This window comes from Lygodium microphyllum, chromosome 24 (assembly GCF_053477565.2).
Source record: "Lygodium microphyllum isolate KBCC chromosome 24, Lygodium_microphyllum_v1.1.10, whole genome shotgun sequence".
NCBI lineage: Eukaryota > Viridiplantae > Streptophyta > Polypodiopsida > Schizaeales > Lygodiaceae > Lygodium > Lygodium microphyllum.
This window is the reverse complement of record NC_141158.1, coordinates 19726377-19798465: the sequence shown is the minus strand read 5'-3', so window position 1 is coordinate 19798465 and position 72089 is coordinate 19726377.

Here is a 72089-nt window from a genome sequence, read left to right as displayed (position 1 = left end):
ATCTCCCATCTTACAAATGTGGTTAAGGATATTGCACCTATCCTACAAAGAGTACTCTAGACGCGTTGAAGAATTCCATTATCATCTTGTGATTTTTCCCTCTTCATCCTTTTGATGACCTACTGACTCTTCTATTGTGAAAGCCCACACAAGAGGGAGTGCTTAATCTAGGAATACATACACTTGGAAACTAGAATAAACTCATTTGAGGCTCACTTATATTCCTCAATGATCTTGGGGTCAGCTCTTAGAGTTAAGACCAAATGAGATTTGATACCTGTCCAATTTCCTCATCTTTGTAGTGTGTGATCCCCTTATCATCAATAATCATTGCACGATAGTTTCCTCAATCTCTTTCATTGAAGAGCCTTCATGTAGAAAGGGGTGGATGCCTCTCCTTCAAGGGTACACTTGCATGTTAGTCACACTTGGGCTACCTCTATTTTCTATTTATTCGTCCATTGAATTTATTCATCCACTTAGGCTACCTCTATTTTCTATTTTCTACTTATTCATCCACTGAACTATTTGTTCCACCACTCTAAGTTTTTCCTATAACTCTAAGTCTTCAAGACTTTTTTTTAAGTTCTCAACACACTTTTTCTCTTACAAACATTGTTGCTTCTATCATGTATCTCTTGGCATTGGCTACATAATTTTTAGAAGTGACAAAACTCATGTGGTGGGGGGCTTTGAGTGAACTAGTATACCAAACACACACAATAGATGTAAAGAGAAGCTAACTCAAGAATGCAAGAAGGGATATGGAGAGAAAAAATTTATTTGTTTTTCTTTCTTCTTTCTCACAAAATATGATGTACACTAAGTATTGATAATATACAACATAAAGGAAAGTCTCTTGCAAAGTAAAACAATGCATAATTGGCTATAATAATTAGTTGGTGCTATAACTATGCTAGCATTATAAGTAGGTGTAACTAATTGAATATAACAAATGGTGAAATAATGGCTGTTTGAGGGTCATGACATGACTATCAATGTGCTAAATTTGGATGTGTGGACCTATCTAACTAGGTTGTTGAGAAATATAACATGGGCTAAGCCTATATCCTATGTATGTACTAAATAAAAAAGAGGTTGTGTATAAAGTAACTTAAAAGTCAAAATGTATATTTCACTTTGAGAGACACTTTGTGTGTAGACTATTGACAATAAAAGATAGAAAAGAAGGAAGAAGAAGATGGATTGAGCCTCCATATCTTGTGCCATCTCCCTTCCGTTGTATATCCAAATTGGATCCTTTCAGTTGGTATTAGAGCACAAGTGCAAGAGTTAACACTCGGATCGAGAAGTGCGACAAATCAAGGTCTAGACTGAATTGAAAGCTTCTTGTATGACATTAAATCACATACAAAGCTTCATCTAATCAACCAAAAATGGTACATGGATTGGTAGAGCTATTGTAGCTCGATGTTTGGGAGCTATTAAACTCACTTTTAATGTTTTTGGGAAGCCAAAGGAGGCTAGAAATTATGTATGATAGCAAGGCTTTTATCAATATTGGTTATAAATCTGGTTCATAGTTGGATGTTGGAAGCTCGAGGGTAGCTTAAGCTTGGGACTACCTTTACCAGGGGGACTTACTCCATTGTTGCGAGTAAGAAAATAGAAGAGAAGAGAAGAGAAGAGAAGAAGAGAGAAGAAGATGGAGAGCTTCTCCTCCTCGGTACCTCACCCTCACACACTCATTCCCTCACACTCTCACACTCCCTCTCTCAAGCACAAGCTCAAGCAAGCAAGAAAAGAAGAAGAAGAAGAAGAAGAAGAAGAAGAAGAAGAAGAAGAAGAAGAGAGCCTCTTTTGGCCACACACAAGAATGAGCTTCTCATTCACTTTTCAACTTTATATACAAAACCCTAAATCCCTTTTGGGCGGTCATCCCCTTTTATCCCCTTTTTACAGGGCCGGCAGTGGCCTAGGCCCTTTTTCCCATTGTCCTCCTATCTTCCTAGCTTCCTTATTTTGCCTCTAGCTATTAGCAGATCTTGGCTTATGCTAAGTTACGTGGACTAGTTTCATGGAGTGGGGTAGGGCTCATCCTCGAAAGGATAGACCGGAAAGGGAGAAAGGTGTATAGAAAGGGACGGTACCCTATCTACACCATCAAAGATGTTGGTTAGGGCTTCCTATGGCGGTAATGAGGGTTGCATGCCCTCCACCTAGAGGCAGGAATGGTCACACAACTTCTTAATGTGTGGTGAGAGGAGGATTTGAGAAGCTTAGCCTGTCAAACCCAACTCTTCTCCCTGCGCTTGACTATCATTGCTTGTGTGTATTGATATTGTCTATACATGCTCACAAAATTCATTATTTATTTATATATATATTTACGAATCCATGTCACTTCACGAGGATAAAAGCCAATTGTAGAACTCCGGATTGTACTGGAGTGTGGCACACGCATCTAATACTTGTGGCAGCTTACTCAATAACGATAGATATTTTGCAACATCAATAGCATGCAACCTTGTCCGAGTCTACTGGCAACATGTAACTCCTCCTCAGTGAGAACCTTATCAGACAGAGAGTTCTCTTAGCTAGTTTCAGCTAAGTCCGTACCCCGAATGGCAGTTAGCACTCGAAAGGAAGTTGGTGCCACATAGGTTGGGTCTCTTTGAGACCACCATTTGGCCAATCGCTCCTCTAAGACCGTGGGCTCCTAGTTTGGCCATTGCAACGTGGTTTTCAAACCAACGTTTTTCAAATTGACTTCGACCCTCTAATTGTTGCTTTAGTTGCTCTATCTCTAAGAGATTTGGTTGGCAGAGCACATCATTGAATGTTACAGTTAAGCATAGTTCGTCGACTTCCTCATCAGAGGTGAGTCACATGTGTTCATGCAGGAGCCTGTCATAGTGCTCGTCAAGATGTTCTTGCTCTTCCCAAGATAGGGAAAATGGCAAGTATTCTTCAAGCTACTCTTTAGGGAATGCGCCCATGTCTACCAAGACATAGACACGTGCGAACAATGTGAGCTTAGCACCCAACTCAGTTAAGCATTCTACGACACTTCTATGTTCAACGAGGGCTTGCTCGGTTGCTGTCTCATGCAAGGTTCTAGGAGTTTGCCTAGGCTTTAGCATAGCTAGGGGCTCAGGCCTAGATGAGCAAAATTGGTCAACGCTAGAATTGCTTATGCTCTTGGGGTTTCCATGTTTCTCCTGAGGCTTTGTTATTGCATCATGGTTCTCCTTGGATGTGACTAGCATAAATTTGTCACCCTGTTGTGGCAGCATTGTATCCACTCTTGATTGGTCAATGCAAGTTCTATTGTCGGTGGATTGAGTGTTGCAAGCAACCATTGATGGTAACGGCTGTTTTGATATTTCAAAGCACACGGATGTGTCTAAGGTTTCACCACAATTAGGAGACATCAATGGGTTAATTGGTGGATGGACTTGATGCTTTATTCCTCAGCTCTCTAGCGCTCTTGGTCTCAATGTTCTTAGGGTCCACAACCACCTGTAACTGCTGTGTTTTTGCTGTTTTCTCCTCTTTTTCTTGGTCATTGAAGGTGCATAACTTAACGACTCAGGACCCTGAACTAGGACAGCCGTTGATATGCTTGGTTGGGCCTCTGCTTTCCCCTTCTCTGGTATGTCCTCATGGGACGTAGCTGCACCCTGTTGGACAGCCTTGCTAGGTTGATTAGTCAGATGCGCCATCTCCTTGGCCACATCTTTGAGAGGTTTCTCCTCAAGCCTAGGCTTTAGGTGCTTTGGAAGTACTGGAGTTGTCAAGAATGCTAGTTACGACACCTCCCCCCCAGGTGAACTGCTAAGGACACGTTCCGCAAGGGTCATTGTCACAGCCAAGGGTTGTGACTGCTATGATCCCTAATTGGAAGTGGTAGCAACTAGTCGAGTGGACTGGCTAATCCTGGTGGATTGCGATGTCAAGTCCCTAGGGCGATCGGAAGTGGTCGTGTCTTTTGTTGCCCTTTGAGCATTAACCTGTGTAGATCGAGCATGAGTTGATTTAGTCACATTAGGGTGCACAGGCATATCCTTGGGCCGAGAGCTATGGATGGTGTCATGTCCCACCTCTTGGACATTTGGAAGCTTAGATGGAGATAGAGATTGGGATTGAGCAACTGCACTTGATGATAGTTGTTGTGCTTCCTGTGTCCGTTTAGGGAAAGAGGGTGTAGGAGACTTGGGACTCTTAAGTGGCTCCGACACTAGCTGGAAGATTTGCTCATGGCTGTTAGATGATTTTACCATTTGCTTTATTGAGCATTTAACCTTGCCATGAGAATTGTTATGCCTATGATGCCTGCTATCCTCTTGGGGAATCAAAGGCTCCTTGGGCACTAGTGGCTTTTGCGTATCCTCAACGATTACATATGATATCTGCTTATCAAGCACACTAGGCTGAGGATCTACCCTCCGATTGGTATGTTTGGTTTCTTGATTTCGACCGTGAGGGGCTTGGTCACTCCACTGTTGTTGACTCGAGACTTGGTTTTTCATTTAGATTTCCTCCCATGCTTCTTTGCTCTTGATACGATCTGGCCTTCAGTCGACAAAGGAGGTTTAGCATGGGGTTTTGGCACCCAAAACCATTGGTTATCTAAGTAATATCCTTGAGCACGTAGCAACGCTTTGGATATCCATCGTGGCGTTGTGCTGACCCTCCATCGATGCCTTTGTCTATAAGGCTTGGGCTTCTTTTGGGGTCTTCTACGATATTTGTAAGTCCAAAGCCCGTCCTTGGCATTGTCTCTTGACCTTCCTGTTTTAGGCATGGCCTCACTCACTAGTTCTCGTTGTTCGGCTTGTGCTTGTATGAACTCTTCCAACAAGTCCTTGCTCTCGTTAGTAGGCTTGACTGTTATGTCAGCACCTTCCTTGCCTTTCTCTCGAGGTTCAATGAGGTCACCCTTGCTAAAGGTTGTGACTATCCTCACTCCCGATAGTGTTAGGTGTATCCTCTCTGCTACATAGTCACACTTGGTCACCCTTTTGAAGGGTCTTCCTAGGAGGGTTTCCTTCCCGTAATTAGCACTATTTGGAGGAACATGAAATAGGATATGCAAGCTTTTAGTTTCAATTGTCGCAAGGATTTTGTACTTCCCTATGAGTGCTTGTGGGTGTCCCCCATAAGAGCTAAGAGTTGTATTAGTCGGTGTGAGCTCTGGTTGGCCTAGTAGGGTCCATGCTCCATAGGTCAAGATATTAAAATCTGCTCCTTCATCAATCAGAGCATCAATAGTGTGCTCTCTTTTCGCGGTGAGTTTGACCCTAAGATAAGCAGGCAGTACCATGTCTTAATCTTCCAGGTCTTGGCTTATAAATTTAAGCCTTCTAACAAATGCCCTTGAGTCCCCAACTGCACGACTAGATGTGGATTCTCCACTCATGTCTTGCATTGCCTGTGCAGTGCTATTTAAGATGCATCTATCATTAGGGCTGTCATATCTAGTCATCCTCGCTGTTGTAGCTTGATGTTGTTGCTTTCCGCTTTGACCAGATGCAGTCCGAATGCAACACGTATGTGTTTTTGTAGTGCGGTCTTTTTGCCCTTGTTGGCTAGATTGGCCCATTGAGGTTCTAGGGTCTCTGTTTGTCTCTGTTCGGGTATGGGCTTTTGGCTGTTCTTTTGCAAGTGAGAATCCATACTCGTGTAGAGCCATTACTACACTAGGGTCCAATTTGGAGGACCTGTCGTAGCATGTATTTTCTCTCCAACCTACTTGGGGGAGGTGCGGAGGGGGCACTCTACGGGGTCCTGAGGGGGGGGAGCAGTCCCCCCCGACCCGTAGGGCCATTACGGTAAACACCATGCGCAATTTGAAGGACCACTTTTGACCAAGTTTTGAACTACTTGCTCTAGATTTCAGCCCAGTGATAGATCTATGATGTGATTTCGGCTCTATATGGTCTCTCGGTCAGTTTCAAGTCTATAAGTTAAAATTTGAAAAAATCCAAATTCGGCCCAACAAGTCCGAATTGCAAGGGCCGAGTGCCAAATTCGGCCAGCAGTCTGAGTCTGGTTGTCCGAGGCCGAGTGGGCCAAGGGCCGAGTCAAGTGGGTCGAGTCAGGTGGGTTGAGTATTGTGGGTCGAGTCGACAGGGTTGAGGGCCGAATGGCCGAGCGGTCCGAGGGCCGATTCTAGGACTTGGCCCAGAATCACGGTCACTCGGACGGGCCGAATGCGACGCGTTTTTTCTCCAGACTTCAAAAAATTCAACGTGCCAAGCGATGGAGGCCATTCTACTGCTCGAACAGCTCCAGATCCATCCTACTCATGTAGTGGAAGGTGTGGAATTACCTGGGCTAGGCAAATAACTCCCGGATGGCTAGATCGAAGCGGATCCACTCAACAAAGCTTTCTTCCTCTCTCCTGCTCTCCTAAAACCCTACAAATGCACAATGTGGCCTTTCTTGCCACTCTTGGCCCCTTATCACCTTGTCTAGGCCTACACACACCTTAATCTTGCTTCCCTTACTAACATTTAACCCAAAATTTCATTTCTTGCCCTTCTTTTCCCTATTTCAACCTGTTATACAGCAACAGAAAACCCTCCTGTTTGCTCCAACGTTTTTTTTCTATCCTTTCCAAATGCAAGAAAAAACTATAAGGAAAATACCTACACTACTCCATCATGCTTTCCCAAGTCCAAAACAACAAAAACCTACTTGCTAAGGAGATCGAATACCTCTTCAAACTCCCTCGCTTCCTACCTATCTACCTCAAGCACCAGTTCGGGGAAAACCCTTACTTCAATGCTTGATTCGAAATGCGCAAGCGTTCAAGTCTATTGGTCCTGACAACGGAACCAAAATGTGGTGGCTTTCACTCAACCGCCAAGACCCACAGACCGCTTATTGCTTCAAGCGTTCCAAGCCGAGCACTAATGGCTACCTCTTACATAGCCGACGCGCCATTCATATCTACGAGTATAGTGAGCTTACCTCCATGCCGATCGAGTTATCTCCTCTTCCGCGCAATTCGGTAGCTCCGGGATGCAAGTGCAAGCTTCAAGCAAGCTCCATCCTCAAGCTCCAAGCTCCAAGCTCCATTGCCGTGAGCAAGAGAAGATAAGAGAAGAGAACAGAAGAGAAGAAGAGAGGAGAATATGGAGAGCTTCTCCTCCTTGGTCCCTCACCCTCACATACTCGCTCCCTCACACTCTCACACTCCCTCTCTCAAGCACAAGCTCAAGCAAGCAAGCAAGCAAGAAGAAGAAGAAGAAGAAGAAGAAGAAGAGAGTCACTTTTGGCCACACACAAGAATGAGCTTCTCATTCACTTTTCAACTTTATATATAAAATCCTAAATCCCTTTTGGGCGGCCTTATCCCCTTTTTTACATGGCCGGCCGTGGCCTAGGCCATTTTTCCCATTATCCTCCTATCTTCCTAGCTTCCTTCCTACTGCCCATCTACCTTTACAAATTACACGGGTGAGAGCCCAGCACTCATTAAATTAAATCATGATGCGCTTGCGCTCTTTTACAAAAGTATTGACTTGTGCTTTTCCTTGTGCGCCTTTCTCTCTTATTTAGGACTTTTCTGCGCTTCTTGTGTTTCTATATTTTTCTTGTGTGCCTTTGTCTTCCATTTCACTTTGCCTTAGCCTTTGTCTTCTTTATTTTCCACCTTGTTCGTCTACTGGTTAACAGTCACTATACATAGGCAGGCCCAAGGACCTTTTACCCCCTAAAAGGCCAATGGGCCAGGGAGTGAAAAAACAAAACAAAACAAAAGAAATAGGGTGAGGAATCATGGCATCTCACCCAACACCCAATCGAATAGCAAGCTGTGCAATAAGTGGCAGGAACCTCCTCACAAGAAGAGTCAAGCATCCCCAAGTCCATGACATCAAGGAGTAAGTGATCCCATAGCTCTAGACAATAGAGCAATCCATGACTGCTTCCCATGAAGCAAGCAACACAACTCATAAGTGCACAGCTGTAAAGCATCAGAGTGGTGCATAGCATCAACGTAGTGCATAAAAGATAGTGGAGAGCATACAGACTTTCCAAGGTCAATCATCGAAAGAGGGCCAACATCCCGAACATAAGTTAAACGGGGTCTCAAGACAGTATGCAGCCTCAGCAAAGCGGAAGACTGACATATGGCTGTAGAATCAACCATAAAGCGCATTGAACGTGCATCAAGAGGCCTGAGAGGTGTTTGCATCTCATAAAAGATAACATGACGGCTGCGTAGAACGTGCTAGACATCTAAATCCCAAAACCTCTAAGCCATAAAGTCACCATCTCCATAACCAAGGAGTATGCATCTGCGTGACATAGGCTCATGTAGCATACTGATAGATGCCTGGCAGCCAAACATCCTCAAGTGATCATAGGAGGATCTCATGCCACTCCATGCCTCATTGAGAGCGGAGTTTTGAGCCCAGGATGTGCCTAAAATTTGCCAAAAAATCAAAAATTTAGGGAAAAAATATTTAACATCGAAGGCGGTGGCTGCAGCTAGGACGATTTAAGCACCAAGTGAAAGACGGCTTTTAAAAGGCGCCCGAGCGACACTTGTGGATTTTTGATAATTTTTCCTACTACCATGTGGGATGTCAGGAGCTGCCAGTCAGTGCCCGGACGTGCAGGATTTTTCAGAGCTCGAAACGGAGTCCGGACAAGGTAGAGGCCACAAATTGGCCAAGATGTGAAAGGGTGGACACAACTTGGACCAAAGAGGGGATGCTCTTTGGGAATTTTAACCCCCCCTCCCCCCATCTAAAATTTTATGATCAAATCGTGGAGAAGAACGTGGAGCATGGCGACGTCTACAGGCGCTGAAAAATGCGCCATCACCCCCCCCAATCATGATTGTGAGCTGTAAAGAACCCATGCAACCGGCAATGGCCATCAACTTCTCCCTCTTGGCCGATCATATCGCCAGTCTTCACGCGAGGAATGGCTGCCCAGATGAAGAGAACATAATCTAGTCTTTCTCTCTCCTCCCTCTCTCTCCCCTCTATGGGCTGTTCATGTGTATCATCTTGAAGAAGGAACCGAGAGGGAAAATGAAGAAAGTGGTGATGGAGATGCTGAAGATTGAAGTGCAGCATTGGATTGAGAGCAATGGAGGCTCCGTTTGCTGGTTATGCAGTCATTCAAGGAGTCTCGAGTTACGTAAGAACACGGTATGACCATTTTTATGAAGAAAATGAAGGATTTTTGATAGCTTATGATGATAATTATGTTCTTATTAGATGAAAATTTATTTGTGTGCTGACTGCATTATGAGTAATTGCTGTGTATCAAAAAATCTTGATTTTGCAATGATTTACATGCTCTATTTAATTTCCAAAAACTCGAAATGCGATTTTTTAGTGGTAAAATAGTAGTTTTTCCGTTTCGGGTGTTCCCATGGGGAGAATATGGAAGATAAATTTAATTTAGTATGCTGAAGTGATTGGAATAAGAAAAACTAGAAAATAGCATATTTTATTGCCAAATAAATCAAGAAAATGAAAAAAATAAGGAAAAAATAGAAATACATCTTGGAAAAATAAGGAAAAATATAATGAATGTTTGTGGATATATGGTAGTGGCAAAGCATGAGATTTAGCCTCAGTTTTCCCTATCTCCTTGTCAAAGTTTGTGATTTATCGCTTTTCATACATCAAAACATGACAAAATGAACCTCTACACCTATCCAACGAAAGCAATACCTAAACGTAGGGGGTTGGGATGTTTGAATGGTGTGATTTGCATGCTGATTGTTGCTGATTTCCGATGCATATCATGACATAGGGTTCGTGGTATGTTAATTAAGAGGATAGTAGCACGAGTGTTGTCTGGGTGCTATCCTTACGTCGCCGCAACGGGTTAGTAAATGCATTGGAAAGCCTGGTTGTGCACCACGTGTTTTTGATTTAAAATTATGTTTGAGCACTTTAGAATCATCCATCTTTGCATGTGCATGATGATCATGGTGTCAGAATAAGAAAAACCTGGATGCATAGCACTTGTTTTCAATGAGAATGACCCACGCTTGAGTGTGGAAAGGCATCCTAAGCCGTAGGATAGACGTTTGTTTCTTGGGGGATTATTTGGTAAGGAAACATGGTATCTCCTGGATTACTTTCGAAATGAACGAGTGGAGTTTATTCGTTTGTTTTATATGTTGAGCAGTACATCAAGGGGCCAATCCTTGCGATGTAGGAGAGCTGCAGTGGGGCCGCGGTGTTTCCACCGAGAGGTTGTCTCCCATGTATGTGATTATCGTGGCATTTATTGCCAGTGTGTAAGGATTCTCCCTCTGTGGAGTTTATAGAAAGGGAAACGTTGGAGTACAAAACTACAAAACTATAAACGCATAGATTAGGCTTTAGGACAGTTCGTCCTTTAGCAGCAGATAGACGCTCCTGGTCCGCGAGGCTGTGAGGGTGTGTTTGTCTGTCATGAGCATGAGGTCCGGCTAGTGTCATAGCCAGTGCCGGCCCATTTGAGGTCCCATTAGTGGTGCGTCTGCTGGGAGCTGCCAACAAGTGGTGATTCTCGAATCTAGGGTTTTTAGGGACCAAAAAGTTCGTTTATGTTCTCTGACAAGGACCATCAAGCCGAAATACAAAAAGCAGAACGTGCTAAGAGGGCTAGACGGCGGTTGGAGATTGTAAGTCGCTATTCTCCTCAAAGGATGAGCCCGATACGCATAAGAGGCAATGGTCTTAGTAACCCAACTGCTGCACATAGTCCTTTAGGTGCAGAAGGAAGCGCAAGTTCTTTCCCTCTTCCACCAAGTCAACCCACTTCAAGTGGGGGTGTGATTCCATCAGTCCAAACTCCTATTGTCAATTCGATTGTCGTCATGGCACAACCCATTGCAATTCCTAGTAGGGACGCTGGATCTGCCAGCTTTATGAGTTTCTTTGCCCATTTTTAATGGGTTAGCCGAAGAAGATGCGGAGTTTCACATTTGTGAATTCCAAATACTAATGTTTAATTACCACATCCAAGATGAGGGACATCTTATGATGTTCTTTAACATGACATTAAAAGGAAGGGCTACAGTATGGTATCATAGCATAAAGACTGGAACCATCACCACAATCGACCAATTTTATGCAGCTTTCCGAGGAGAGTATGCCCTTGAAAGAGGTGGCCAATACTGGTTGCGTGTTTTGAATGTAACGAGCCAAGACCCCCATGAGAATGTGAAAGCCTATGCCAAGAAGCTTAAGGAAGTATTTCGTAAGTTACAAACTTACATTCCTATTCCGCCGGCTGCCCAATTGCAATACTTCTTACATGGATTGGATTTCAATATTCAGGTACAATTGACCAGTGTGGCTTTGGCTGATATAGACACCGCCATCACGCGGGCAGAAGGAGTAGAATCACGATTACAAATGGCCTACTCCTCTCACATAAATCTTAATGCGGGTTTAGTACCTGGAGGAAATTTACCATTGATGAATGGAAGTCAAGAGATGCCTATGAATAACCCTAATGGGAGAGGAAGCATGGTTCAAAATGTACCTTTGCTGCCAGCTCCTCCTAGTGTGACTATGCCTATGGCTAGTCAGTTGGCTCCACTAAATGTTGGAGGCCAAGTTTCGAACCTTAATGTTGTTCCTATGAGTCAACAACCAATGCCCAATCAAATTGTTAGACCAATGGAACGACGGATAGACGATCAAGGCTATGAGTCGAGTGCATCTAATGTCCTCGGCAAAGTTAAGGATATGATGAAGCACTACACTGACATGATTTCTAAACAATATCGGCAAATAGCTATTTACGTCAATTTCTTGAAGAAGCAGCAGAATCTGATAGGGAGTCGATGCCATGGAGAGGGTGGACCCTCAAGATTCAGTTGTAAGTGGTGTGGCGGACAACATTTTCCTAGAAACTGTCCAAATGTTAAATGTGATATTTGTGGGAAGTCGGGCCACTTAGCCGCTACATGTTTGAGTAAGATTAGTTCCCTCCAACAAGGGAGTAAACAGTCAGGTCTAGTTAATCATAGAGCGCAAGGTAATAGTCTCCAGCAAAATGATGGACCAAGACAAATACTGCAAAGGGGAAAGACCACTATAGTTGCCACAAGGTAATGGAGTTAGCCTTATTGAGGCTGTACGCGTCAATGGTGCTGAAACCTCTAACCTACGAGCCGTGATAAGAGGCCAAAAGGCTAAAGAGGGTGATAAAGATAATGCAAAACCGGTCGAGGGAAACCCTAAGCAAGGGGATAAGGGGACGCAAGTCCTGAATCCTGGCATGGAAGGGGGACCTCTAAGGCCTATTGATAAAAAAGTCGATCCTAAGAAAGATGAGGAAGTGCCAAGAAAGAAGGCAAGAGCTAAAAAAGAAGCACCAAAGCCAATAGACCAAAAGAAAGAATGGTTTCGCGAGAAAAGAGAGCTTTGGCTACCTATCATGATTTTGATTTAGCAAGTTCTCTTTGCGAAGTCAAACCAAATGTAAACCTCTTATAGTTGATTAAATTATCTCCAAGAGTATGCAAGGAATTCAAAAAGATCCTGCGTATTGGGTATATTGTAGAACCTTTGGGCATAGCACGTGTAGGGGAAGTTTGGTTTGATCATGCTGAAAAGAATTGCCCTAGGTTTCCAGCATACATGGATGGGATATTAGTGGAGCATGCTATCGTAGACACTAGGTTCTCCGTCGATATCATGAGTTCAGAATTGATGGAGAGGTTGTGTCTAGGCATCCAAAAAGATAGCTCCACCCTTCTTAGAATGGCTAATGATAGTCTAAGGCAACTAGAAGGTTGCGTTACTAAGGTCCATGTTACAATTGCAAGTGTAGAATGCTTCTTGGACTTTAGGGTGATAAGATTTGCAGGACGTCCTAGCTATCGAGTCTTGCTAGGTAGGCCTTGGATTTTACGAACAGACTGTCAAGTCGATATACCCGCCGGTCGAGTGGTTCTAGGTAGAGATGCTAACCAAGTAATAGTCCATGCTTACCCTGAGTCTCCTCAAAGTGAGAGAGCTCCTTTATCCTCTATTGAATTAGAAATAGCAGATGATCCATCTGGTAGTGAGACATCATCTAGTGATGAATCTAAAGAAGGGTCCACTACAGAGGATATTTATCAGATAACTCTAAATGAGCCAATAGAGCCTCAAGATAGGATAAGAGACACGGATGTGATTGAGTTAGACCTTGGCACACCGAATGATTCGCGACCAATTAAATTAGGTTCCATGCTCAGTTCAGTAGAAAGGGAGGACTATATGTCCTTGATTCAAGAATTCTGCGACATTTTTGCTTGGAGTTATGATGAGCTGTTCATACTATTCCTATAAAAGAAGGCAGTCATCCTGTGCATCAGAAAGTAAGGTATATGCCTTTTGAATTGAGGGACGGGCTGTTTGAGGAGTTACAGAAGTTACGAAAAGCTGGTTTAATCTTCCCTATACAGCACATAGAATGGTGTTCACCAGTTGTTATCAGGAAGAAGAAAAACAACTAGATCCGACTATGTGTAGATTTCAGAGAGCTGAATAAGCAGACGGTTAAGGATTACTACCCGTTGCCGTTTATTGACCAGATTTTGCATCAATTAGCGGGTAGAGAAATATATTCGTTTATGGATTGCTTTGCGGGTTATAACCAGATGGCAATTGCAGAAGAGGACAAGTTGAAAACAACTTTCATTACTATCTTTGGTACTTTTGCGTACCATGTGATGGACTTTGGATTGTGCAATGCACCTGGATCATGGCAACGAACAGCAGTCAAGACCTTTGGTGACATCTCCCTAGATGAGTTGAAAGTATTTATCGATGACCTGGGGGCAGCCACTATAAGGGAAATGATGTTGATTATCTTAAGAAAGTGCTTTGAGCGCTGCAGACAATTTTGTATCGCTCTTAATCCATGGAAGTATGTCTTTGGAGTGCCTTATGGACTATTGCTAGGCCATGTGGTCAGTTCAGTAGGAATCACAACTGACCCTGAAAAGATCAAGGTTATAGTCACTGTGAGTCCACCACGCACTCCGAAAGAGGTACATAGCTTTCTGTCATCGATAGGGCACTATCGGAGGTTTATAAATGCCTTGGCAGAAAGGACGTTGCCACTAACAAACTTATTATCCTTTAGCTGTCTATTTGTATGGAGTGATCCTTGTAAGGTAGCTTTCGAGGATGTGAAACAGGAGCTAGTAAAAGCACCAGTTTTAAAAGCACCTAAAAGAGGTGAGGTATTTTACATATTTTCAGCAGCCACCATGCATAGTATCAATTGCTGCTCTTTAGCCCAAATATGGAAGGAAAAGTGGTATTATCCGATAGCTTTTACTAGTTGAAAACTGGGGATATCAGAAATTAACTATATCTACATGGAGAAGTTGTGCCTTGCGATAGTCTTTGTGACTAAAAAATTCAGGCACTAAATCCTCTATGAGAAGGTAGTTTTCTATACGAAGGCGGAAGGGCTTAGATTGCTTATGAACAAGCTACAACCGCCTGATCGTCTGGCAAAGTGGTTAATCACTTTGCAAGTGTTCAATTATGAGATCAAGAGTACGCCACCAAGGTTGCAGGGTATTGTGGAATGCCTTGTGGATTTCGGGGAGCCGAAAGAGACTTTGGCTGGAGGAAGTGATATTGAAGAAATGTTTAAAATTGATACAGCTTCTATCCCATCTTGGTATGTTGCTATCACGCATTATCTATCAACAGGAGAGATTGGAGCTAGTTTATCAAAATCAGAAAAGAGAAAAATCAGACAACAGGCTTTGAAGTTTTCCTTGATCGCAAGGACACTATATTGGCAGGGTGTTAATGATATCTATCACCGATGTGTGATCATTAGTCTCTGAAGATGGTGGTGGTAACATGAATAGGGATGGTTTTGATCTCTCTGTTTTGGAACTTGGATTGAGAACATGCATCTAGACCAGATTGTTGCCTAACTACTACATTCTGGTATTAAATGTGTAGCTAGGCATTTTTTTTTCTGTTTTTCTTTGTTTATCTCCTTGTTTGTTTGTTTCCTTTCTCTCTTGTCCTCTACTTTTGTGCTCATTATTGTCTTTGGTCATGTGAGCAGTCTTGATCATCCAACTAATGATTGATCGCCTGAGAAAACAGCTGCTAGCCCTCTTTGCATCAGCTATGGAAAGTGTTGCCAACCAGCTAGAGTAGATTACAAATCATTTTCACACGCCTCTCGTCCAGCAATTTGAATGCATTACTGCGTTCTGCTTTTGGTGAATGCCTTCAGGATTGTCATTCATCCACACTGGCTCCTCTTCCTCATTTTTGCAGCATTTGAGAAACTCAAACCAGACTTCCTAGTTATGGGTAGCCATGGTTCCAGCCCAATCAAATAAGCGTTGTTGGGTAGTGTGAGTGATTTTTGTAGCCATCATGTCAAGTGCCCTGTTTTTTGATAGTGAAAAAGCTTGATTCATCCTCATGAGTGCAGTTTTGATTTCTTCCTGTCAGCTTTGATACCATATTACAAAATGAGAGAGAGAGAGAGAGAGAGAGAGAGAGAGAGAGAGAGAGAGAGAGAGAGAGAGAGAGAGAGAGAGAGAGAGAGAGAGAGAGAGAGAGAGAGAGAGAGAGAGAGAGAGAGGGGGATGGTGACAAAGGCACAAACATGAAGGGTAGTAGCCATGCTCCCTTCTTAGTTCATTCCCACATCACACAATGTAAAAGTCAATTGTGTTGAGATATCGAGCTCCACTCGTGATACGCCAGGGTGACCGTTGTGTATTTATGTCACCGACTTGTCAGTTGCAGATGCGGTTGGTACACCGCCCATGAATAATAGCTACATGATAGCTATCCTTATCTACTCTAGTTCGTGGCTCAGTTAGTATGCCACCTTAGTTAGTTGAGTTTGGTTTGAGACCCATATATAGGGTTCTTCTATTTCTTTGTATTAGAGTTCTTTTGGCTTACACAACTAAGAAGAGGAAAACTATTTTCAGCCTCCACCCTTGTGTGTATTCCCCCATTGTGCAAGCAAGAAAGATACAAGTGAGACTCCTTCCTTCTCTCCCACAATCTTGACATGGTATCAGAGCCTTGTTCGTGGTAAGGAGCTCAAGAAAGCAAGCCAAGCTCGCGGTGTTCTGGTAAGAGGAGCAGTGTTGCTTTCATTTTCTGTTTTGGGAGCAGATCTCTGCAGGTAGCACAGCCGGAAAGTGCAGGAGTGCATTGTCTCAGGCGACCTTATTTTTTTGATTTGAGGCCATTTCGAGGCCTGTTTTGGAGGCGGAAGTTTTCTGCACGCACTCAGGAAAAGGCCCAGTTTTATGCTATGCAACCACTGTTCTACAGGTCGGTGAAAAGTTTCTGTAGAAATTGCATCGTATTCTTGTGCACAGAGACATTGGGAGTTACAGAATCATCCTTGGTTCCTGTTTATGCAAAATCGTCACTAGGAAGTGACTGTGTGGTCAAATACCACTTTCGCCAGTTTTGCAGATTTGCCCTTGTGAGGGTGAAGCTTAGTTTTTGCAGTGACAGAATTTTTTGCAGTGTTCTGTAATGGCGTCTGATTCTCTCTCACAGATTGTCACTGAAAAGCTTGACAAGAACAACTTCCAAGCATGGAAGTTTAGAATGACAAATTTCCTTATGGGAAAAGGATATTGGGAATTTGTTGCAGGAAATGAAGAAGAACCAGTTCTTCCTGATGTTCCCAATCAACAGCAAATGCAGGCATTCAAAGCATGGCATGAGAGAGCTAGGAAAGTTATGTACTGGCTGTCTATCAGCATTTCAAACTCTATGATTGTGCATATTCAGGATGCAAGTACGCCAAAGGAGGCATGGGATACTCTGTCAAAGATGTATAGCACAAATACGCAAGCCAGGAAAATGCAGCTCAAGCAAGAGTTGCATAATGTGCAAAGAGAAAGTATGAGCATCAATGACTACCACATGAAAGTGAAGAAGATTGCAGATGCACTTGCTTCCATTGGGTCGCCAGTGGAAGATGATGATTTAGTTTCTGTGACCTTGAATGGTCTAGGAAAGGATTATGCGCAGTTCCGGACATCCATTTCCGTCCGTGAAAGATTTCCTGATTTTGAGGAGTTGATTGCTCTTCTAATTTCTGAGGAGCAGAGAAATGGTGGTGCATCTTCTTCAGGAGGAACTTCAAAATAAACTGTCTTCTACTCAAATGCTGGAAGAGGTAGAGGCAGAGGTAGAGGAGGCCGATTTGGAGGCCGTGGTAGAAATCAGAATATGCAGCAAACTCAAGAAAACCAGTCCTATGGAGGAGGACGTGGTAACTCTAGAGGCAGGGGGAGCCAAAGAGGTCGTGGTGGATGGCAAAGAGGCCAAAATGCAAACAGTAATGTTGAATGCTACTATTGTGGTAAAATGGGTCATATGGCTAAAGACTGCTATAAAAAGCAGAATGACATCATGAATGGAAAACTGCAACAAGGAAATTATGCATCTTCTAGTAGACAGGGTGATGACAGAAATAAGCATTTGTTTATGGTGCAGCACATGAACAATTCTGTGACAAGTGCAGAAGAAAGCAACGATGTGTGGTATGTTGACTCAGGTGCATCAAACCACATGACAAGTCATGCAGAATGGATGGAGGATGCAAGGAAAATGGAAAAACCAGGATTTGTGGAGACTGGTGATGATACTGCACATCCGATTGTGCAGATTGGAAAAATTCCTCTGTCTATGCAGGATGGGAAAAAGAAATACCTGTCCGATGTATTTCATGTCCCAAATATCACCAAGAATCTGGTTTCTGTTGGTCAAATGGTTGAACAGGGCTTGCAGGTCAGATTTAATCCTCATGGATGCTTTGTTGAGGATATGAAAAATAAAGGTCGCTTGATAGAAAAAGGAAAGAAGAAGGGCAGAATGTTTACATTGGATGCAGACATGCCTGAATTGAGTGCAGCAATGTTTGCACATGGGACCGGTGTAGTTGCAGATATTGATATCTGGCATAAACGCATTGGTCATGTTAATGTACAGCGACTTAAATCAATGCAGGCCCAAAACATTGTTGCAGGATTGCCTAAGTTCAAGGTTGCAGAAATGCATAAGGTATGTGAAGCCTGTCAGTTTGGAAAACAGGCAAGGAAACCATTTCCTAGACATGTTCAAGAGAGTAAGAAGCCATTGGAATTAATCCACTCTGATGTGTGGACTACTAAAGCTGCATCTCTTGGAGGCTGTCATTATTTTGTCAGTTTTATTGATGACTATAGCAGAAAAGTTTGGGTGTATTTTATGAAAAAGAAAAGTGAAGTTTTTGGGCATTTCAAAACTCTTAAAGCTATGGTTGAAAAAGAAACAGGTCTGCAGATAAAATGCCTAAGGTCAGATGGAGGGGGAGAGTACCTCTCAAATGAGTTTGCAAGGTTCCTGCAGGAGCATGGCATAAATCAGCAATATTCATGCAGTCATACCCCACAACAAAATGGAATTGCAGAAAGGAAAAACAGGCATATTGGAGAGGTATCTCGTGCCATGCTTAATGAAAAAGACCTGCCAGATTTTTATTGGGCTGAAGGAGTTGCTACAGCAGTCTACATAATGAATAGGACTCCCACTGCAGCAATACATGGAATGACTCCAGAGGAGAGGTATACTGGTTGGAAACCAGATATTTCTCATTTGAAAATTTTTGGTTGCATTGCCTATGTACATGTGCCAGATGAGTTGAGATCCAAGTTGGATCCAAAAGCTGAGAAGTGCATCTTTATTGGTTACTCTCTGCAGCAAAAAGGATATAGATGCTATAACCCTTCTACTCGTAAGTTTACAGTGAGCAGAGATGTTGTTTTTGATGAGATGAGTAGCTGGTATAAACCAGTAAATGTGATTGATGATGTAGATGCACAAAATGGTAATGCTGCACAGAATTCACAGCAGCAATCACAAAATATTAGTGGACCTGGAGCGTCTTCTAGCAGTGGTTCACATTCTTCGCCATGGACACGCAGATTGAGATCAGGAGAATCTTCTCAAAGCAATGCAGATAGTGGTATGCAGGTATCACGAAAAGGAAAAGAGAAGGTTGATCAGCCCATGTTTGATGTGAATACAGGTCACTCTTATGTGGATGGTGAATCCAGTGGCTCAGAACAGAGCATTGATGATGAGTTGGGTATTCCTTCTATTGTTACACCTGGAGTAAGGAAGACCAGGGATGTTTTGAGAGCACCGGGGAGTGAACCCACTTTGCGCAGGTCTACCAGAGTTAGGTATCCTGTGGGTAGGCTGAAATATGATGGATTTACAGCCATTCACTATGCATATATGGTCAAGGTGATACAGGAACCAGAACCCACTTCTTTTGAGCAAGCCATGGGAAAAGAAAAATGGGAGAAAGCCATGGATGAAGAAATGGATGCCTTGGAAGCAAATGCTACATGGGAATTGGTACCTTTGCCTATAGGTAAAAATGCAATTGGCTGTAAGTGGGTTTATAAGGTGAAGCACAATGCTGATGGTTCTGTGAACAGATACAAGGCAAGATTAGTAGTCAAGGGGTATGCACAAACATATGGCATTGACTATGAAGAAACATTCAGTCCGGTTGCAAGGATGGCAACCGTAAGAGCAGTCATTGCTATGGCTGCATCAAAGGGATGGTCTTTACATCAGATGGATGTAAAGAATGCCTTCTTGCATGGTGATTTGCAAGAAGAGGTCTATATGGAGCAGCCACCAGGTTATGTGCATGCTGTTCATCCTGAGTTTGTTTGCAGGTTGAAGAAAGCTTTGTATGGCTTGAAGCAAGCACCTAGAGCATGGTCTGACAAGATAGGACAGTATCTTGTCACTATTGGCTTTCAGATTTCCAAGGCAGATTTCTCACTTTATGTGAGAAAAACAGAGAACAGTATTATGCTACTTGTCATTTATGTTGATGATTTGATTATGACAGGTGACAGTGATGAAGATATCCTTCATGTGCAAATGCTATTGAAGCAGAAGTTTGAGATGAAGGATTTGGGAGAGCTACGTTATTTCTTGGGCATTGAGGTGATTAGATCACCAAGTGGGATACAGCTCTTGCAGAGGCAGTATGGATTGGACATGCTGTCCAAATATGGGATGACAGGCTGTAAGCCTATTTCAGTTCCTTTGGAGCAGAATGTGAAGCTAAGCGCAGATGCAGGTGAGCTTCTGGAAGACCCTACTATGTACAGACACATAGTAGGAAGCTTGATTTATATGACTATTACCAGGCCAGATTTGAGCTATGCTGTTGGATTGGTAAGTTAGTTTATGCAGGCTCCAAGGAAACCGCATTTGGATGCAGCTAGACGCATACTCAGGTATGTGAAGTCCACATTGCAGTATGGACTATTTTATGAGACTGGGGTTCAGATATAGTTGCATGGATACACTGATGCTGATTGGGCTGGTAGTATTTCTGATAGACGATCTACCAGTGGATATGTGTTCTCTTTTGGGAGTGCTGCAGTCACTTGGAGCAGCAAGAAACAGCCTACAGTTGCCTTGTCAAGCACAGAGGCTGAGTACAGGGGTGCAGCAATGGCTGCATGTGAGGTAGCTTGGTTGCATAAGCTACTTTATGATATGCATCAGTCTGCAGATGGGCCAATTGTCATTTATTGTGACAACATGAGTAGTATACACTTGGCAAATAACCCAGTCTATCATGCTAGAACAAAGCACATTGAGGTGCATTATCACTATGTGCGAGAGAGGGTTTTACTAGGTCTTATTGATCTAGTTTATGTCAGCACAGAGGATCAGGTAGCTGACATATTCACGAAGGCATTGGGCGCAGAGAAGCTGCGCAAGTTTAGAGACCTGCTTGGTGTGCAGGAATTGGGATTGAGCTCGAGGGGGAGTGTTGAGATATCGAGCTCCACTCGTGATACGCCAGGGTGATCGTTGTGTATTTATGTCATCGACTTGTCAGTTGCAGATGCGGTTGGTACACCGCCCATGAATAATAGCTACATGATAGCTATCCTTATCTACTCTAGTTCGTGGCTCAGTTAGTATGCCACCTTAGTTAGTTGAGTTTGGTTTGAGACCCATATATAGGGGTCTTCTATTTCTTTGTATTAGAGTTCTTTTGGCTTACACAACTAAGAAGAGGAAAACTATTTTCAGCCTCCACCCTTGTGTGTATTCCCCCATTGTGCAAGCAAGAAAGATACAAGTGAGACTCCTTCCTTCTCTCCCACAATCTTTACAAATTGTATGTACAACACACATACAATGATCAACAAACCTAGATCAAGTTAAGTCAGTGTGACTTAACCTTACTCAACTAAGGTAAATAGCTGTGAGCTTGAATCTCAACATGAATTACTCATTTGGCATTCGATTTTGTTCCCATGAGAGTTAGTTGTGCTACTTGGATACTTTGTATTTGAGTAGAGCTTTGGGTCTATGCAGTTGAGCTTACTTTAGTGAGACCATGGGACTCACTTTGAGTTATGTCTATGCTTTCTAGATGCTATTTGGATGTAGTTGGTGCCTAGCGGGTGGATTTGATTTATGCTTTGAGCGGGCACCTATCTCTGTGGTTGTCAATGATATATTCATCCTACTTGGCTATGTACTGGGCTTCTTTACACTTGGTCAGTTAGCTGTGTATCTAGTAGTTCTCTTTTGCTATCTTTGAGACCTACTGTATACATGATAGTTATGCCTATTGGATGTATCTCTCTCTAATACATTGAGTTTGACAATTCTCGAGATACTAGTTGCATGCTTAGTGACTAATAGTGGTTTGTACATATCCCTCTTCTTGTAGGATATACTTGGTAGTGTAGATTGGATTTTACCAGTTGATTTCTTACACTTGGCTTTGGGTTTTACTACTTTCATTATTTTCAGCTTGCTATAATTACAGTTTTATGCATCATTTATGAGGGTAGCTGCTTTTTCTTGACCCTCATTCTAGTCCTACTCTTTGCAGTTTTTCCTCTATTAAACACTGACTTGGCTATGCTTTTGGACTGTTTTGATATCATTTATAATAGCCTATTTATCTTGGATTGTTCTTTCATTTCTTGTATTATGGCTAGTGGGTTGAATGAGAGTGCTATCTTCAATCTTGAGAAGTTGGATGCAACAACTACAACTATCGAAAGGCACAAATCTAGCAGGTTCTAGTGCAAAAATGGTAAATTAATCCATTGAGACATTAGGGTATAAAGCATGAACACTTTAATATAGAGGATTGGGTTGAATTAGATGAGTTATGTAAATTTACAATCATTGTGTCACCCTCTAAGCAGGTCTACTATAGTATTATCTTTGATGGACAGACCACCTGGTAGTTATGGGATAAGATTCATAATGTCTATGATAAGCAAAGCCTTGCCTCTTAAATGTATTGGCTGAAGAAACTCATGGACCTTTGTATGAAGGAAGGGACTTTCTTGTCTACCCATTTGAATGAGTTTCATTCTATTTTTAGCCACTTGTCTTTGCAAGGGATTGAATTTAAGGATAATCTTCCTCCCTTGCTATTGTTGGTTACATTGCTTTGGTCATGGGCCATATTCCATATTGTTATGTATGCAAATATGCCTCTGTTGATGGGCTAAAATTGTAGGATAGAGAGTGCACTCTTGAATAAAGAGGTTAACAAAAAGAATGTAGATGCTTCCCACACTTCTCATGCTTTGACAATCAGATGTAATAATGGCAAAAGAGCGATAATGACTACGGTGGGAGAGACTCTCAGAAGTCTTGTTCTTAGTCACGTGGATAGTCTTGTAATCAATCCTATGGCCATAAATCCACATTGACATGTCATTATTGTGGGAATCATGGTCATATTCGACCACATTGCCATAAAATGCATGATGAGATAAGCACAAGGAAAAGAGAAAGGGTAAAGTGTTTGAAAAAATGATGATCGTAGCATTGTCTCTAGCAAGTCCAATGTCAAGGTTGAAGAGATTAATGTCATGCAGACTGGTTTTGATGATGTCTACATACTTACAACTTCTTCTCTTTAATGTTTTTCAATTGATTGATGCCTTGTCCACCTATGCTAAGTGTGTTGACTTAAAGATTTAGGGGCTTCATTTCATATCATGCTTCATGAGAGTGGTTCCATTCCTACTATAGTATGACAAGATCTATCACATTGGATAATGACTTTGCATTGGATATTATTGGTATTGGAGATGTCTAGCCATAGTTTTCTTCAAGTAGTATATTTACTTTGCAAGATGTACGCCATGTTTTGGTTTTGACTAAAAGCCTATTTTTGGCTAGACAGTTGGATGATGCAAGTTATGTTGTATCTTTTGGTGATTTATCATGAAAGCGTACCCATGGGAATCTTATGTTGGGGTCGAAGGCACTTGTGCCTAGCTGCCCATGTATTACTACACTCACAGTATCTACACACTTGTACATTGCAAGTAGTAGACACCCATTACTATCACCTTATTCCTTATTCCTTTAGTGACATTTAAACAAAGGGAAGGTCAGTCACACATTGTGATTATTGGAGTCCCCACATCTTCTCTCTCTCTCTCTCTCTCTCTCTCTCTCTCTCTCTCTCTCTCTCTCTCTCTCTCTCTCTCTCTCTCTCTCTCTCTCTCTCTCTCTCTCTCTCTCTCTCTCTCTCTCTCTCCCCCCACCATAGCTCTTACTTTTGCTTGTGTACTTTCACTCTAGGCTCACTCCCTTCAACTGGTATCAAAGCCATTGCACTAGCATTGAGGAGCTCTTCCCTTCCGTTTGCTTCAACCTGAGACAAGCTTCATCTTGAAGGTTCCATGGAAATTTATCTCTCTTCTTGATTTATGCAATTGAGCTTGAGCTTATTACAGTGAGACAGTGACACTCATTGTGACACGTGCATGCTCTCTTGATATTTGTTGGATGCAGTTATCCTATCATGGACTGATTTGATCTCTTGGCTTGGACTTGGTACTTATGTCTATTAGGGTGTTGTTAATGGTATTTATATGCTTCTAGATTATGTATTGAGCTTTGCTCAGCAGATTATGCATCTGGGAGTTCTCTTCATTTACCCTAGAGATCTATCATGTACATGATGTCTATGCCTATTGCATGTATGGTTACTGACACAATGTAATTATGACAATCTTCAATGCTAGTTGTTTCTAGCTTCTTTCTTCTTAGTTGCTCATAGTTTGTTGTTGGCATATTACTACAGTTTAGTACAGTAGCATGTCATTTCAGTTTTATGCATTCTATTTGAGGGTAGTCACTTGGACTTGATAGCCTTTTCTGTTGAGATGGCAAGCTCAACATGTGCGGACATTGATGATGGACCACCTGGCTAGATGAGTCCGCACATCTACACTTAGCACGTTGGTGGTCATTATGATACTCACATGGCCACTGACTTATCACTTATTATATTTATTTTATTACACCTACCTACAACTAGCAAAGATATAACGCCAGTAGATTAGTGTAGTCGGTTATGCACTGTTTGACTTAGAAGGCCACTTTCCTTTATGTTGTATCTTATCTATACTTTGTGTACATTGTATAGTGTATCGAAGAAGAAGAAAAATTAGCAAGAAAACGTTTTGGCCTCCATCTCTCTTCTTGTATTCTTGAGCGAGCTTCCTCTTGTGTATATAGTGTGTGTTTGGCACAGCAACTCAAGCACATCCCCCCATCATGCGATTCTTGACATGGTATCAGAGCCGCGCCACTGAGAGAGGCTGATTTTGAAGGCTAAAGTGAAGGAGAAGAAGCAAGGTTCCAGCAAGCAAGCAATGGGTAAGAAGCTCTCACATTCTTCCACTCTCTTTCTTGGATAGTGCCTGTGGAGGCACCAGAAGCACGGTCAAAAATCTCAAATTGTTGTGAGATTTGTGTTGGGGGTAAAGGCGCCTCTGCCTAGCCGCCCGCGTATTACTACACTAACAGTCACCGCTACTGCACACTACAGGTGGCGAGCGCCCGTCGCCGTCACTTTATTCTTTATTCTTTTAGTGACAGTTTGAATAAAGGAAGGCCCGGTCACACATTGTGACTGTTGGAGTTCCCATTTCTTGTCTCTCTCTTTCTTGCTCTTACTCTCCCACCATAGCTCTTGCATGCAAGCTTCAATCCTTCTCACCTTTCAACTGGTATCAGAGCTTGTCTTCCCAACTCTTGAGCTTGGCTCGTGGCATTCTCAGCTTCCCATCAACTCCCCACTCACATTGGATCTCCTTCCCGTCAACCATAGCTCATTCTCTTGAGCTCTTGTCACTCCCCGGCTTCCCAAGCTTCTTCCCAGCCTATTGAGGCACTATTAGGGCATTGACATTGAGGTATTGCTTCATTATTTTAGAGATTTATTTCAGTCCACTTGTCTAGGTAAACAGGGCAGCCACCATTGAAGCTTCCAATCTTCATATCTCTTTGCCACTGGTTGTGGGCTGCTAGAGGCTTGTTCCAAGGCCTCTTTGGCTCATGTTTGAGCCCTCCAATCTCTCCAAACCTGCCACTGGACCAGTAGGAGTAGCAGCATCATCACGCTAATCTGCACTTGATTTTGGACAGATTTCATTCAGCCACACACTAGTTACTTCAGCTCCAACTCCAGCTTGGCATTAAGCACTTGTTTGGGCTCCATTTCAGGCTTTTTGCACATGTATTGATACTTGGCATTGATCCTTTGAGATTAGGCATTGGTTTGGTGGCTGAAAACATTATTTTAGGACTGTTATAAATAGTCTACAGACATTTGATGCTAGTGCTACATTCACAGTTTATGCCTATGCTTGTTTGGGCATGACTACATAACCGGTTTGATGCCTATTGCATCCCGATTGATTGGGGGATTGAAGCTACATGTCATGCTATGATTTTGGCTTGATTGTGGGGCTAGAAATACACAGTTTATAATAGTAAATGCATGATGAATACTCTTGGGCTGAAGCTATCTTTCATGCTTTGACATATGCCTATTGGTTCTGAGTGTATGTCTTGCATTATGTTATGATGTATTGATCATCGAGGGACGACTTCGAGCTTGTCATTGGATCCAGATGCTTTTGGAAGCTTGAGCTTATTTCAGCCTGCACTTATTGACATCAGTCTATGCTTGACAGTGGCCAATGCTTTGACAGTTATATGCTCTTTGGGTACATGCTTACCTGACACCTACGGCTTGATGCATTTGTCTTGGCACAGTGTACCATGTACTTGTTGAGCTTTAGTGCTCTCTAAAGACTTGGCTTGAATTCTCATTTTCTATTCTGGAATTTTGTATTGGATGTCATTTTGGTTGTCAGATATCTTTATTGGGATGTATGTCTTGCTCATGGATGCTACCTACAGTTGCTTTGTAGCTATCATGCTTTTGGGATGCTATTGAGGCATTGTCTTCGTTACCTGTCTTTGGTACTTTGACTTGGTTTGATTGAGCTATTGAGCTCGTTTATCCGCCTTTTGTGCCAATGGGAGCATCTTGTATGCTTGACCGACATTGAGCAGGAGGTTTATGCTATTTGTAGATACTTGAGACTTTGGAATCTCTTGCACTTAAATGTTGCATGGTTCATGCACTGATATCTTGGAGTTGCTTTTGACCTGAGCTTGGGTTTTGCACTCTTGTGAGCATACACCTACTGGTGTCAGGTCTTGCCAGTGTTATGTATACTTTGCCCTACTATCCAGGGGGTATGCCTACTCACTAACGGATGCTTTGGTGACATGTTTGGGTGTTTGCTCAGGGTCTTGACGACTGTTTGGTGTTGATTTATGCTCTTTATGGATGGTCATGTCTTGGCTATCATTTATTGACTTGGTGCAGTGATTTGGTCACAGTACCCTGCTGTCATTTATTACAGCAAGCATATAACTCCGGACTGACATGGATTTTTCATGCTGAAATATTCTGAAATGATGTACTTTCACTAGTACTTGGTGGGCAGTAGCTTTGGTTATACTTTTCTCTCGATTTTGGTGATTTTTTTGTCATTTTCTGTAATAAACAACATGCAGTTTTAAACTATCTGTAGTCTTTCAGCTTGCATTATGGCAAGTTCGTCCATTGATCATGCTATTTTCAACATCACTAAGCTTGATGGTACGAATTACTCTTATTGGAAGAGCTAGATTTGGCAGGTGTTGGTGCAGAAATCGCAGATCAAACCATTGAGGTTGAGCAGGCAGCCGACTGCAACTATGCCAAATGAGGAATGGCTTGAGCTTGATGAGTTATGCAAGTCCACTATTGTATTATCTCTCACAGAACATGTTCATTACAATGTATTTGAGGAAGAACAAAGTGGATGGCAGTTGTGGGATAAAATCAAGAATCTCTATGACAAGAAAAGTCTAGCGAGTCAGATGTATTGGCTGAAGCAGCTTATGGATCTGCGCATGAAGGGGAATGTGACTATGCCTGCTCACTTGAGCCAGTTCCATGCTATATTCAAGAGCTTGACTTCGCAAGACATCACTTTTGCAGAGGATGTCAGTCCTCTTTTCTTGCTTGGTACTCTTAATGAGTCATGGGATGTATTCCGCACTACATTATGTGCCTCTGCTACTACCTTGAAATTATCTGATGTTGAGAGTACTCTTTTGCAAGAAGAGGTTAACCATAAGAATTTGGATGTCTCTCGTGTGTCGCATGCTATGATAGTTAGAGGCAGGAATGATGGATATGGAAAGCATGGCAGTGGCAATGGCCGTGGACGAGATTCTCAGAAATCTCAGTCCAAGTCTTATGGAAAGTCACGTAGCAAATCCCGTGGCAGGAATGCAGATGTTACTTGTCACCATTGTGGGAAAAAGGGCCATACTAGGCCACAATGCCATAAACTACGCAATGAAAGGCGCAAAGATAAGGGGAAAAACAAAGTGCAGGATAAGTCTTCTGATCGCAGCATAGTGCCTGCAAAGTCCAGTGTTAAAATTGAAGAGATCAATGTTATGCAGCCTGAGGATGTTGATGATGATTATATCCTTGCAGCTTCTTCTAGTGCTTCGCAGATGATAGAGATACACTCTATGTATGCACAATGTTGGCTCTTGGACTTAGGTGCGTCCTTTCATGTGACACCTTGCCGAGAGTGGTTTCATTCATATCGTACTATTTCGGGTTCTGTGCTCTTGGGTGATGACATGTTTCTTGATATTGTGGGCATTGGTGATGTTAGGCTGCAGTTTCCTTCTGGCAGCAGTTTTGTTATGCAGGATGTACGTCATGTACCTGCTTTTACACGCAGTCTCATGTCAGTTGGACAGCTTGATGATGCAGGTTATCATGTATCTTTTGGAGACTCTGCATGGAAGATCACTCGTGGCAGACTTGTGATTGCGAGAGGTGCCAAGGCTGGCAGCCTCTATCCCTTGATTGTATCTGCTTCTTTCCTTGATCATGTTTTGTCTGTGGGTTCTATCCCACATGTATCTCTTTGGCATGCCCGTTTGGGCCATATGTCTTTGAAGGGAATGAAAATGCTTTTTGGTTTGCAGTACTTACCACCCCTTGATTATGTATGTTTTGAATTCATGTGAGCATTGTCTTTATGGCAAGCAGACTAGGTCTATGCATAAGAAGTCTGGTAGACCATGCATGAGTAAGCCCTTGGTACATTCAGATGTCTGTGGGCCCATGCCTTGTCAATCTATGGGTGGTGCCAAGTATTTTGTTACTTTCTTAGATGATTTTTCACGGAAAGTTTGGGCTTATCCCATTAAGCTGAAATCCAATGTCTTGGATGTGTTTCAAAGATGGCTTGCATTGATTGAGAACTAGTCTGGGTATAGGCTAAAATGCCTAAGGACAGATAACGGGGGTGAGTATGTCTCACATGCTTTTGAGCAGTTATGTGATGAGAGGGGTATTAAGCGTCAGTTGACTGCCCCCTACCCCCCCCAAAATGGTTTGGCTGAGCGGATGAATAGAGCCATCCAGGAGCGTGTACGCAGTATGCTTAGCCATGCAGGCCTACCATAGAGCTTTTGGGCTGAGGCAGTTAGTACAGCTGTGCATATCATAAACAGATCACCTTCTAGTGGTTTGGATTTCCAGGTTGTAGAGGAGGTATGGATTGGAAAACCTCCCTCTTATGCACATCTCCGTGTCTTTGGATGTGAGGCATTTTGCCATGTGCCTAGGGACAAGAGAAGTAAACTGGATCCTAAGAGTGTCAAATGCATTTTCCTTGGTTATGGGGATGCAGGCGAGATGGTACCGTCTCTCAGATCTGCAGGCGTGGAAAGTCATCCGCAGTCATGATGTAGTCTTCCATGAAGACAAGATGCATAGGCAACCTGAGAGAGTTGTTGAGATCCGCATGGTCATATTTCAGGAGGAGCCGAGAGCTCCCGCACAGCCAGTTGGACAGCCTACAGCTGTAGCAGATGCTCATGGTCAGGGTGTTGGATAGGCAGATGGGCAGGCAACAGAGCCTACCGTGAGACGTTATGCTAGAGATAGATGTCCACCTAATAGATTTCAGCCCTCGATGCATTATGTCTTGGTTACAGATGCAAGAGAGCCTTTCACTTATGATGAGGCTATGCCCAGGGCTGGCAGTCACTCCTGGGAGAGGGCTATGCAGTCTGAGATAGACTCCTTGCATAAGAATGAGACTTGGGATTTGGTTTCCTTGCCTAAGGGCAAGAATGCTTTGCCACGCAAGTGGGTGTACCAGCTGAAAAGTACCCCTCAACACCCCAAGCCAGCATACAAGGCTAGATTGGTAGCAAAGGGTTTTAAGCAGGTGCACGGTGTGGACTTTGATGAGGTCTTTTGTCCTGTGGTTAAGATGACCACCCTACGCTTAGTCTTGGCTTTGGTTGCTCAGCTTGACTTGGATTTATACCAGATGGATGTCAAGATAACTTTCTTACATGGGGACTTGCATGATGAGATTTATATGGAGCAGCCTAAGGGCTTTGCAGAACCTGGCAGGGAGCATCTAGTGTGCAAATTGAAGAAAAGTCTTTATGACTTGAAGAAGGCACATAGGGAGTGGTATCATAAGTTTGATGCCTTTATGCAATCACAGGGCTACAGCAGGAGTGCTATTGATCCATGTGTTTACACGAAGAAAGCCCGTGATGGTTCTTTATTGATTTTGGTACTCTATGTGGATGATATATTGATAGCATGGAAAGCTCATGATGAGCTAGATGCTCTTAAGGCTTAGCTCAAGAAGAGCTTTGAGATGAAAGATCTGGGACAGGCCTCTCACATACTTGGTATGTGCATTAGATGCGATAGGCATCAGGGACTCTTCTACTTGTCACAGAGGGAGTACATTCATAAAGTCCTTGAGCGCTTCTGCATGCAGGACGTAAAGCCTATTGGTTGTCCATTACCTTCTTATGTGAAGGTATCATAGGCTGATTGTTGCCGCAGACAGATGAGCAAAGGGCCGAGATGGCCAAGATTCCCTATGCATCCGCAATGGGCAGTCGTATGTATGCCATGATAACCACTTGTCCAGATATTGCCTTTGCAGTTGGTGTTGTGGCACGCTATATGGCTACACCTAGCAAGAAGCATTGGGATGCCGTGAAGGGTATTATGAGGTACCTGAAGGGCATTGTAGATATGTGAATATGCTATGGCAGCCAGGATACAGGATTTGTGGGGTACACTGACTCTGATTATGTAGGACATGCAGATAGTAGGAAGTCCACTTCCGGCTATGTATTCAGTTATGCTGGAGGTGCTATTTCTTGGATGTCCAAGGTGCAGAAATGTAGGCCCTTTCTACTATAGAGGCCGAGTATGTTGCGACCACTAAGGCTTGCAAGGAGGCCATTTGGTTGGGTCATTTGGTTTGCTGACCTTGGTATTGATGCTATCCCTACACTGCATTCGGATTCTATGAGTGCTATTCAGTTAGCCAAGAATTCGGTATTCCAAGCGAAGACAAAACACATTGAGGTGAGGTATCACTTCATATGTGGGGTCGTTGAGGACAAGTCTGTTGACCTTGTCAAGATCTTGACTGACCAGAATCCTACAGATTTACTCACGAAAAGCCTCTCTACAGAGCGCTTTGCCTTCCTCAGGAGATTGATGGGCGTGGGATGAGATGATGTCTTTCCTCATCATGTTGTACATGTGTACATGTTGTATTGACTTTTTTCTTTTTTCTTTTCACTCCTCACTAGGGTAGATTTGCCTTAAAGTGGGAGGTTGTTGGGGGTAAAGGCGCCTCCGCCTAGCCGCCCGTGTATTACTACACTGACAGTCACCGCCACTGTACACTACAAGTGTGGCGGGTACCCATCACCAGCACTTTATTCTTTATTCTTTTAGTGACAGTCACTGCCACTGTACACTACAAGTGTGGCGGGCACCCATCACTAGCACTTTATTATTTATTATTTTAGTGACAGTTTGAATAAAGGAAGGCCCGGTCACACATTGTGACTGTTGGAGTTTCCATTTCTTGTCTCTCTCTTTGTTGCTCTTGCTCTCCCCCGCCATAGCTCTCGCGTGCAAGCTTCGATCCTTCTCACCTTTCAATTTGGTGTGCGAGCAGATTACTGTATATTCTGCCCTTTAAGGCAATTTCACAGTTATTTTGGGCGTCTGAGGCCATTTCACGTCCCGTTTTAGAGCCGCAAGGTTACGGACAACAGTCTCAGGATACGCTATGATTTCGGCTGTATTGACTGAAAGTGGGTGCACAGGTTACAGATTGCGAATCTGTAATTTTTTAGGTGTTTGCAAGAAGCAAACATAAGATTTATTTGCAAACAGGTTGCAGATTACACGTACTATTGAGCAATCAGTAAAAAATGTTGCTTGGTGTATTGATGTACACGTGTTGTGAAAGATTACAAAAGACTAGCGTTGTGTTGTATCCTTGTTTGTGATAATGGCAGAGAACAGTGGAAATCCCATTATTGAGAAGCTTGACAAGAACAACTACCCTTCATGCAAGTTTCGTGTGACGAACTTCCTCATTGGAAACGGCCTTTATGAGCTTGTTTCAGGTGAAGAAAAGAAGCCAGAGCTAGGTATCCCTCCAACTGCAAATGAGTTTAAAGCATGGAAAGAGTGGAATGTGAAAGACAAAAAGGTGATGTCCTAGCTATCTGCAATCATTGATAATACTATGCTTGGACAATTTTTGAGAGTATGTTTTCAGTAAATACAAAGGCATGAAAGATTCAACTCTGAATGCCTTGAAGAAAGGGGAAATTTCTGTCAATGAGTATGTGTTGAAGGCTAGGAGCATTGCAGATGCTTTAGCAGTGATTGATGCAATGCCAGATGATGATGATTTGGTTTCATCCACTCTGAGTGGCCTTAACAATGAGAAGGCATGGAAATCATTTGTTACTTCAGTATATGTACAAAAGCCATTTCCAAATTTTGATGAGCTGATCTCTCTCATGATTAATGAAGAGATCAATATGCAGGGTCATTTGTCTGAAAGAAATGGTGAACAGGTTTAAGTATTTTACTCGAGTTCAGGAAGGGGTGTGGTAGATCCTCTTCGAGAGGCCATGGTATGGGACATGCTGGCGATAATCAGAAAAATAGGTTCAATCAACAGTTTGGTGAAATGCAGGTCTTTGGAGGCAAAGAAAACTTTAGAGGTAGGGGGAGCTCTAGAGGAAGAGGTGGATGGCATAATAGAGGTTCTGGAAATTTTGCTATTGTTTGCCATTATTGTGGCAAAACAGGCCATATTGTAGCCCATTGAGACACATAATGATGTATGGTATGTCAATTCAGGTGCATCTAATCATATGACCAGTCATGTTGAATGGTTTGGAGAGATGCAGGACCTACAAAATCCAGGTTATGTGCAGACAGGTGATGATTCATGCCACCCAATTTCACACATTGGAAAGGTTCCCTTGTCCTTGTATGATGGCCAGACAAAGATTCTGACAGATGTATTACATGTGCCATCAATTACAAAGAATCTAGTGTCTGTTGGCCAAATGATAGAGCAGGGGTTGTAGGTCCGATTTAATGCAAAATGTTGTTTTGTAAAAGACTTTAATGATAGGTGCAGGTTGGTCGCAAAAGGAAGTAGAGTTGGCTGAATGTTCACTTTAGATGCTGGAATTCGTGCAATGGATGTTGCTATGTATGCCAAAGGAAAAGGAGTAGTTGCAGATATTGAAATATGGCATAAATGTATTGGACATGCAAATGTGCAAAGGCTGAAATTGATGCAGTCCAGAGGATTGGTTACAAGGCTGCTTTCTTTTAGAGTTGCAGAATTGCATAAAGCCTATGAAGCATGTCAGCTTGCTAAGCAGGCAAGACAACCCTTCTCGCATGGCAGAGAAGTGAGTAGAAAAATACTTGATGTAGTGCATATAGATGTCTGAGGGCCTGCACAGAATGTATCTCTTGGTGGCAGCAAATACTTTGTCACATTTATTGATGAGACTGTTCAAGGAAGTTATGGGTATACTTCATCAAGGAAAAGAGTAATGTATTTGAGCACTTCAAATCTTTTAAGGCGGCTGTTGAAATAGAAACAAGCTTAAAATTGAAGTGCTTGAGATCAGATGGAGGGGGAGAGTACCTCTCTAATGAGTTTAGTGGCTTCTTGAGGACTCATGGGATAAAGAGGCAATTTACTTACAGGTATACCCCACAGCAAAATGGGATTGTAGAAAGAAAGAATAGGCATATTGCAAAATTCGCACGGGCATTAATTAGCTGAAAAGAATATGCCTAAACATTTTTGGTCTGAGGCTATCCATACTGATGTTTACATTATGAATAGAACTCCCACAAGTGTAGTTCATGCGATGACTCCCAAAGAGTGCTTTACTAGCAAGAAGCCCAACGTATCACACTTGAAGGTATTTGGATGTGTTCCATATGTTCATGTGCCAGATGAGCTACAGAAGAAGTTTAATCCAAAGGCTGAAAAATGTATTTTTATTGGGTACTCTTTAGAGCAGAAAGGGTATCAATGTTATAACCCTATCACATGTGAGTTTAGAGTGAGCATGGATGTTATCTTCAATGAAATGAGAGGTTGGTATGCACCTGCTGGTGATATTTTAGATGATGATAATGATCATGACAGCTATGTGTAGAAAGATAAATAAGAATCACCGAGTCTTAGTGGACTAGAAACATCATCTGGTACTACACCTACAGTGAGCCCTTGGTCTGGGAGACTAAGGAGTAGCCCCACATCTTCAGGTGCATCTATAAGTGTTGCAAGGAAGGACAAAGGAAAGAAGAAAGTGTTGGATGGTAATGATGCATCTACCAGTCATTTGGGATTTGATGGAGATTCTAGTGGTTCGGAGAGTTTGGATGATGAGCTTGGCATTCCTTCAGTCAGGACACTTGGTGTACAGAGAGCTCATAGTAATGTAAAGGCTCCATTGAGTGATCCGGTGGTACATAGATCTAACAAGGTCAGATACCCTGTTAAAAGATTTGGTTTTGAAGGTTATGCAACTCGCCATTATGCTTATATGGTAAAACTAGTTGAGGATGTTGAGCCCACTTGTTTTGAGGATGTTGTTGGTCATGCTCATTGGAATGCAGCAATGGATGATGAGATGGTTGCATTAGAAGCCAATCAGAATTGGGATTCGGTACCCTTACCTAAGGATAAGAAAGTTATTGGCTGTAAGTGGGTTTACAAAGTCAAGCATAATGCAGACGGTTCAATTAGTAGGTATAAGACGCAAAAGGCTATACTCAAACATATGGCATAGATTATGAAGAGACATTCAGTCCAATTGCTAGGATGGCAACTGTTAGGTGTGTGATTGCCTTGGCAGCCAGCCAAAGGTTGGATTTTTCAGCAAATGGATGTTAAGAATGCCTTCTTGCATGGTGAATTACAAGAACAAGTGTATATGGAGCAACCAGTAGATTATGAGGATTTAGAGTATCCCACATATGTGTGCAGGTTAAAGAAGGTGCTCTATGGGCTGAAGTAAGCACCTAGAGCATGGTCTGACAAGATTGGAGAGTATCTTGTCAATATTGGATTTTGTATTTCTGATGCTGATCACTCACTTTATGTGAGAAAGGAGATGCAGGTTTGGTCATCATAGTCATCTATGTGGATGACTTGATTATTACAGGTGACAGTGACAATGGGATTGCTGAAGTTAAGGACTTCTTGAAGAAGAAGTTTGAGATGAAAGATTTGGGTGAGCTGAGATACTTTCTTGGTATTGAGGTGATCAGATCTGATGATGATATATGGCTGTCCCAAAGGCAGTATGGCTTGGATATGTTATCCAAGTATGGTATGACAGCATGTAAGCCTCTTTCAGTACCATTGGAGCAAAATATAAAGTTGAGTGCCGATGTTGGGGATGAGATAGAAGACCCTACTATGTTCAGTAGGATAGTAGGGAGTTTGATTTACATGACTATCACAAGGCCAAACTTGAGCTATGATGTTGGCCTTGTTAATCAGTTTATGGAGATGCCTAGAAAGCCTCATTTGGATGCAGTTAGACGTATATTGAGCTATGTGAAGTCTACTTTACATTATGGACTTTTTATGAGGTAGGTAAGGACGTACATGTCTTTGGATACACAGATGCAGATTGGGCTGGTAGCATGTCAGGCAGAAGATCTACAAGTGGATTCATGTTTTCCCTTGGTAGTGAAGCATTTACATGGAGCAATAAAAAGCAACCTACAATTGCTTTATCAAGTACATAGGCTGAGTATAGAGGTGGTGCTATGGCAGCATGTGAGGTGGTATGATTACAAAAGTTATTAGGTGATTTGGACGTGCAGGGAGATGGTCCAGTTGTCATTCATTGTGATAACATGAGCAGCATACAAATATCTAGGAATTCAATGTTCCATGCTAGGACAAAACACATTGAGGTGCACTACCACTTTGTGAGAGAGAAGGTACTTGTAGGACAGATTGACTTGGTATATGTCAGCACATAGGATCAGATAGCTGACATTTTCACAAAGGCATTGGGTGCAAAGAAGCTTCGAAAGTTTCGAAGCTTACTTGGAGTTGCAGAGATAAAATTGAGCTTGAGAGGGAGTGTTGAGATGGCAAGCTCAACACGTGCGGACATTGATGATGGACCGCCTGGCTAGATGAGTCCGCACGTCTACACTTAGCACGTTGGTGGTCATTATGATACTCACATGGCCATTGACTTATCACTTATTATATTTAGTTTGTTACACCTACCTACAGCTGGCAAAGATATAACGCTAGTCAATTAGTGTAGTCAGTTATGCACTGTTTGACTTAAAAGGCCACTTTCCTTTATGTTGTATCTTATATATACTTTGTGTACATTTTATAGTGTGTGAAAGAAGAAGAAAAATCAGCAAGAAAACGTTTTGGCCTCCATCTCTCTTCTTATGTCCTTGAGTGAGCTTCCTCTTGTGTATACAGTGTGTGTTTGGCGCAGCAGCTCAAGCACATCCACCCATCACACGATTCTTGACATTTTCCTCAGAGTTTGTGGACAACTCATTACTTTGGTAGTATCTCTTATATCTTTCCTGATTTAGCAGTGGTTTTGGAGCTAATTTGCATGATATGATAGCAGTCTTTCTTGCCCTTCTATGTACTTCCTTGGTCTCATTATGGCTAGTGGTGCTTGTGACAGTACTAACTTCAATATTGAGAAACAAGATGGGACCAACTACAACTATCGAAAAACCCAGATATGGTAGGTTTTAGTGTAGAAATTGCAAGCTAGATGACTCAAAAATGGGGGTGCCAAATCAAAAAAAATGTGGCCGAGGATTGCAATGAACTAGATGAGCTATGCAAGTCTGCAATCAATTTATCACTCTCTAAGTAGGTTCACTACAATGTTGTAGCTGAAAATTAGACTACGTATGAGCTTTGGACAAAGAATAAGAATCTTTATGATAAGGAGAGTCCTACCTCTTAATGTATTGGCTAAGACAATTAATGAACCTTTGCATGAAGGAAGGAACTTCTATGTCTACACACTTGAATGAGTTTCACTCCATCAACAACTATTTAGCTTTGCAAGAGATTGAGTTCAAGGATACTTTGCATCCTTTCTTTCTGCTTGGTATTCTACTTGAGTTGTGGGGCACTTTTCATATGGCTCTATGTGCTGAGGATGGGCTGAAATTGTAGGTTGTTGAGAGTGCCCTCTTGATAGAAGAGGTGAAGAGAAAGAATGTGGACCCTTCCCTACATCACGTGTATTGACTATAAGAGGCCAACATGATGGAAATGGCCATGGTAGAGACTCTCAGTCTAGGATACACGGATAGTCTTGCACTAAGTTCCATGGCCGTAAGTCTTTTCTTACTTGTCATTATTGTGGGAAAGCACATCATATTTGGCCACAGTGCCATAAAATGCATGAATACAAGTGCAAGGAAAAGGGAAAGGTAAAGTGCATGAAAAGATTGATGATCACAACATTGTGCATAACAAGTCTAGCGACAATATTGAGGAGATTAATATGGTGCGGCCTAATGTATCTAATGATCTTATATTGATAGTCTCTTCCTTGGATGCTTCATAGATGACTGATACTTTGCTAGGATATATTTGATATTGGTTGATAGATTCAGGGGCTTCCTTTCATATGATCCTTATAGAGAGAAGTTTCACTCCTATCACAATATGATGGGATCTATACATTTGGGTAATGACCTGGCATTATTGGAGATAGTTGGTATTGGTGATGTCCAACAGCATTTTGGTCTAGGTAGCATGTTCACTCTTCATGATATACATTGGCTCTCACGAAGAGCCTTATCTCTACTACCACTTTGGATGATGTAGGTTATGTTATCTCTTTGGTGATTTCTCGTGGAAGATTATACCCATGAAAAACTTGGTATTGCACATGTGTAATGTCCCCATTACTTAGTATATTTTAATGAATAATGTACATATACATTCCAAAAATTGATGGTAAAGATTGCACATTTTAAAAACTAGCTCTAACTATGAAGATAATTGTTATTATTAATGAGGTATTATATGCCAATTCATGGAAGGAAAGCTTGGGAAACCCTCCCAAGACAAGCTTATTAAAACTATGTTTGTAGTATAGAACAACAAAAAGAACTAGCCTAGTGGATAGTCACTTGGCAGTTAAGTACACTTGGGTGACGACACTGTCGGGATATGTGACCTCCCAGGAAGATTTTCCTACAAGCTAGTGGGAGCTTCTCATGCACAGCCACTGATGCCAACAAAGCCTTCGTAGCCCGTTGTCAAGTATGCTAAGGCTAAGATGGCAAGGTCTATGTATTGGTCGCCGCCTTGGAATGACACTCGCCTGATAGCGCGATGCACGGTGCTTGCCCATATATTCGTAAATTTTTATCTTCGCACTACAAAAATGGAGCCCTCTCTCTGACACCATCAATGATGTCATCAAAGATGCTCAAAGAAAGCGTTCTCTCTTTATCATGGATGATATCATCGAAAATATTAAAAATCAAGCATCATTTCTTTACACCACCTGGATTACTATATAAACAGGGAAAGAGCATCACATCATTTCTTGACCCCATCATTTCTTTACCCCACTTGGATTACTATATAAACAGGGAAAGAGCGTTACATCAAATGAAAAACACACAACAAGTGCAGAAACCTTTCTACCATTGGTGCAACGAAGCTCTACTGCAAGCAGCCTCTCTCTCTCTCTCTCTCTCTCTCTCTCTCTCTCTCTCTCTCTCTCTCTCTCTCTCTCTCTCTCTCTCTCTCTCTCTCTCTGTTTCTCTCTCTCTCCACCTACATAGAAGCGCTACTCAAATCCATCAAACTTCTCTCATGGCTCCCAAGAGACATCGAGATTCTGAGCGAGGTCATGCTCAGAGAGCTCCCCAATGTGAGGAAGTAGTCGCTACTGAGGGAACTCAACACGATGCCGAAGCGCAGGTAGAAGTTAAATCACAATCAATGAAGCTCTATTGCAAGCAGCCTCTCTCTCTCTCTCTCTCTCTCTCTCTCTCTCTCTCTACCCACCTACATGGAAGCACTGCTCAAATCCATCAAACTTCTCCCATGGCTTGGACCAAAACGAATGAGGCAAGATATTAGAGAAACCCTAAACCCTGCCAAGACGGCCAGAAAATTGACCAACAAGCCTATTCGGCCCAAAACAATGCGAGAGTGCGTAAGACGACTAGAAATTGGTTGCTGCACTCACCCTGAATTTCCGCACTTGAAGTACACTTAAGGAAACTGAAAGCCTGATTGAGCACAAGTGCACAGGGAAAGACACATTGAGTGGCCATAAATTGAGGACTATATTAAATAACTTAAGGAACTCACCTAGATAAACCACTCAAGGAACCCACCAGTAGGAGAGAACCCAATACATAGACAAACCATCAATGCGCAAAAGTAGGACCAAGCGAGGGATGACGACGAAGTGGATTTGACAAGTCTACTGAACCTGATTGATAGCTTGGTGGAGCGCGATAACTCGACAATGGCAGAAGAAAGTTCAGACTGCAGATCTAATGAGGAATTCGACTTAGAAGCCTTTCAAAACACTATTCAGCAATGCTGGTCAGCAGTTACGATGCTCATGCTCGGTATGAGCACCGCGGTAGAACAGCAGATGTCATCATCGTAGATCTAGAGGAGGAGAGAAGGCTGGCCCGCAAAGCATTGCAAAGCATGGCTGAGTACAATAGGGATCAGCAGCCTAGGAGCCAAAGGCAAGGCATGGAGTTGCGAGAGGTGCAGCAGGTGTTGAACTTGGCTAGCAGAAATCGAATGGACCATGAGAGAGCACTAGAAGGAGACTTAACGCTGAGTGAGCTTCTCATGAAGCGGCTGCTCGATAACACGGTTACAGAGCAAAGTGCCACGGATCTAGCAACATCGCTGCTCGTAGGATTAGGAGCAAACCAGGGCTCAAAGAGCCAGGCTAAAATCCCTATTGTTGCCAAGCAACTCGATAAGTACCAACCCCATGATGATCCATACAGCTTTGTTGAGCAGTTCGAGCAAGTCTACGAAGCCAATGGCCTCAATGACCTGACTCAACGCTCTCAAGCGTTCGGGCTTTGCTTGGGCGACAAGGGTAGGATGTGGTATACGAGCTTAGATAATGCAGAGCGAGCCAACTTCGATGGCCTCAAGGATCTCTTCGTTAAGAGATTTTCCAAGCCCGGATACTCCAATAATCTACTAATACGCTTGATGAACGTCAAGCAGAAAGAGAAGGAGGACATTCGCGATTACGTGACCCATGTGCGGAGTCTCTTCAAGAGAATCCCTACTGGAGAGCGACTGACTGAAAGAGCAGTATCAACTGTATTCATCAGAGGGATTCAGAACGAGGAACTATACAAGGCTTTGGCAAGCAACTCGAGCTTACAGCGAGACGCGCTAGCCAGGGTCTTTGAGGAAGCCATCCGAGTTGACGATCTGTTGAAGGAGCGAAGCTCTAGAAGTGCGAACCTAGAAGAGACCAACTTGCCAAACTCAGAGAGAGTGTCAGCCTCGAGTGAGCAATCAGCCCCATCACCCTAGGATAAGGGGAAAACCATCAAAACAAACCACGAACCACAACTTGGCTGACGTTAAGATAGAACTAGCCAAGTTGCAAGACATGTTGAGACGACCAATGCGCCCACACGTCCAATGCGTGTATTGTGGCAGAAACCACTTACCAACCGAGTGTCAAGACCCTAGGTCAAGATCTTGCGCGAACTGCGGTAGGTTCGTCGGTCATGATGTCGCGCATTGTAGACTGCCAAGGAGACTTCCATACTCACAACCATACGGCCAGCCTTACCTAATGAACAGGCTGCAGCCATTTTTCGGAAGGGGAGCCCCATTGGCTCTCCCTACACCTAACGACATTAAGCCGGCCATTCCTAGGATGGAAATAAACCCTATAGGCATTCCTAGACCGCCTAGTCCTTACGTAACCCATCCATCGAGTGACGCTCCTGTCCACTATGTGGAAAAACCAAACGAGAAAGAAGCTTACATATGCCCTTACATCTCACATGATGATGAGGGCAACGCTATCCTCATGGATTATCGCCCCATACCGGTGATGGCATTAGGAAGAGGACGAGGTAAAGGCCTAGGAGGGCACACGCAGGACCCAATCACCTGTTGGACTTGTGGTCACCCAGGTCATGTCTCATCACGCTGCCCTGAAAGGGAGCAGCAAAATAGAGACAAGGCCAACCAAAGGTGTGTTGAGTGCGGAATCACCCATCTCTTCGTCGATTGCCCAAGGCGAAAGCCGTCGTCTAGCTCAGCCAACGAGTCATCTGTCCCATTGGGGCTATTTGGTGTCGAGAACCACGACGGGGAGGCCACGCCTATCCCATTGCGGGTCATGACTCATGCCCAAACGAAGCAGGCTGGCATCTCTCTGCCAGGACCTACCAATCTCGATGCAGCCTCGATAGGGAAGAAGAGTCGTAGACCACAGAGGAGGAAGCCGGAAGCTAAAATCGCACTAAAAACGGAGAGTGCTACAACTCTGCCCGCTGGAAAGAAGGTCTCTGACGCAGAAGTAGAGACGTCAACCTCTAAGATGGCCGAAAAGGGAAGCGCTAAGATAGGGGAATACCCGCACCCGAAGCGACAATTAGAGGCTATAGAAAAGGTGAAGGAATGGGTGAAGGAAGCCCAAGAACATCTAAAAGATGCTAAGCCCATCATAGAGGACGGGATCGATGATCTCTCCAGCATAAGTATGCCAACCTCGCCTCCACAACCAAAGTCAAGAGAAGCAACCACAAGCAATGCCGCTAAGGCCAAGCCTTGGCGCTGCTATAGGGCTGCGGTTCAGTCACGGCCACTGGTTAGGACAATCCAAGTTAGGGGAGAGACGAACACCCAACGACCTCCTAACCACATTGGTGACTACCCCTGTAACACTTAGCCTGGGAGATCTGCTTAGGCAGCATCCCACCCAATGGCAAGATCTTAAGCAGTGGGTTGAAGGGTCACAAGGGTAGGTCACGGCAAACCCTCATGACCACGAGGCAGAGACGCAAATACCAAGTTTGACACTGCACTCTATGCCTAAATCCTTGCACATCAATGTCTTCTGGGAAGGTTCCGAGATGCATGCGGTCTTGCCGGTTTTAGCCCTAGGCGATACAACGAGGAAGGGAATCGTGGATACGGGGGCTGGGGTTAGTGTGCTTAGCCACACAGTGCTTCAGACTTGGGGAAACCCGCCTGTTGAGACTGCTAGGTTTAATGTCACAAGAGCAAACGGTATGAGAGTCAAGCCATTCGGGGTGCTTAAGAATTGGCCAGTGAAGATTGCATGTGTCTAGTTCTCCGTTGACTTTATAGTCATGAAGGGAGTGGACTACAACATCCTATTAGGCCGCCCCTAGATGCGCAATGCTAGAGTCATCGAAGATTGGGGTAATGGCTTGATCTTCCTTGGCAATAGGACAGATGCCGTGAGAGTAGAGATGGACACTTGGAATACCTCACCAGTCAACTTAGATGCCATCTCTGCTATGCTCAAGGGTAATGCTCAGGTCAAGAAGTCCTATAGGCCCTTGACCAAGTATATCCCATGCCCAGAGGACGAGCGGGATTGGATGCATGTCCTTGCTACAATCGACCTGCCGTTCTCTGATCACGAGGCGTATGAGCAAGCCATCAAAACAATCAGCAAGGCTAATGACACACTCTCCATACCAGTCTGCATGATGACAGGAAGCCTTCGGGGAAAACCAGAGCCCGTCAGCTCCCAAGTCCCAACCAACAAAAGGGAACTCTAGGAGATACTGGAATACCTAACGGACAAGCTAGCTGGCAATCCAGCTGCAAATTTCAAACCACTCCAGGATCTCTTGGATGAATCCAAATGGCAATGGACTAGAGTGCACGACTTGAACCTCATGTATAACTGGGCCCTGGTTTCTGACCAATGACCAGAGAGATACCAAGCCCTAGGAGACGACGAGCAGTCTAATGACGAGAATTCCAACGATGAATACAAAGACTGCCAACCCTTCAGTGATGAAAGTGAGGGTGAGGTAGATACCGTGGAATACGACACTGAAGGATAAGAAATAGAGCAAATACGAGCAGACTCCAAGCCAAAGAAAAGGAGTATCTACAGGATGGAGCGAGGAGTCATGCGCATGGAATGTGATCGCACCTGGTTGGAACACATAGGAGCCATAGACCTTGAGCAAGCAGGACTAGCCCAGCCAGGAATGACATCAGTATTTAGGACTGAATCACCATCTGAACTGCGCCCACCAGGGGAGACCATCTCTTCTAGTGAAGACAGAGGGTTCGGAGGTTAGTTCGGATAGTGATCCAGAGATCCCTAGGCCGCCCATAGCTAGACGCACCAAGGGGGACCTACCTGTCCACCTGAGGCGCAGACGATTAAGGCAGGAAAAGGCAAAACAAACCAGGGATACTCGAACAGAAGAACATCGAAAATCGCAGGACCTCCCTAAACGATTTACAAAATTCAAGAAAGGGGATAGGGTGGTAGTTCTGTTAGGTGCCAAACGTCAAGCACAGACAAGTGAACAAATCGAGGGACCAACCACCAGCCAAGGTCAAGGAGGTGGACCTAGCCCCGAAAGGGGAAACACCCCGACCAGTCTTCATTGCCGATGACTTGACTAATGAAGAAGAAACGAGTCTTGTCTCTCTCTTGCGAGAGTACATAGACGTGTTTGCCTGGTCCTTAGAAGAGCTTAAGGGGGTAGATCCGAGTGTTGTGACTCACAACATACCCATGACGCCGAACACAACACCAATCAAGCAGCGACCATACCCTATGAATCCAAAACATGCTCATGCGGTCAAGGAAGAGATTGATAAGCTTATGAGAGCAAGATTCATTTATGAAATTGAGCACATAGACTGGGTATCACCCATAGTCATCGTGATAAAGAAGAATGGAAAAATTCGAGTGTGCATCAATTACAAGAAGGTAAGCGCTGCCACCAAGAGGGACAACTATCCGTTGCCATACACCGAGCACATGCTTGAGAGAGTGGCAGGCAAGGAAGCCTACAGTTTTCTGGATGGCTTCTCAGGGTACAACCAGGTGCAAGTGCATCCTGCGGCTGCCTTCGCCACTGAGTGGGGTGTCTTTGCTTACATAGTCATGCCCTTTGGGTTGACTAATGCCCCTGCCACTTTTCAATGCCTCATGTGCACCATCTTTAAGGACATGCTCACAAGGAGTTAGAAGTCTTTGTCGACAACCTCTATGTCCACTCGACCTGGATCGAACACTTAGAAAAACTCCGGGCAGTCTTCAAGCAGTGTTGTTTATATCGTCTCTCCTTGAACCCCTTAAAGTGCAAGTTTTGGGTGAAGCATGGATACATCCTAGGGAATGTGGTGTCAAAAAATGGCATTGCCACTGACTTCTCGAAGGTCAGGGTCATTGTTGACCTTCCACCCCCAACCAACTACAAGGGAGTTCAATGCTTCCTAGGCCATACTAGATACTATCGATGGTTTGTATTGAATTATGCATTGATTGCCAGACCCTTGTACAAGCTGCTTATTATATTCGAATGGACTGAAGCATGCCAGCGGGCATACGAAGAATTGAAGAAGGCTCTAACCACAGCACCAATCCTACGAGCCCCAGATTGGACCACTACCTTTCACATGCACATCGATGCTTCTAAGTTTGTCATGGGGGCAGTGTTGTGCCAACCTGGTGAACACAATTTAGACTATCCAGTGAGCTTTGCTAGCAGGCAACTCACTGAGACAGAAATGAATTAATCGACGACGGAAAGAGAGGGATTAGCCAGGGTATTCGCAGTGAAGAAATTCTGGCATTACCTTTTGGCCACGCCCTTTACCTTCTTTGTGGACCATCAAGCCTTGCTCTATCTAGTAAACAAACCTTGTGCTACAGGATGCATAGCTCGATGGCTCCTTCTGCTTTTAGAGTTTGACTTCTCCATAGTGGTATGGAAGGGAAAACAGCATTACATGGCTAATCACATGTCGTGCATTCCCACTGGAGAAGCCGCTGGACAAGGTGTTATTGATGAACTGCCCAACGCCCATCTGTTTAACCTTTCCAGTGAGAGAGATCTATTTAAGGCTGATCTAATGCCGTATTGGGCAGATGACATAGTCCAAGTGCTTGAGCACGGACTGCCTAATCGACCAATAGAAAAAGCCCGACTTAGGCGATTAATCCTTAAGATCCAGCCCTATCAGCTGATTACAGGCCAACTCTATAGGCTGGGGCAAGACGGATTGTTGCGCAGATGCGTGTGCGAATATGAGATGCATGATGTGCTCTCAGAAGCGCACAGCGACATTGCCGGAGGGAACTTTAGCGGAGACACGACAGCACGAAAAGTGTTGCAATCTCAACTGTGGTGGCCCACGCTTTTCCGCGACGCAGCATGATTCGTCAAGCACTGTGACAAGTGCCAGCGGGACGAAGGTCCCAATTCGCAAAGATCAAATGGAATTAACCCCAGTTATTGCTCGACAATCCTTCGAAAAATGGAAATTTGATTTCATTGGACCCATCAGTCCTACAACACAATATTCGTAGGCCAAGTACATCATTGTGGCCACGGATTACCTCACTAAATGGGCAGAAGCGCGAGCGACACGAAAAAATGACGCTAGAACAACGGCTAAGTTCTTATGGGAGCAAGTGATTTCATGATTCAGCTGCCCCATCTAACTGGTCAGTGACCAAGGCACGCACTTCATCAATGAAGTGATCGCGCATCTCCTGTCCACCTTCCTCATCATCCATCGCAAATCCTCACCATACTACCCTCAAGCAAACGGCCAGGCCAAATCAACGAATAAGATTCTTGTCACAAAAGGCCAGGCCGAATCAACGAATAAGATTCTTGTCAATGTCCTAACCAAGGTTGTCTCCGCTTCACACAGCGACTAGAACAACAAGTTGATGGCAACTTTGTGGGCTTACCGAACAGCTTATAAAACGGCTGCGACGATCAAACCCACTTTAGACTGACATATGGAACAAAAGCGATTCTACCATTAGAGTTCTTCGTTCCTAGCCTGAGAATAGTGCTTCAAGAACGATGGGAAGGGAAGAAGGCATGGACACAACGACTAGTTGAGCTCGAACGCCTCTCGGAGACTCATCTTCTCGCCACCCATGCACTGATCTGTGAGAAAGCCCGACGCAAGAGCTGGTTTGACCAGCATGCCAAGCAGCGCAAGTTCGAGCAGGGTGACTTAGTGCTCCTCTACTCAGTTAAGGGACATAAGCAAAAAATGAAATTTAGAGGTCTTGGACCCTTCAAAGTTCGTGCGATCAGCCAAACTAGCAATATCGAACTTGAGACCCTAAACGGTGAAGGAATAGGCTTCTTCAATGGCAGTCGCGTCAAGAAGTACTACCCCCCTTTGCATCCCTTGCATGAGCCACCGATGTTAGAACTGCCTGTCAAAGTATGGGTAGCCACAATCACTGAAATCGACGACGAGGATGAGGAGGCCGTAGAACCCGCATACCTCTGTATCACGGTCACAGCAAAACAAACATGTGCTTTCAATGCCTTGATCGATGAGGGAGCAGACTTTAATGTATTAACCCATGATCATTGGACTCAACTTGGCAAATCACAACTTCAACCCACCACTGCCAAATTAAGCCCATATGGGGCCCATTCCTACGCACTACTCGGCAAGTGCAAAGCAGCCATTTCTATCGAGTCTGAGACTGTTCCAATGATTTTTTACGTATTGCCAAATGCTAAAAATGCAGGCACAGAGTCACTGCTGGGGTGCACCTTCAAAAAGCAGACCCACTGCAATATTGACTACGCGTCGCAGCGCATCCACCTCGTAATAGGCAACGTTCGCATTGTTAAAACTTTCAGCAAGGGCTGTGCAACCTCATCACGGGCCACCAAGCCACCGATAGAAACATCTGTAGGCAAGTCTAAGGAGGGGGTAGTGCGTGGCCGGTACTCCCCAAGCTTCATAGACCGCAACCCATAGCAGCCAAAGCTAAGGCCCCACAGCCTCGCCTTCAATGGATGCCTAAACAACCACAACAGCCACCTAGGAGTCGATGCTCCTACCCTCATAAGACTAGAAACTCTAAACCTAGGAAGCCCAAACGCAGTTACAGGAATAGATGTATAATCAGTCAAAGATGGGTCCTCAAGGCCCTCTTACACGCACAAGGCTACTATGAGGGCAATGCTTGGCTATGGATACCTAAGGCCCACATGGCCAAAGGCACCACTTGTACACCAGCATCAAGCTTGATCATTCCAAAAATCGTAGAATCTCGAAACCACAAGCCGCAGAGCTTCACCGACCCGCAACCATCAAGTTTATCCACGTGCAAACCCACGCGAGTCGCCCAAGCCTATCGACCCAAGCGACAACTGCTATCTCAAGAGTCACCACCCGCCGAAGTCGATCTGACTTTCCAAATCCATCCTGAAAGCAATAGGCCGCCACTTGAGGCTGCTGCTAACACAGCCTTCGTCCCAGCGACCCAATCACAAGCTCAAGAACACTCATCACCACAGCTTTCCGTCGCCAAAGGCTCAAGTCCTACCAAACCTCAACCACCCACAGGCCTTAGGCCCTCTTACGAGAGGAAATCCTTTCTCTCACTGGCAGCTGATTTAGCTGAAGAAACAGAGGATGATGTGGTGGATTGCATTAAGCGATTGGACGCCACTTTTGTGTGGCTAGCTCTGAGCTATGATCGCCTCAACTTAGGCCTATTGGACGAATCCTTCGCAGCCGAAGTTCAAACGATGCCTTGTTCTTGGGAAACATTTGAATTCGCATTTGCAAAAGCCGCTACCTCCGCTGCTAAGTTGCTCAGCAGTGAGATATCAGAAGAGCAAGCAATCAAAAAACGCCTCATCACGTCGTATGTGTTGAGATATCGAGCTCCACTCGTGATACGCCAGGGTGACCGTTGTGTATTTATGTCACCGACTTGTCAGTTGTTGTAGACGCGGTTGGTACACCGCCCATGAATAATAGCTACATGATAGCTATCCTTATCTACTCTAGTTCGTGGCTCAGTTAGTATGCCACCTTAGTTAGTTGAGTTTGGTTTGAGACCCATATATAGGGTTCTTCTATTTCTTTGTATGAGAGTTCTTTTGGCTTACACAACTAAGAAGAGGAAAATTGTTTTCAGCCTCTACCCCTTGTGTGTATTCCCCCATTGTGCAAGCAAGAAAGCTACAAGTGAGACTCCTTCCTTCTCTCCCACAATCTTGACATGGTATCAGAGCCTTGTTCGTGGTAAGGAGCTCAAGAAAGCAAGCCAAGCTCGCGGTGTTCTGGTAAGAGGAGCAGTGTTGCTTTCATTTTCTGTTTTGGGAGCAGATCTCTACAGGTAGCACAGCCGGAAATTGCAAGAGTGCATTGTCTCAGGTTGAGACGCCCTTCGCGGTGAAGCAAGAGAGCAGTATATGCTGCGGGTAAGGGCTTTAGCCCTTGGCGACCTTGTTTTTTTGATTTGAGGCCATTTCGGGGCCTGTTTTGGAGGCGGAAGTTTTCTGCACGCACTCAGGAAAAAGCCATGTTTTATGCTGTGCGACCACTGTTCTACAGGTCGGTGAAAAGTTACCACAAATATTGCATCGTTTGCTCGTGTGCAGAGACATTGGGAGTTACAGAATCATCCTTGGTTCCTGTATATGCAAAATCGTCACTAGGAAGTGACTGTGTGGTTAAATACCACTTTCGTCAGTTTTGTAGATTTGCCCTTGTGAGGCTGAAGCTATGTTCTCTGCAGTGACAGAATTTTTTGCAGGATTCTGTAATGGCGTCTGATTCTCTTTCACAGATTGTAACTGAAAAGCTTGACAAGAACAACTTCCAAGCATGGAAGTTTAGAATGACGAATTTCCTTATGGGAAAAGGATATTGGGAATTTGTTGCAGGAAATGAAGAAGAACCAGTTCTTCCTGATGTTCCCAATCAACAGCAAATGCAGGCATTCAAAGCATGGCATGAGAGAGCCAGGAAAGTTATGTACTGGCTGTCTATCAGTATTTCAGACTCTATGATTGTGCATATTCAGGATGCAAGTACGCCAAAGGAGGCATGGGATACTCTGTCAAAAATGTATAGCACAAATACGCAAGCCAGGAAAATGCAGCTTAAGCAAGAGTTGCATAATGTGCAAAGAAAAAATATGAGCATCAATGACTACCACATGAAGGTGAAGAAGATTGCAGATGCACTTGCTTCCATTGGGTCGCCAGTGGAAGATGATGATTTAGTTTCTGTGACCTTGAATGGTCTAGGAAAGGATTATGCACAGTTTCGGACATCCATTTCAGTTCATGAAAGATTTCCTGATTTTGAGGAGTTCATTGCTCTTCTAATTTCTGAGGAACAGAGAAATGGTGGTGTATCTTCTTCAAGAGGAACTTCAAAAGAAGCTGTCTTCTACTCAAATGCTGGAAGAGGTAGAGGCATAGGTAGAGGAGGCCGATTTGGAGGCCGTGGTAGAAATCAGAATATGCAGCAAACTCAAGAAAACCAGTCCTATGGAGGAGGACGTGGTAACTCTAGAGGCAGGGGGAGCCAAAGAGGTCGTGGTGGATGGCAAAGAGGCCAAAATGCAAACAGTAATGTTGAATGCTACTATTGTGGTAAAATGGGTCATATGGCTAAAGACTGCTATAAAAAGCAGAATGACATCATGAATGGAAAACTGCAACAAGGGAATTATGCATCTTCTAGTAGACAGGGTGATGACAGAAATGAGCATTTGTTCATGGTGCAGCACATGAACAATTCTGTGACAAGTGCAGAAGAAACCAATGATGTATGGTATGTTGACTCAGGTGCATCAAACCACATGACAGGTCATGCAGAATGGATGGAGGATGCAAGGAAAATGGAAAAACCAGGATTTGTGGAGACTGGTGATGATACTGCACATCCTATTGTGCAGATTGGAAAATTTCCTTTGTCTATGCAAGATGGGAAAAAGAAATACCTGTCCGATGTATTTCATGTCCCAAATATCACCAAGAATCTGGTTTCTGTTGGTCAAATGGTTGAGCAGGGCTTGCAGGTCAGATTTAATCCTCATGGATGCTTTGTTGAGGATATGAAAAATAAAGGTCGCTTGATAGCAAAAGGAAAGAAGAAGGGCAGAATGTTTACATTGGATGCAGACATGCCTGAATTGAGTGCAGCAATGTTTGCACATGGGACCGGTGTAGTTGCAGATATTGATATCTGGCATAAACGCATTGGTCATGTTAATGTACAGCGACTTAAATCAATGCAGGCCCAAAACATTGTTGCAGGATTGCCTAAGTTCAAGGTTGCAGAAATGCATAAGGTATGTGAAGCCTGTCAGTTTGGAAAACAGGCAAGGAAACCATTTCCTAGACATGTTCAAGAGAGTAAGAAGCCATTGGAATTAATCCACTCTGATGTGTGGACTACTAAAGCTGCATCTCTTGGAGGCTGTCATTATTTTGTCAGTTTTATTGATGACTATAGCAGAAAAGTTTGGGTGTATTTTATGAAGAAGAAAAGTGAAGTGTTTGGGCATTTCAAAACTCTTAAAGCTATGGTTGAAAAAGAAACAGGTCTGCAAATAAAATGCCTAAGGTCAGATGGAGGGGGAGAGTACCTCTCAAATAAGTTTGCAAGGTTCTTGCAGGAGCATGGCATAAAGCAACAATATTCATGTAGTCATACCCCACAGCAAAATGGAATTGCAGAAAGAAAAAACAGACATATTGGAGAGGTGTCTCGTGCCATGCTCAATGAAAAAGACCTGCCAAATTTTTATTGGGCTGAAGCAGTTGCTACAGCGGTCTACATAATGAACAGGACTCCCACTGCAGCAATACATGGAATGACTCCAGAGAAGAGGTATACTGGTAGGAAACCAGATATTTCTCATTTGAAAATTTTTTGGTTGCATTGCCTATGTACATGTGCCAGATGAGTTGAGATCCAAGTTGGATCCAAAAGCTGAGAAGTGCATCTTTATTGGTTACTCTCTGCAGCAAAAAGGGTATAGATGCTATAACCCTTCTACTCGCAAGTTTACAGTGAGCAGAGATGTTGTTTTTGATGAGATGAGTAGCTGGTATAAACCAGTAAATGTGATTGATGATGTAGATGCACAAAATGGTAATGCTGCACAGAATTCACAGCAGCAGTCACAAAATATTACTGGACCTGGAGCATCCTCTAGCAGTGGTTCACATTCTTCGCCATGGACAGGCAGATTGAGATCAGGAGAATCTTCTCAAAGTAATGCAGATAGTGGTATGCAGGTATCACGAAAAGGAAAAGAGAAGGTTGATCAGCCCATGTTTGATGTGAATGCAGGTCACTCTTATGTGGATGGTGAATCCAGTGGCTCAGAACAGAGCATTGATGATGAGTTGGGTATTCCTTCTATTGTTACACCTGGAGTAAGGAAGACCAGGGATGTTTTGAGAGCACCTGGGAGTGAACCCACTTTGCGCAGGTCTACCAGAGTTAGGTATCCTGTGGATAGGCTGAAATATGATGGATTTACAGCCATTCACTATGCATATATGGTTAAAGTGATACAGGAACCAGAACCCACTTCTTTTGAGCAAGCCATGGGAAAAGAAAAATGGGAGAAAGCCATGGATGAAGAAATGGATGCCTTGGAAGCAAATGCTACATGGGAATTGGTACCTTTGCCTAAAGGTAAGAATTCAATTGGCTGTAAGTGGGTTTATAAGGTGAAGAACAATGCAGATGGTTCTGTGAACAGATACAAGGCAAGGTTAGTAGTCAAGGGGTATGCACAAACATATGGCATTGACTATGAAGAAACATTCAGTCCGGTTGCAAGGATGGCAACCGTAAGAGCAGTCATTGCTATGGCTGCATCAAAGGGATGGTCTTTACATCAGATGGATGTAAAGAATGCCTTCTTGCATGGTGATTTGCAAGAAGAGGTCTATATGGAGCAGCCACCAAGTTATGTGCATGCTGTTCATCCTGAGTTTGTTTGCAGGTTGAAGAAAGCTTTGTATGGCTTGAAGCAAGCACCTAGAGCATGGTCTGACAAGATAGGACAGTATCTTGTCACTATTGGCTTTCAGATTTCCAAGGCAGATTTCTCACTTTATGTGAGAAAAACAGAGAAAGATATTATGCTACTTGTCATTTATGTTGATGATTTGATTATGACAGGTGACAGTGATGAAGATATCCTTCATGTGAAAATGCTATTGAAGCAGAAGTTTGAGATGAAGGATTTGGGAGAGCTGCGTTATTTCTTAGGCATTGAGGTGATTAGATCACCAAGTGGGATACAGCTCTTGCAGAGGCAGTATGGATTGGACATGCTGTCCAAATATGGGATGACAGGCTGTAAGCCTATTTCAGTTCCTTTGGAGCAGAATGTGAAGCTGAGCGCAGATGCAGGTGAGCTTCTGGAAGACCCTACTATGTACAGACGCATAGTAGGGAGCTTGATTTATATGACTATTACCAGGCCAGATTTGAGCTATGCTGTTGGATTGGTAAGTCAGTTTATGTAGGCTCCAAGGAAATCGCATTTGGATGCGGCTAGACGCATACTCAGGTATGTGAAGTCCACATTGCAGTATGGACTATTTTATGAGACTGGGGTTCAGATACAGCTGCATGGATACACTGATGCTGATTGGGCTGGTAGTATTTCTGATAGACGATCTACCAGTGGATATGTGTTCTCTTTTGGGAGTGCTGCAGTCACTTGGAGCAGCAAGAAACAGCCTACAGTTGCCTTGTCGAGCACAGAGGCTGAGTACAGGGGTGCAGCAATGGCTGCATGTGAGGTAGCTTGGTTGCATAAGCTACTTTATGATATGCATCAGTCTTCAGATGGGCCAGTTGTCATTTATTGTGACAACATGAGTAGTATACACTTGGCAAATAACCCAGTCTATCATGCTAGAACAAAGCACATTGAGGTGCATTATCACTATGTGCGGAAGAGGGTTTTACTAGGTCTTATTGATCTAGTTTATGTCAGCACAGAGGATCAGGTAGCTGACATATTTACGAAGGCATTGGGCGCAGAGAAGCTGCGCAAGTTCAGAGACCTGCTTGGTGTGCAAGAATTGGGATTGAGCTCGAGGGGGAGTGTTGAGATATCGAGCTCCACTCGTGATACGCCAGGGTGACCGTTGTGTATTTATGTCACCGACTTGTCAGTTGTTGCAGACGCGGTTGGTACACCGCCCATGAATAATAGCTACATGATAGCTATCCTTATCTACTCTAGTTCGTGGCTCAGTTAGTATGCCACCTTAGTTAGTTGAGTTTGGTTTGAGACCCATATATAGGGTTCTTCTATTTCTTTGTATGAGAGTTCTTTTGGCTTACACAACTAAGAAGAGGAAAACTGTTTTCAGCCTCCACCCCTTGTGTGTATTCCCCCATTGTGCAAGCAAGAAAGCTACAAGTGAGACTCCTTCCTTCTCTCCCACAATCTTGACAGTATGATCAGTGAACCACTTCTGCCATCACTGACCAAGAAGTGGCAGAGCTGTCAAAACTTGCTGAGATGAAATCCCAATTCTTAAGGCATTGGTACGCTCTTAGGCTGCAATTGGAAGTTAAAGGATGCCAAATAATGACCAACGCTGAGTAGCGATGCGCTATCAAAACAGTAGAGTACGACCCCACATACATCACACCAACCTCATATCGAGTGTTAACCACGCTGTGGGGCTGTCCTATAGAAGAACACATCAAGGGACACCCTTCCCTCGACCGCTTGTTGACCGAGGAGGAGTTACACATTGCTAGCCAAGTCAACTCGGGTGACTTCCTAACTGATGTTCTCACATATATCACCCAAGTGGGGATTAAGCCCTCCGACCTAGACTACGAAGCCCATTTGGAATACAACCCCAATTTCTATACTTGGCTCCTTCACAAGTAGCCCCTATACCTCCATGCCGAAAGCGCTTCACCTTCTAACCCTCAATCCTAGGAAGGATTCTTCTCAAACTGGAAGGGGAGGGGGTAAGGTGAATCAGATCAGAATCAGTAAATCAAATCAAAGTCAGTGAAGCACGTAGACATACATTGTGAAAAACGGATGGGATAGGAAAAGGGCATGAAAACCTTGAATTAAAGGGCAAAAAGTCAAAGTCTAAAAAAGGGAATCTGCATTAGACCTTAATGAATTCATTCAAAAGCATAGAGTTTTTTCTTTTTCAGCAATTATTATGTCGCAAGCACTAATGAAAATTACGGTTTATAACAGGAACAAAAAATGTCGCAGCAGGACCGAGCCCACCAACTCCCCTTCACAGAGGAGGAGAGAACGCGGTACAACATCAACCTGGAGAGCCATGCCTACAATCAATTGAAATTCGGAACTATTCACAATTTAGAAGAATTAGTGGCCAAGGAAGAGGCGGCCAAGAGCATCGTGGAAAGCTGCAACCTCAAGAAGTACCTGGAAATTTTCGCACAAGAACCCGACCACATGAGCTGTGTGGAATTTCTCAGGTCCTACAACCCCGACAGCGAATGCGGCACTGTCACAGTGGGAAGAGGACAGAATGCTAAGCAAGTATTGGTTAACACCGGCCTTGGTGGAGAAGGCACTGGGACTAGAACCAAAGGTGAAAAAGAAGCAGAAGAGGGACGTATATGCCATGCTGGGGATGAGAAAAGAGGACGTGCAGACAAATGACGGCATCAGTATCCAGGACATCCCCAATGCAAAGACCAAGCTACAGGTGAAACTCATACATGTGCTCTTTTCCAACCAGTGCTACAACGCGTTGATGCATCGGATCAGCGTACCAATACTGAAAAATGTAGCGGCCCATACCCTGCACGAAGTCGACTGGAACGACTACATACGCAACACTATCAACCAGGCAGCTCGAGTGCTAGCCTTAGGAAGCATGCCATCAGGAGGAGAATCCCCGATGTCAAAGGCCACAAAAAGAAAGAGGGCCTCCTCCAAAGCCTCGTTCATCGCATACGGGGCATCTTAACGGTGCTTATCCAAGAGGCCGTGAAGGAAGCAGAAGAGGGGGAGGGAAAAACACCTGACAGATTACCTCCTCATCAACACCAGGAGAGGTCCAGTGATAGGATGGAGACCGAGGAAGAAGAGGAAGAACAGAAAATCAAAAAGCAGGTCAAGGAGACCAAGAAAAAAGCAGTGCAAAAGAAAAAGAAACAGGATAAAGGCCATAGAAAGGAGAAGGAAGACTTGGAGAAAGCGAAAAGACAATCCCTCAGGGAGGCAGAGGAGAGAGAAAGGAAGAGGAAGCAGGAAGAAGAAGAAACAACAGAGCAAGTCAGGCAGGCTAAAAAGGCATCAAAGCAAGAGGCTGAAAGGAGAAGAAGAGAAGAGCAGGAGGAAAAAGAAAAACTAGAGGAAGAATACAAAAAGGTCGAAGAGGAAAGGAAAAGAAGAGTCACGGAGGAGGAAGAGGAGTTAAGAAGAAGGGAGGAGGAGGACCTGGCCGAGGCCACATGCCGGTCCATCGAGCAGCAGTGCAGGGCGGATGACCCAGAAGCCTGGAATTAGCCAAGGGAAGAAGAGCCTAGCTCCAGCATGTAGGCACTAGAACCTGCACCCCCCGCACTTCCGGAAGGAAAAGGCAAAGCACCCCTCCATCCTATCCCCACCCTCATGGCACCCCCCGCTCAACCCACTATGTTCACCCCTAGTATCCTCACCAGCTTGGAAGTGTCCAACCTGGTGGCCTGGATGCAATACTTCATCAGTAAGAAAATGGCCCAAGGGAAGAGCACGGAAACCATGACCACGGGACCAAAAAGGCCAGCTGCAGATGCAGAATCGAGGCAAGACCAGAAGCATCCATGCATGGAGGCCTCAACCACCCCCACCCACACAACAATGACGCCAACAGCCAGTTACGACAAATAAGTCACTGAGCTGCTCTCCCAATTGGAGAGAGCGAAGGAGGAAAAAAGAATGGTGGCTGAGTTGGTGACAGAGAAAGAGTCAGTGGCAGCTTTCCAACTGGAGAAAACCCACATCATTGCCATGCAGCAACGCCAAATATTCGAACTCAAGCAAGAGTTGAAAGCAAAAGAGGATAGGGAAGAAAGCTATAAGCAGCAGCTGGAGGATGAGAATCAAGAACTCGTGCAAATGCAATGGGAATACAAGCTCCTCCTGATGCAATATAAGGAACTGGAGTCAAAGACCGCCACCATTGAGCAGATGATGGAGGAATTGAGCACCAAAGAAGAGGAGAGAAGACAAGAGAGGAAGCAACAACGAAAAGAGATCGAAAGTCCATGACCGATTAGCTACGCCTCAGGAAGAAAGAGCAAGACAACATGAGCAAAGAGCTCAGGGCCCAGAAGCAGAAGCTCTGTTGAGATATCGAGCTCCACTCATGATATGCCAGGTGACCGTTGTGCATTTATGTCACCGACGTGTTAGTTGCAGATGCGGTTGGTACATCGCCCATGAATAATAGTTACATGATAGCTATCCTTATCTACTCTAGTTCGTGGCTCAGTTAGTATGCCACCTTAGTTAGTTGAGTTTGGTTTGAGACCCATATATAGGGTTCTTCTATTTCTTTGTATGTGACTTCTTTTTGGCTTACACAACTAAGAAGAGGAAAACTGTTTTCAGCCTCCACCTCTGTGTGTATTCCCCCATTGTGCAAGCAAGAAAGCTACAAGTGAGTCTCCTTCCTTCTCTCCCACAATCTTGACATGGTATCTGAGCCTTGTTCGTGGTAAGGAGCTCAAGAAAGCAAGCCAAGATCGCGGTGTTCTGGTAAGAAGAGTAGTGTTGCTTTCATTTTCTGGTTTGGGAGCAGATCTCTGCAGGTAGCACAGCCAAAAATTGCAAGAGTGCATTGTCTCAGGTTGAGACGCCCTTTGCGGTGAAGCAAGAGGGCAGTATATGCTGCAGGATGAGGGCCTTAGCCCTCGGCGACCCTGTTTTTTTGATTTGAGGCCATTTCGGGGCCTGTTTGGGAGGCGGAAGTTTTCTGCACGCACTTAGGAAAAGACCCTATTTTATGCTGTGCGACCACTATTCTACAGGTCGGTGAAAAGTTACTGTAGAAATTGCATCGTATGCTTGTGCGCAGAGACATTGGGAGTTTCAGAATCATCCTTGGTTCCTGTTTATGCAAAATCGTCACTAGGAAGTGACTGTGTGGTCAAATAACACTTTCCCAGTTTTGCAGATTTGCCCTTGTGAGGGTGAAGCTGAGTTTTTTGCAGTGACAGAATTTTTTGCAGTGTCCTGTAATGGCGTCTGATTCTCTTTCACAGATTGTAACTGAAAAGCTTGACAAGAACAACTTCCAAGCATGGAAGTTTAGAATGACGAATTTCCTTATGGGAAAAGGATATTGGGAATTTGTTGCAGGAAATGAAGAAGAACCAGTTCTTCTTGATGTTCCTAATCAACAGCAAATGCAGGCATTTAAAGCATGGCATGAGAGAGCCAGGAAAGTTATGTACTGGCTATCTATCAGTATTTCAGACTCTATGATTGTGCATATTCAGGATGCAAGTACGCCAAAGGAGACATGGGATACTTTGTCAAAAATGTATAGCACAAATACGCAAGCCAGGAAAATGCAGCTCAAGCAAGAGTTGCATAATGTGCAAAGAGAAAGTATGAGCATCAATGACTACCACATGAAAGTGAAGAAGATTGCAGATGCACTTGCTTCCATTGGGTCGCCAGTGGAAGATGATGATTTAGTTTCTGTGACCTTGAATGGTCTAGGAAAGGATTATGCACAGTTTCAGACATCCATTTCAGTTCGTGAAAGATTTCCTGATTTTGAGGAGTTAATTGCTCTTCTAATTTCTGAGGAGTAGAGAAATGGTGGTGCATCTTCTTCAGGAGGAACTTCAAAAGAAGCTGTCTTCTACTCAAATGCTGGAAGAGGTAGAGGCAGAGGTAGAGGAGGCTGATTTGGAGGCCGTGGTAGAAATCAGAATATGCAGCAAACTCAAGAAAACCAGTCCTATGGAGGAGGACGTGGTAACTCTAGAGGCAGGGGGAGCCAAAGAGGTCGTGGTGGATGGCAAAGAGGCCAAAATGCAAATAGCAATGTTGAATGCTACTACTGTGGTAAAATGGGTCATATGGCTAAAGACTGCTATAAAAAGTAGAATGACATCATGAATGGGAAATTGCAACAAGGGAATTATGCATCTTCTAGTAGACAGGGTGATGACAGAAATGAGCACTTGTTTATGGTGCAGCACATGAATAATTCTACGACAAGTGCAGAAGAAAGCAATGATGTATGGTATGTTGACTCAGGTGCATCAAACCACATGACAGGTCATGCAGAATGGATGGAGGATGCAAGGAAAATGGAAAAACCAGGATTTGTGGAGACTGGTGATGATACTGCACATCCTATTGTGCAGATTGGAAAAATTCCTTTGTCTATGCAGGATGGGAAAAAGAAATACCTGTCCGATGTATTTCATGTCCCAAATATCACCAAGAATCTGGTTTCTGTTGTCAAATGGTTGAGCAGGGCTTGCAGGTCAGATTTAATCCTCATGGATGCTTTGTTGAGGATATGAAAAATAAAGGTCGCTTGATAGCAAAAGGAAAGAAGAAGGGCAGAATGTTTACATTGGATGCAGACATGTCTGAATTGAGTACAGCAATGTTTGCACATGGGACCGGTGTAGTTGCAGATATTGATATCTGGCATAAACGCATTGGTCATGTTAATGTACCGTGACTTAAATCAATGCAGGCCCAAAACATTGTTGCAGGATTGCCTAAATTCAAGGTTACAGAAATGCATAAGGTATGTGAAGCCTGTCAGTTTGAAAAACAGGCAAGGAAACCATTTCCTAGACATGTTCAAGAGAGTAAGAAGCCATTGGAATTAATCCACTCTGATGTGTGGACTACTAAAGCTGCGTCTCTTGGAGGCTGTCATTATTTTGTTACTTTTATTGATGACTATAGCAGAAAAGTTTGGGTGTATTTTATGAAAAAGAAAAGTGAAGTTTTTGGGCATTTCAAAACTCTTAAAGCTATGGTTGAAAAAGAAACATGCCTGCAAATAAAATGCCTAAGGTCAGATGAGGGGGAGAGTACCTCTCAAATGAGTTTGCAAGGTTCTTGCAGGAGCATGGCATAAAGCAGCAATATTCATGTAGTCATACCCCACAACAAAATGGAATTGCAGAAAGGAAAAACAGGCATATTGGAAAGGTATCTCGTGCCATGCTCAACGAAAAAGACTTGCCAGATTTTTACTGGGCTGAAGTAGTTGCTACAGCAGTCTACATAATGAACAGGACTCTCACTGCAGCAATATATGGGATGACTCCAGAGGAGAGGTATACTGGTAGAAAACCAGATATTTCTCATTTGAAAATTTTTTGTTGCATTGCCTATGTACATGTGCCAGATGAGTTGAGATCCAAATTGGATCCAAAAGCTGAGAAGTATATCTTTATTGGTTATTCTCTGCAGCAAAAAGGGTATAGATGCTATAACCCTTCTACTCGTAAGTTTACAGTGAGCAGAGATGTTGTTTTTGATGAGATGAGTAGCTGGTATAAACCAGTAAATGTGATTGATGATGTAGATGCACAAAATGGTAATGCTGCACAGAATTCACAGCAGCAGTCACAAAATATTAGTGGACCTGGAGCATCCTCTAGCAGTGGTTCACATTCTTCACCATGGACAGGCAGATTGAGATCAGGAGAATCTTCTCAAAGTAATGCAGATAGTGGTATGCAGGTATCACGAAAAGGAAAAGAGAAGGTTGATCAGCCCATGTTTGATGTGAATGCAGGTCACTCTTATGTGGATGGTGAATCCAGTGGCTCAGAACAGAGCATTGATGATGAGTTAGGTATTCCTTCTATTGTTACACCTGGAGTAAGGAAGACCAGGGATGTTTTGAGAGCACCTGGGAGTGAACCCACTTTGCGCAGGTCTACCAGAGCTAGGTATCCTGTGGATAGGCTGAAATATGATGGATTTACAGCCATTCACTATGCATATATAGTCAAAGTGATACAGGAACCAGAACCCACTTCTTTTAAGCAAGCCATGGGAAAAGAAAAATGGGAGAAAGCCATGGATGAAGAAATGGATGCCTTGGAAGCAAATGCTACATGGGAATTGGTACCTCTGCCTAAAGGTAAGAATGCAATTGGCTGTAAGTGGGTTTATAAGGTGAAGCACAATGCAGATGGTTCTGTGAACAGATACAAGGCAAGATTAGTAGTCAAGGGGTATGCACAAACATATGGCATTGATTATGAAGAAACATTCAGTCCGGTTGCAAGGATGGCAACCGTAAGAGCAGTCATTGCTATGGCTGCATCAAAGGAATGGTCCTTACATCAGATGGATGTAAAGAATGCCTTCTTGCATGGTGATTTGCAAGAAGAGGTCTATATGGAGCAGCCACCAGGTTATGTGCATGCTGTTCATCCTGAGTTTGTTTGCAGGTTGAAGAAAGCCTTGTATGGCTTGAAGCAAGCACCTAGAGCATGGTCTAACAAGATAGGACAGTATCTTGTCATTATTGGCTTTCAGATTTTCAAGGCAGATTTCTCACTTTATGTGAGAAAAACAGAGAAAGGTATTATGCTGCTTGTCATTTATGTTGATGATTTGATTATGACAAGTGACAGCAGTGATGAAGATATCCTTCATGTGAAAATGCTATTGAAGTAAAAGTTTGAGATGAAGGATTTGGGAGAGCTGTGTTATTTCTTGGGCATCGAGGTGATTAGGTCACCAAGTGGGATACAGCTCTTGTAGAGGCAGTATGGATTGGACATACTGTCCAAATATGGGATGACAGGCTGTAAGACTATTTCAGTTCCTTTGGAGCAGAATGTGAAGCTAAGAGCAGATGCAGGTGAGCTTCTGGAAGACCCTACTATGTACAGACGCATAGTAGGAAGTTTGATTTATATGACTATTACCAGGCCAGATTTGAGTTATGCTGTTGGATTGGTAAGTCAGTTTATGCAGGCTCCAAGGAAACCGCATTTGGATGCGGCTAGATGCATACTCAGGTATGTGAAGTCCACATTGCAGTATGGACTATTTTATGAGACTGGGGTTCAGATACAGTTACATGGATACACTGATGCTGATTGGGCTAGTAGTATTTCTGATAGACGATCTACCAGTGGATATGTGTTCTCTTTTGGGAGTGCTGCAGTCACTTGGAGCAGCAAGAAAAAGCCTACAGTTGCCTTATCAAGCACAGAGGCTGAGTACAGGGGTGCAGCAATGGCTGCATGTGAGGTAGCTTGGTTGCACAAGCTACTTTATTATATGCATCAGTCTACAGATGGGCCAGTTGTCATTTATTGTGACAACATGAGTAGTATACACTTGGCAAATAACCCAGTCTATCATGCTAGAACAAAGCACATTGAGGTGCATTATCACTATGTGCGGGAAAGGGTTTTACTAGGTCTTATTGATCTAGTTTATGTCAGCACAGAGGATCAGGTAGCTGACATATTCACGAAGGCATTGGGCGCAGAGAAGCTGCGCAAGTTTAGAGACCTGCTTGGTGTGCAGGAATTGGGATAGAGCTCGAGGGGGAGTGTTGAGATATCGAGCTCCACTCGTGATATGCCAGGTGACCGTTGTGCATTTATGTCACCGACGTGTTAGTTGCAGATGCGGTTGGTACACCGCCCATGAATAATAGTTACATGATAGCTATCATTATCTACTCTAGTTCGTGGCTCAGTTAGTATGCCACCCTAGTTAGTTGAGTTTGGTTTGAGACCCATATATAGGGTTCTTCTATTTCTTTGTATGTGACTTCTTTTTGGCTTACACAACTAAGAAGAGGAAAACTGTTTTCAGCCTCCACCTCTGTGTGCAAGCAAGAAAGCTACAAGTGAGTCTCCTTCCTTCTCTCCCACAATCTTGACAAGCTCATAACCCTAGCTCAAAAGCAGGGGGAGAGCATGGAAGGAATAGGCAAAAGGGCCGAGGAATGGGCCACGCAGAACGAGAAACGGGTGAAGGCACTGACGCGGCGCCTCGCCTTGGTGGAGAAAGAAAAAAGATTGGCAAAAAGCAAAGCGGACGCCGCCCAGACAACCTTCACTGCCCAGCAACAGGCCTTCCTCAATATACTACTAGACACAACTCAACCAGAGGGAAAGGAGCCATTGGAGGTGGTGAAGAAGAAACTAAGCATCGCACGCAGAGCCCTGCATGTGGGGCTATAGATGCCACCCCAACCTGCAGAGGTTAGGCTGGGGCTTAGAAGAGCAGCGAAAGTATTAACTACAGGCCAGCCTAACCCCCCAGGAAGCAGATGCCCTCGGCTTTGAAGAAAGAGCACCACAAGCAAACCGGCAAGGGGAGGAAGCAGAACCCGAAGTCATCATGAATAGATTCAGAGAAGATGTAATCCCGCAGCCCCCCTCGCTGCACGATCAAGAACAGCAACAACTCGACCAGCCCTTGGACAGACAAGCCACCCTCAAGGAGCGACGAAAAAAGCTAGAAAAAGGTTGCAGGCCAAGCCAGTCGTGTGGCCATCCGCATCCCTCCCACCATGCCCCGATGACCTCCCAATGCAATTTCACGCAGAGCTAGCAGTCTGGGAACGGCAGGAGATCGAAAAGGACCCTTTCTCTTTCAGCTTCCTTATGCCTGACTGCCTGAGAAGGGTCCTACCGATCAAAGTGATGGAGGAGGTGATTGCGGCTGGTAGCCAACTAGGCCAAAGATGGCTAGATGACAGGGCACGGGACCCCCACTCTATGGGGCATGACGGAGGCCGAATTTTGGCAAGACAAAGTATATGAAGTGCGACACATAGTAAGGGGCTACAACTGCCAACCCCTCTGGAGAAGGCAAATATGCAATACCAACATGCTCGCCTAGATGGCATTTTGTAACACCCTACCGTACGAGCGAAACGACCCCACATTCATGGCATATCCTTGTAGGGTAGGCGTGGATTTTGTCGCCACCCTCCATGGGAGGCATGACTTCCCCGTCATCTACAATTCCAATGCCACCTCCTTTGAGGACGCTCTACTTTTTGATCTAGGAAGCCTACCCGCCTCCATGACGCGCTTCCTTGCTGAGTTCTCCTCCTGTCCAGATCCCGCTTTCATAACCACCTGTAATTACCTTAGGCTCCTTAAGCTCCTACTTAAGCAAGATCTGGCACCGCAAGAAAACGGCTTGCCTGCCCTCTTTTTTAATCCTAATGCTATTGATAGTTGTGCTATGGCCCGCTTAATGATGAGAGCTAGCCTACTACCTTCCTTTTGCCTAGCTCTCCTAAAGGATATGAGCAACAGCCAATTCACTAGGTGTAATCACCCCTTCCTATCCACCACCTCTCTCCACGTCCGCATGAACCTGAAAGGGTACATGCAAAGCCACCAATTTTTATGCAAATCCATCCGCCCTCCCTCCCCCCTCATTCTGACGATGAGAATTAAACTTGGCTGTCATACTCCTGATGTAATACTATCCCTAAATGTATCCAAAAAAAAAAAAAACGAACCAAAAAAAAAAGCACGGTCACTGCACCTAGGGGTCCTTAAGTTAGGCGTGTCCGGTGGCTTCGGTCGGTCGGCTCCGCTCCTAACCCCCTAGCCCTTTTTTGATCCCCCACGTCATGCTTAGGGCACATCAAGGGCAGGACACACCTAGGGAGGTAACACTCACCTATGGTTAGACCTATCACCCTAAGCCACTGGCACTGCACTCCCTTGGCATAAATGGGGTCCTCAAGTGTGAGACATCACCCGGGCTCGCCTACGGTTAAGACCCACCCCCCATTCCACTAGCAAGAGCACACTACACCAACACGCTGAGGACAGCACTCCCCTTAGGAAGGGCACCGCACCTTCTTCTTCAGGCACACCAAAAGCACCCAACCACCAACTTCGAAGGCCCTTGTCCACCCATGCAATCCAGTGAGCTACTCCAACGAACATTATTCTTGAGCTTCCACAAGCACCTGAGTCTACATGTGGCCCTCACCCTTACACCAATGCCGAAGTGCCATGGGACTGGCACCCGTCCAAGAGGGGGGTAATGTTAACCCCAAGTCGAGATGGCAAAAAAATGGAGGAAAAAGCAAAAGGAAAATGGAAAAAGAGCAAAGACACGCAGGGCTCTAAAGATGAACCGGGGCAAAAAGCGCAACCTTAAATGAAAAGGCATCTCAAAAAACTCAAAAAACTCTTATAAAAGAGCGCCAGGCTCCCTCCTGTGCCAGTTGTGAAATATTAGATGGGTATAGGCTAGAGGCACAAGGCTAGAATAGGGAAATGGAAAAAGGACCTTGTCACAATGGCCGGTCATGTAAAAAAGGAATGGGCGCCCATGGGATTTTAGGGTTTGTATATAAAGTTCAAAAAGTGAATGAGAAGCTCATTATTTGGTGTGTGGCAAAAGGAGTCTTCTTCTTCTTCTCTCCTTCTCACCTTCTTGCTTGTGTGTGCCCTTGAGAGAGGGAGTGTGAGAGTGTGAGGGAGTGAGTGTGTGAGAGTGAGGGATCAAGAAGGTGAAGCTCTCCATCTTCTCCTATTCTCTTCTTCTCTTCCCTTCCCTCTTCTTGCGTGCACGGCTATGGAGATGGAGCTTGGAGATGGAGGAGGCTTGAGGATGCTTGAGCTAGCATCTAGGATCGTGGAGCTACCGGCGTGTGTGAGGGAGGAGGCAACTCATATCGGCACTAAGGTAAGCTCACTACACTCGTAGGATCGACGGCGCATCGGCTAGGTGAGAGATAGCCATTAGAGCTCGCTTGGAATGCTTGAAATAATAAGCGGTCCATGGGTCTTGGCGGTTGAGCAAAAGCTCCCACAATGTTGAAGGGTGATGGTCAGAATAGAAAATCTTATGAGTCATTGACAGTATATCCCTTGCCTTGAGGACGAGCGAGATTGGATGCATGTCCTTGCTACGATCGACCTACCATTCTTGAAGAACGAGGAATACAAGCAAGCAGCTAAGGCAATTGGCAAGACCCGAGAAGAGCCCTCAATGCCAATCTGCATGATAGCTAGGAGCACGCAAAGAGAACCCAATCCAGTCATATTCCAAGTACCAAATAACAAGCAAGAGCTCCATGAGATCTTAGAGCACTTGACTGACAAGTTAGATACTAACCCATCAGTGAACCTTAAACCACTGAAAGATCTCTTGAACGAACCTAAGTGGTGATGAACCAAAGTGCACAATTTAAACTTGATGTACAATTGGGCCTTAGTCACCGATGAGGGAGATGAGACATGTCAAGACTTAGGAGATGACGAACAGTATGACAAAGATAGCTCTAATGACAAATATGAGGACTATTGTTCCTTCAGGAGAGTGAAGGGAAAATTGACACAATTGAATACGACACTGAGGGATACGTGATAGAGCAAATACAAGTAGACTCCAAACCACACAAGGAAAATGTCTTTAGAATATTGAAAGAGAAGTCATGCACATGGATTCGATCACACTTGGTTGAAGCACATAGGTGCAATAGACTTTGAGCAAGCAAGCCTAGCCCAACCAAGTGCCACTCCATTGCTTAGGACAGATTCACCATCGAAGCTACAACCATCAGGAGAGATGCCCTCTTCTAGTGAAGACAAAGAGTTTGATTCCGAATCGGAAGTAAGCTCAGATAGTGATCTCGAAATACCTCGACCTTTTAAGACTAAACGCACCAAGAGGGACTTACTCGTCCACCTCATGTGCCGAAGGTTAAAGGAGGAAAGAAAAAAGCAACGTGCAGGCAGATGATGAGAAAACACCACAAGATCTACCAAGGAGATTCACTAAGTTCAAGAAAGGTGACAGGGTAGTGATCTTGTTGGGAGTCAAACAACAAGCAAGCAAACCAATAGAAGGACCCGCCAAGGTCAAGGAGGTCAACTTAGCCAAGGAGGGGGGGACACCATGACCTATCTTCATAGTCGATGACCTGACCGAGAAAGAGGAAGCAAGTCTCATTGCTCTCTTGCAAGAGAATTTAGACTTCTTAGCTTGGATGCTAGAGGAACTCAAAGGGGTAGATCCGAGTGTAGTGACTCACAATATACCCATGACACTCGATGCAATGCCAGTCAACAAGCAATGATCCTATCCCATGAATCCAAAGCATACTCATGCTATCAAGGAAGAAATTGATAAACTAATGAGAGCGGGATTCATCTATGGGATTGAGCACACGGACTGGGTTTCACCCATAGTCATCGTACTAAAGAAGAACGGGAAAATAAGAGTGTGCATTGACTACAAAAAGGTAAACACTGCTATGAAGAGAGATAATTATCCATTGCTGTACACCGAGCACATGCTCGATAGAATGGCTGGTAAAGAGGCCCACAATTTCTTGGTGTCGGGACCTAAAACGGGCCCAACATTGGCTCTCTAGCACTAGCCAAACCTCTAAGACACACAAGACACCCCACACGACCTCGCAGCTAGGAGCATCTAAGGCTCACACTATACTAAACTCTAATATTGATTTTGTGTTTGTAATAGGACACAATCCGACGTTCGCCTTCCCCTACTTCTCAAAGGGAGATCCCATAACATATAGGTATAATACCTCTTATCACATACACAGGAGGCAACCTCTCGGTTGAAACACTGCAGCCTCACTACTGCAGCTCTCCTACATCTTGAGGATTGGCCCCAAGATGCGCTGCTTCAACTTAAAGAACAAGCGTACAAGCTCCACTCTTTGATTTATCGAACGATCCAGGAGTTGATGTTTCCTCACTAAACTTACCCCAAGGAACCGCTTGTCTATCCTACAGCAAAGGACTTTCTCACACTCTCAGCGTTGGTCAATGTTTGGCATACAGGTGCTATGCATCCAAGATTTTATACCATGTGGCATGCAAAATGCAAACTTGATGCTTATTATGCACAAAAATTTTATTCTAAAACAAATCAGCAAAGTGGAGTGTAAAAATCAACCCTTCAATGATTTTCAATCTATGCGTTGTTGTTGTGTTGCTAAAGTCTAGCACCGAGTTACCTCGTGCTACTAGCCTCTTTAGACTTAAATTATTATCACCCTATATGATGTGCACAAACAAAAGATCATACTTTACTTCATTTTCAGCACTTAAACACTTCCACAACCCTTCTTTCCCCCCTACCGCTTATGTGTTGCATCGTTGCATAGGTGTAGGGTTTTGTTTTTTTGTCATTTTCAATCTATAAAGCAATAAAAAACGCACTAAAACATACAAACAAGGATGAGCTAAGGCTATACCTCATGCCTCAACCTTGCCAAACATTCATGAACATTAATCATATATTTTTATTAATTTTTAAAGCAAAAAAACCTAATTTCCCCTATTTTTCTCTAATTTTTCCTATTTATTTATTCATAAAAATAGGTTATTTCCTAATCTATGATTATTTACTAAATATGACAGCTGAAAGATGTTTTTTTTTAGAATTTTATCCCACACGAATCTCTTTTTCCCACTTGAAACCAACAAAATCTTCATTTTTACTCTAAAAATGTGATTTTCGAGTTGTAATTTAATTATTGCGACTATGTATCATTATGGTTCTGCATTTCTTTTATGCACATCCCTCAATCATGATGAAAAAAAGATTCAAACAAATTTTGGTTCCATATGAATTTCATTTAGACTATCAAACATAAAAAAGAAGTACTTTTCCTTTGTAAAAATGAGGCATACCGCTTATGCACGTGTTGTAAGTTTTTTGATAATTAATATGGACTGCCCACGGACCAACCAGCGTTCATTCTTCACTGTTGAACACCTTCCCTCAGCCTCCTCTTGATCTTGGAGCAACGATCACCTCCAGACAAGCATCCTTTAGCCCCTCTACTTCTTGATTTTCCCCATATGAATTGCCATTTGGAAGAGAGAGAAGGATGAGAAAGAAATATTAAATCTGGTTTAGACCATTCACGTAGCCATCTCGCGTGCGAAGCTAGGTGATAGAGAGTGAAGATATCGAGGAAGAAGCTAATCTTGTTGATTACTATGAGTTCTTTGAGGTGCCACAACCCATAGCCCCCTCCTCATCACAATTTCCTATCGCATGCGCCTTCATGGCCTTCTTTTTTTTTCACCACACAAAGAACGCCCCCCCTAATCGTGTGAGAATTTGGGGGGTGGAGGCCCCAAGGGTCACACCATCTCCTACCACTTAAGTCCATTTACAATGCCTTCTTTTGATCTTGGCCTCGGGCACTACCATTTCTGTGTTCGGCCTCCGATTTAACTCCCATGAATTTTTGCCTGACCGACTCAAAGTCCCCCACTTCCGACCACTTCCAGAAGTCTCATCTGACACTCTGAAAAGTTATGAAACTTCCCCAACCGTTGCTTGGTGGGTCTTTAAATCAGTTTTGAAACCCGCATGTTGCTTGCCGCTTAAAATTGACCCAATTGCCTCTGCCACCTTCAACTGAGTTTAATTTTCCCTTGAAATTCAAAATTTTTGGCAAATTTTGAGCACTTTTCTAGGGAAAAAATCCATTGCTCATTGGTGACCATGGGATAGGGCAACTCAGCCCGTCAAATCCCATGAACAAATATGCATGTCAACACAACCACAAATAGCATAAGACTGATACAGAAAATATACAACAAAACACATAATAACTCTCACCTTACCCCCTGTCAAAACCAAGGCATGAAATCCACGAGAAGTAGGTCGCTGATCAAGAAATATTGTCTTTTAGCACATTTTCCTTTTAGGATTTTATTTCTACCATACTTGAACATGTAAAAAGGAGGAAGCTGAGCGTAGTGACCCAAGGGGAACAAGGCATCGACCTCAAGTCCTATCTTGGTACCCAAGAACCTACCAAGCCCTGGCAAGGAGACACTTAATCCTTTTCTAACTCTCACTTTTGTTTTCACTCCAACCTTCTCTTATTCTTGTTTTTTTAGCTAGATGCCACCCCAAGGAAAACAAGGCATCTGCCTCATGTCTTGTCTCGTCCCCAGGAATCTACCAAGCCTTTGCAAGGCGATGAAAACTGCTCAAGGATTTTTCCTTCTCTTTTTTTTCCCTTTTCTATTTTTATATGGGTTAGAACCCCTTTTTGCACACCTTTGTCTATTGTTATTCTTCAGCTATTCAGGGCTTGACTTATTTTCATGTATTTATATTAGTAGGCTTTTCTAACTACCTCACAACTAACAGAAACTCCTAGAACAGTCGCCTAGCAGGTCAACAAAACAAGTCACTAGGATTGCTATCAAAAATATGTATTTTAGCACCTGACAATGCCTTTGCAAGAGGCAACAACTGCTCAAACCTTCCACAGACATACATAACCTAAACCTGGGACTTCATGCCTTCATTGCCGGTCCCCAACAAATGAAAATAGAGTAACCCCGATGTACACATATATCATTATCTACTTAAGGAAAAACTCAAAAAGGGGATGAAACCACCTGGAATGGCCACGAGAAGCTTCTCCACAGCCCCTCCCTCCAGTGACTTCATCAACTGGTATGATGCAATCACTAAAACAGAAAACCATTAAACGTACCTACACCAAACGGACATATGGCCCTCTTGGCCTAAAGAAATAAAACATTTAGACTCGACAAAACTAGTCCTCTTGGCCTAAGGATATCAAGCAAACCAACTCATATATATCCCCCCTTGGAAAATCTTCTTAATAGACAACCAGATGCTCCAGTCCAAGGAGGAAATAGGGCTCTTGCCCTAAACTAAATGCATCAAGTTGTGATATGCATAACATGTCGTCTAACCAACCTATGGGTCGAGGATAACAAAGGCAAGTGGGTCTTGGCCACCCTTTGTATTACCCATACTAACCATCGCCTGCCATATAGTGCATGTTCTAATAAAAGCCCCCATAATTGACTGGGTCCAATTGCATCATCCATAGAGATATCCAAACTAGGACCACAGTTAAAGAAAGGGGCTTCTTCATAAGCGAAGTTCGCTAATGAGTCCGCAAACTGATTCCAATAACGTGGAACCTGCTGAAGAGACACTCTCTCAAACTCGTCGAACAGGGTCATAGCAGTGCAATAATACATAGAGAGAATAGGATTTCGAACTGTGTATGTCCCATTTACTTGGTTCAATACCAACTGGGAATCCCCTTTTACTAACAATTAACAGATACCACATTTCTTAGCAATATTTAACCCCATGATTAAGGCTTTGTATTCTGCCATCTTGACGAGCATCCTTGTTACATTCAATAAAGAGGGTGGGTTGGAGCCTTCAATACATTCTCTGAACATGCTAAAGTTCGACTATCATAATTACGAGTAGAGTTGACGATGATCGGTTGTGTGAATCCATTGTGGGTGTACACAATGTACTTTGATGGAGCGTCTAGGGGTCCCAACAAGAAGGGGAGTGTAGGGGTAGTTATTAAAGACCCACGATGTAGAGTAGTAATGAAATGTTTAACCACATTTCTTAGCAATATTTAACCCCATGATTAAGGCTTTGTATTTCATTACTACTCTACATCGTGGGTCTTTAATAACTACCCCTACACTCCCCTTCTTGTTGGGACCCCTAGACGCTCCATCAAAGTACATTGTGTACACCCACAATGGATTCACACAACCGATCATCGTCAACTCTACTCGTAATTATGATAGTCGAACTTTAGCATGTTCAGAGAATGTATTGAAGGCTCCAACCCACCCTCTTTATTGAATGTAACAAGGATGCTCGTCAAGATTCATAAGTAGTGATGACAGAAGACCTTTGATTTCCCAAACGAATGATATGTCCTCTTGCTCAATCACTTTATATCCTTTACTCCATCAAATAAGCTTCCCTTGATGATATCTATGCTCCAAGTAGGGCTATTCCAAATAAGGAATCAACCGCCCCATCAACCTCTTTCGTCTCTTGCATGTTCTTGATCAGCCCAGTATTGATCTGCAAGGTATTTATTTCATTAGTGCATTTAGAAATAATAAGGTTTAATCTTATTAAGATTAACCTTATTTTTAATTCCACCCCTTCAATCAAGATCAACCAGTAATGTCAAGGATTTATTCTTCTCTATTCTTACAATCTTATAGGGACTGTCCCATTTGGGCTCAAGTTTTCCTAGAAACAGTTCTCTCCATGCATCATAATAAAGAACTAACTACCCCTTCTTAAAGGTATATTTCTTTGCTTTTAGATCGTGCAGCCACTTCATATAACGCTTAGCCACTTCCTAGTGCAACAGACTCTGCAATTTGAGCTCATCCAAGTGGGTCAGAGTCATAAAACTCTCGAATAAGGTATCCTTATCGCCCATAGAATGATTTATTGCGAATCTTATGGTTGGCAACTCAATCTTTAAGGGCAAAACACACTCCTTCCCATAAATTAATTTGAATGGGGTGTGGTCATTGGCTTGTTTGAATATTGTATTATATGCCCACACCACCACATACAGTTTTTTGTCCCAATCACGTTTCCTCTCAGATATTATTTTTTATAGAATACCCACAAGCTGCTTGTTAGTACTTTCAACTTGCCCATTTGCCTGCGAGTAATAAGGAGTCGTCTTGTTATGCTTGATTTTCCATGCTTTAGTCAAGCTTTTAATCACCTTGTTTTGGAAATGGGTTCCACAATCCGATACTAATTCTCTTGGCAGACCGAATCGGCATATAATCCACTCTAATAGAAAACTAGCAATCTCTTTTGCATCATCCTTACTTGTCGCTCGTGCTTCTGATTACTTTGTAAAGTAGTCACTTGCCATGATAATATATCGCTTTTGCATAGTGGACGACTGAGTAATAGGACCCACAAAATTAATGCCTTACTTTTCAAATGGAAGTATAGCCATAATCGGGGTAAGTGGTCGCTTCCCATTCTCCCTAGTGTCATGCCATTGACAAGTATCACATCTCTTAACATACTCAAATGAATCTTGGAAGATAGACGATCACCAATATCCAGCTCTTACGGCCTTCTATGTTGTCAACCATCCAGCAAAGTGCCCCCCAAAAGTGGAGTCATGGCACTCCTCCAAGATGAATGGAACCTCGTCATGCATCACACATCGGTAATAGATATCATCAATACCCTACCGATATAGTGTTCCTACAATTAATGTGAATTTTAAAGCCTGATGTTTAATTTTTCTCTTCTCAGATTTTGATAGAGTAGCTCCAATCTCTCTTGTAGATAGATAGTGAGTTATAGCAACATGCTAGGAGGGAATAGAAGTTATATCACTCTTAAACAATGTTTCCATGTCGCTTCCTTCAACCAAGACGTCTTTTGGTTCTCCCAAAT